Source organism: Rhinoderma darwinii, chromosome 3 (assembly GCF_050947455.1).
Source record: "Rhinoderma darwinii isolate aRhiDar2 chromosome 3, aRhiDar2.hap1, whole genome shotgun sequence".
Lineage (NCBI taxonomy): Eukaryota > Metazoa > Chordata > Amphibia > Anura > Rhinodermatidae > Rhinoderma > Rhinoderma darwinii.
This window is the reverse complement of record NC_134689.1, coordinates 246148113-246220201: the sequence shown is the minus strand read 5'-3', so window position 1 is coordinate 246220201 and position 72089 is coordinate 246148113. Positions and strand designations below refer to the sequence as shown.

Below are 72089 nucleotides of genomic sequence, written 5' to 3'. Positions count from 1 at the left end.
TTGTAATGAGGTATAAGAAAGTATTTTAGTCAAAAATACAATTTTGACAGGTGTGTGTGTATGGATGAAATATTTTTTTTACACTTTAACATGAAAAAATATATATTTTTGTTAGTAATACCTTAGCTCGCAAGCCCACGTCAAGGGTCCTCATTCTCTTGAGAGTCCCTACACTAACTAAATTGGACCATTGAAACTAACTAGATAACAGGTAAAATAAAAAGTTTAGAATCCAAACCAAATGAATGACCCCCACGGATAGCATCCAGCTGCCATTGAAGTGCTCTCTCAGGGCTGATCTAGTAGTCGACATAGAGTTCCCAGATAGCCAGTCCTGATGTTCCAGATCATCCATGCAGGGTCTGGTCCAAAGCCCCCGATGAGGTAGTTACGTATTGGCCCATATCAGTTTTCAAGGCAGCATCGTGGATCCTGGTGAAATTGTGGAGGACCACAGAGGCTTGATTTACCAGGGTCACTTAGCTTGGATCCATCTGAATGGACGACATGAACACCCTCCATTTGTTGGACTCTAAGTACTACCAGGCTCTGGTCACCCGTTAGTTATAAATGTGCCTCCTGTTGGCAAGGGCTGTATCACGTGGGGTGACAGAGCAAAACTTTCTTAACATGGATGTGTTCGCCGTTTATCACACCAATGCAGTTAGGAATCTGCTGTCTTAGGGTATGTGCACACGAGAAGTGCTTTTTACGTCTGAAAAGACAGACTCTTTTTAGGAGAAAACAGCTGCCTCGTTTCAGACGTAAAAGCTCCTCCTCGCATTATGCGAGGCGTCTTTGACGGTCGTAAATCTTGAGCTGCTCTTTATTGACTTCAATGAAGAACGGCTCAAATTACGTTGCAAAGAAGTGTCATGCACTTCTTTGCCGAGGCAGTCATTTTACGTGTCGTCGTTTGACAGCTGTCAATCGACGACGCGTAAATGTCAGGTCGTCTGCACAGTACGTCGGCAAACCCATTCAAATGAATGGGCAGATGTTTGCCGACGTATTGTAGCCCTATTTTCAGACGTAAAACGAGGCATAATACACCTCGTTTATGTCTGAAAATAGGTCGTGTGAACCCAGCCTTATTTACAAGCCCTCGGCAATCCAAATCCAGTCTTTCGCTTGGGCTGTGGCATCACTGTACCTCTGAGTCTCTTTTAGATCACTTCGCATGTCACTCTAACGATCTGCGAAATGGTGGAGTTTTCCAGCAGGAACTCATAATGCAGCAATGCAAACGAGTTCCCAGTCACAAGGAATCTAGAAAATAAATAAATACATTCTTAAGAATTGTCAACATTGGTGTCAAAGGGCAAAAGGGTCATTATGGGTTCTTAACGCAGGGTGATGATGAGCTGCTCCTCCGGGGAGATGCATCTAAGCATGCATGTGTCCTGGAAGGTAAGTCCAGGACGCAGGTCTGACAGCAAGCAATCGAAGGTCGTGATCGACATGCGGTAGAAGTTTTTAAATGTATCCAGGTGCAGCCGCAGGTCTATGTAGAGGGTGTGGAAATAGCCTTTCCTGAGTTGTTGAGGCATAAACCCAATGCTTCTTCCTCCTCGGTTGTTCTTCCAGCATAGAGGTATGCTATCCAAGTCACCAAGAGAGAAGCCAGTATAGGAGGACAACATCCACAGGGTTTTTGGACATGGTGAAAATAAAAAAAAAGCCAGAAACGAAAGCTAGCCAAGCAGAGGAATCTAACAGAGCTGTCTATGCTGTAAATTCTATAGAAAATGGCGCCAGAGCGTTCATTTGACCTTATTTTAGAAGTTTCCGGTTGGTTGGGACAAGAATAGTGACAATTTCCTGCATCCATTTTTTTTGTGGATCCGTCAAAAAGGCATGACACGCAGACCGCATACAGCCATAAAACATATATACAGAACAGACGCAGTAGCACAACGGACTGAATTTGGTGGGCCACATAACAGAAACGGTGGTGTGTGTGTGAGCCCCTAAAGGGCCTCTTAGGCTGCCAGTCTGTGTATTGCAGAAGTATTGCAATACACAGTGATCAGAGTATTGCAATGTAAGTGATCAGAGGATTGCACGTTCAAGTTCCATAGTGGGACTAAAATACATAATAAAAAAACAGTTCAATACAGTTTACTGGGAAAAAAACAAAACCCTTTATTCCCTAACAAAAGGTTTTATTATGGAAAAAAATTATACAAAAATACATACATACAATAGGTATCGTCACAACTGAAGAGACCCATACCCAGGGCTGGCCTCAGGGGTGTGCGACCTTTACGAGTGCACAGTGCGCTGCACCCTCCCAGCATGTAGGGAACGCGACTGGGCAGGCCGTTTCAGCTCCATGTCCTCTGCTCTTGGTTATACACACGGAGGAAACAAGAATAGAGGCAGCAAGAGAAAAGGAGGAAGCTCCGCCCACAGCCCGTCTCCGCAAGAAGCCTGTCTGCAAGGGAGGAGGTAAGGGCGGGTTCACACGTGGCGGAATTTCACTAAAATTCCGCTGCGGACACTCCGCAGCGTTAATCCGCAGCGGTGCCGTTTGTCCATTGACTTACACTTTAATTTAGCAGTGTTCGTTTAGACGAGGCGTAAAATTACGCTGCGGAGCATAGGCTGCGGAGCGGAATTTGGTGTCCGCAGCATGCTCTGTCTGTTGCGGAGCAGTGGCGGACTCATGGCGGAATTTCTCCATTGACTTCAATGGAGAGTCAAAATTCCGCAATGAAGTCCGCAGATCTTATGTGTGCTGCGGAGCGTATTGGTTTTACTACCATGACATTTCTTCATTCTGGCTGGACCTATGTATTTCTAGGTCTACAGCCAGACTGAAGAAGTCAATGGGGCTCCCGTAATGACGGGAGCGTTGCTAGGAGACGTCTGTAAATAGTCACTGTCCAGGGTGCTGAAAGAGTTAAGCGATCGGCAGTAACTGTTTCTGCACCCGGGACAGTGACTACCGATCTCAATATACATGTATCTGTAAAAAAACATATAAGTTCATACTTACCGAGAACTCCCTGCGTCTGTCTCCAGTCCGGCCTCCCAGGATGACGTTTCAGTCTAAGTGACGGCTGCAGCCAATCACAGGCCAAGCACAGGCTGCAGCGGTCACATGGACTGCCGCGTCATCCAGGGAGGTCGGGCTGGATGCCGAAAGAGGGACGCGTCACCAAGACAACGGCCGGTAAGTATGAAAATCGTTTACTTTCACTAGGGAAAGTGCTGTCCCTTCTCTCTATCCTGCACTGATAGGGAGAAGGGAAGCACTTTTCCCGCAGTCCGCAGCAGCTAGTCCGCATCAATGTACTGCACATTTTGTGCAGATCCGCAGCAGAATCTGCAACGCAGATTCTGTGCGGCATTGATGCGGACAGTTGCGGAGGAAATCCGCCACGTGTGGTCATGCCCTAAGTGCCTATGTGTGTCTATGTGTGTGTGAATATATGTGTCTGTGTGTATATGTGTCTGTGTATATAAGTCTCTGTGTTTGTATGTGTGTTCATGTGTGCTTGTATGTCTATATATGTGTCTGTATGTGTGTGTGTGTGTGTGTGTGTGTGTGTGTGTGTGTGTGTGTGTGTGTGTGTGTGTGTGTGTTTATATGCGCCTGTGTGAGTATACTTTTTTTTATTCACGATCAGAAAGAAATACAGAGCATTGAGATGTGTAGACAACATGTCCACTGCAAGTACAAAGAAACTCAGTACAGCAAGTCAATTCAGCAATGTATCAGAACAATTATATGTTCAATCAATTAGGGCAATAAAAGTTATTGAGTATAGAAATGTCAAAACAGTAACATACAAAGCAATGTAAAGCGAGCAGGGTATCTGGTAATTTACACTCCTTTAATATTTAAGACCCAGCGTGTAGTGTCAATCACTGCCAATGTAGAATATAAATGGTTAACCAGTTAACTAAAACTCAAGCAGTTTCCACATGTAGAGATGCATCAAAATAAAACATAAACATGTCAGGTCATATTCAGCGGAAGGTCAGGACTTATAGCTATACCATGTTGAAACCAGAGGTCCAAAGTGTGTAATGTAGACTGTATACATGGAATGTAAGAGGGGCCAACTGGACATAAGTCAAACATGAGCCACGTTCGTGACAGCCAACAGATCAAGGGCTCGGGAGCGAATCCGAGATTCTGTGTTGGGGGGAGCAGACAGTAGCAGGAGATTGTAGCCACCTATCCCAAATATTGGTGAACTTGAGAGGACAATTTCTATGTTGGAATAACCATTTTTTGTGGGGTAACATGCTACCAACCAGAGACAGCCATTCTGCAAATGTAGGGGCACGGCAGGACATCCAAGTCTTGGCTAACAGCTTCTTGGCATAATATAATATCTCCACAGTAAATGTATGGATATGACTTGAGTAATAAACAGAACCGATAAAAACGTTCTGTTCCAGTTTAGGAGTTAGGGACTCGCAAGTCTGGGGATCCTTGTCGTGGATTGCGAGCTTGCGTCCTTTTGGCCAAAATGATTACCAATACCCCAGGTATTTTTCATTATTATGTATATTCGCTTCTCTTGGACACAGCCGGGTCTTTGATGCTGGGAGAGCATGATGTGTTGTTGTTTGGCATAGCAAGCAGGGTAGCCCGCTCTATGAATTATCAAGGCGTCACAAATAGGCTTCTACCTGGCTATACACGTTGTGCCTCATGACATACACACTATCCCTCCATGTTTCACTCACTTGCACCCCATTATCCATTTATTTCTATTGAGGCACTTCACTCATTACTGCCCCCTATATTTCACTTATAGTATTACACTTGCACACACACTATTCATTTATTATTTCTTACTACACATCCCATGCACCACACACCACTCCCCTCAAGACTAGTGGGAGTGGCTATTATTATTTAAAGCACCTGCTCGCCCTTTCATGAGCATTTCTGGCCTGGCTGTGTCCATTTGTAAGTATGGCCTTTTTTGGTGTTTTTGTATATGTCCCTGTGTTTTTATCGGTTCTGTTTGTGCATCAGGAACGTTCTGTTCCAGTTTAGGAGTTAGGGACTCGCAAGTCTGGGGATCCTTGTCGTGGATTGCGAGCTTGCGTCCTTTTGGCCAAAATGATTACCAATACCCCAGGTATTTTTCATTATTATGTATATTCGCTTCTCTTGGACACAGCCGGGTCTTTGATGCTGGGAGAGCATGGTGTGTTGTTGTTTGGCATAGCAAGCAGGGTAGCCCGCTCTATGAATTATCAAGGCGTCACAAATAGGCTTCTACCTGGCTATACACGTTGTGCCTCATGACGTACACACTATCCCTCCATGTTTCACTCACTTGCACCCCATTATCCATTTATTTCTATTGAGGCACTTCACTCATTACTGCCCCCTATATTTCACTTATAGTATTACACTTGCACACACACTATTCATTTATTATTTCTTACTACACATCCCATGCACCACACACCACTCCCCTCAAGACTAGTGGGAGTGGCTATTATTATTTAAAGCACCTGCTCGCCCTTTCATGAGCATTTCTGGCCTGGCTGTGTCCATTTGTAAGTATGGCCTTTTTTGGTGTTTTTTTTTTTATGACTTGAGTCATATTCCGCAGGGTCAGGAGTAAATAGGCAGGTCTTAGGGCACAGCGGGACAGGAGACCCCATCTCATCGTTGAGAAATTTGGCAACTTGACCCCAGAATCCAGCTATCTTAGGGCAGGACCACGCTAGATGATAAAAGGAGCCCGAGGTAAGTCCACATTTAGGGCATTCGTCAGGGTAGTTAGGCGGAAGCAATGTAATCTAGAGGTGGTGTAATACGCCCTATGCAGTATGTAAAATTGTGTGAGCTTCTCATTATAATTGGATGATACAGTTTTAGGGTAGGAGAGGGCTCTGTCCCACTCATCCTCAGTCAGCGGCCCCACATCATCCTCCCATTTCGCCTTCAGAGGGATGGGCATAGACTCTCTAAAATAGGCTATAAAGTTGAGAAATCAAATGTTTAGCTGGTGGAGAGAGAAGAAAGTTAGGAAGTGGAAAGCTTTGGTACGTTATTTCCCCGGGGCCCAACTGAGTCTCAAGTGCATGTTTGACCCTTAAATACGAGAACAATTGGGAGGAGGGGAGAGCATATTCCTCCTGCAGCTCTGGAAATGTTTTAATACTAGAGTCCGAATACATGTGAGACAGATACCAAATACCATTCCTATGCATGGGGATATCAAAGGAAATCTGCAATAATTCTGGGAGAGCTTAAGGGTGTGTGCACACGTAGTGTTTTCAGGCGTATTTCTGGGCTTTTACGCCTGGAAAACCGCCTGAAAAACCGGAAGCAGAACGCCTACAAACATCTCCCCATTGACTTCAAGGGGAAATACGGCGTTCTGTTTCGACGGGGAGTTTTTTTACGCCTTGTTTTCCAAAAACGGCAGGTAAAAAGACGCCCACAAGAAAGAAGTGCATGTCACTTCTTGGGCCGTTTTTGGAGCCGTTTTTCATTGACTCTATAGAAAAACAGCTCCAAGAACAGTCGTAAGAAAGCCACGAAAATCGTGAGTGGCTTAAAAACGGCTGAAAATCAGTTTTCCCTTGAAAACAGCTCCGTGTTTTCAGACGTTTTTGATTTTGTGTGTGCACATACCCTTACAGTGCCATAGAGGTGTATGTCTAGTGACGCCAGAGGAGTAGAACATGTGCTGGGAAACGTCCCATACCAGCAGGGCCTGATTCAGGAGCAGGTCTGTGTGAGTATACTTATCTGTGGTGTTACATAGTACTGCAGATAACATCCACTACATTATCTGTACTCAGAGAGTTATCACTGTATTATCTGTGGTGTTACATAGGACTGCAGGTAACATCCACTACATTATCTGTACCCAGAGTTATCACTGTGTGTTATATGTTGTGTTACATGGGACTGCAGATAACATCCACTACATTATCTGTACTCAGAGAGTTATCAGAGTGTGTTACATAGGACTCAATGTAACACTACTACATTATCTGTACTCAAGAGAGTTATCACTGTGTTATCTGTAGTATTACATTGGACTGCAGGTAACATCCTCTACATTATCTGTACTCAGAGAGTTATCACTGTGTCTTATCTTTGGTTTTACATAGGACTGCATGTAATGTGTACTACATTATCTGCAATCAGAGAGTTATCACTGTGTTTTATCTGTGGTGTTACACAGGACTGCAGATAACATCCACTACATTATCTGTATCCAGACAGTTATCTGTAGTGTTTCATAGGACTGCAAGTGACATCTACTACATTATCTGTACTCAGAGAGTTACCACTGTGTGTGTGTGTGTGTGTTATCTGTGGTGTTACATAGGACTGCAGGTACCGTCTACTACATTATCTGTACTCAGAGAGTTATTGTGTTATCTGATGGTGTTACATAGGACTGCAGGTAACATCCACTACATTATCTGTACCCAGAGTTATCACTGTGTGTTATCTGTTGTGTTACAAAGGACTTTAGATAACATCCACTACATTATCTTTACTCAGAGAGTTATCACGGTGTTATCTGTAGTATTACATTGGACTGCAGGTAACATCTACGACATTATTTGTACTCAGAGAGTTATTACTGAGTTACCTGTGTTGTTACATGGGACTGGAGGTAACATCTACTACATTATCTGTATTCAAAGATTTATTAATGTGTATTATCTGTATTATTACATAGGACTGCATGTAATGTCTACTATATTATCTGCACTCAGAGTTATCACTGTGTTTTATCTGTGGTGTTACATAGGACTGCAGGTAACATCCACTATATTATCTGTACCCAGAGAGTTATCACTGTGTTATCTGTGGTGTTACATAGGACTGCAGATGACATCTACTACATTATCTGTATTCAGAGAGTTATCACTGTGTGTTATCTGTGGTGTTGCATAGGACTGCAGGTAATGTCTACTACATTATATGTATTTAAACCATACCTGCACCACAACGTAATAGCACATCTTGGTTCAGGGGGTGATTTTTGAGCAGGCCCATCCGCTGGGCCTGCTCCGTACACAGCAGGTGTTAGCTGTGTATTACAGCTGACACCGGGACTAACAGCCAGAAACAGCGATCGCGCTGTTCCTGGCTGTTCAACCCATTAGATGCTGCGATCAATCACAATCGCAGCATCTAAGACTTTAGAAAGAGGTGGGCGCCCCCCTCCGAAAACTCATCGGCACCCCCGCGACTAGATCAGGGGTGCCGATAGTTGTCAGGGCAACCCAGAGGCCTAATGAAGGCCCAGAGGACTGCCTATCTTTATCTCCTGTTCACCTCCGTCGCTGTTTTTTGGTCATTTCATATCCCACAAGAAATTAAATAAAGAGTGACCAAAAAGTTTAATGTAGCACAAAATAGAAGAGGTACCAATTTTTCTTGTAGAAGTAGTGAAACATAAAAAAAAAGATATAAATTTGCCGTAATCATATTGACGGGTAGAAAAAAGTTAACATGCCATTTATACTGTACGTGAAAGCCGTAAAAGTGAAACCCCTCAAAAGATTGGGGAATGGCTGTTTTTTTCCTATTCCACCCCACAAAGAAGTTTTTACCAGTTTCCCAATACATTATATGGTACAATACATGGTGCTTTGAAAAACTACAACTCGTCCCGCAAAAAACAAGCCCTCATATGACTTTATTGACGGAAAAATAAAAAAATTGTGACTTTTGGAAGGTGGGGAGGAAAAGATGAAAACTAAAATCGAAAAAATGCCTGTGACAAGAAAGGGTTAAAGAGTTATCACTGTGTTATTTTTGGTGTTACATAGGATTTCCGGTAAAACTACTACATTATCTGTATTGTGTATATATATATGTTCATGTGTGGGTATATATGGCTCTGTGTGTGAATGTGTATTTGTGCTTGTATATATGTGCCTTTATGTATTTGTATATGTTCCTGTCTGTGTGTTTATGTGCCTGTGTGTGTGTCTGTATATATGTGTCTGTATATCTATATATTTACCTTAAAAAAAAACAATGACAGAATTTTTTGATCATTCCCTTTCTAAAAAAAAGAAAAAAAGTTAATCACTAAATTTTGTGTACCACCAAATCATGCCAATGAAAGCTACAACATAACACAACTACAGTCACAACTGCAGTCAAACATAAAAAAAACTATAAAAATAGAATAACGTTACTAGAATAACAACCAATAGACTAATGTTAAAGAGGCTCTGTCACCAGATTATAAATGCCCTATCACCTACATAATCTGATTGGCGCTGTAATGTAGATAACAGCAGTGGTTTTTATTTTGAAAAACGATCTTTTTTGAGCAAGTTATGAGCAATTTTATATTTATGCTAATGAGTTTCTCAATGGACAACTGGGCGTGTTTTTACTTTTTACCAACTGAGTGTTGTACAGAGGAGTGTATGAGGCCGACCAATCAGTGACCAATCAGTGTCATACACTTCTCATTGTTCCAGCCCAGCATGATCCACAGCACAGTGTGATTGTGCAGTGAAAGATGTAAACACGCCCAGTTGCTAAAAACACAATACACGCCCAGTTGGAAATAAGAGAAAACACGCCCAGTTGTCCATTAGAAAGGCTCATTTGCATAAATATAAAATTGCTCATAACTTAGCCAAAAATGATCGTTTTTAAAAAAAAACAAAAACGTTACTCTTATCTACATTGCAGCGCCGATCACATGCAATAAGAGATAGGGATTTGATAATCTGGTGACAGAGCCTCTTTAAGATGTCATTTATGCTGCAAGGTAAATGTAATAGAAACAAATCCCAAAAAACAATGGCGGAATTGCTGTTTTTTTCCATTCCTCCAAAAAAATTATTCAGCACATTATATGTACCCCAAAATATTGTCATTAAAAAGTATAATTTATCCCGCAATACCAAACGCTCATACGGCTGCGTCAACATAAAAAAAAATGGCTTTCAGAAAGCAGTAATGAAAAAACGAAGGAAAAATTTTCAGGGCGGACAGCGCACGAGCACTGAGGAATAGCATGGCTGTGGTCCAATAGGATGCCTCAAAACCAGGACTTCTGACTTGTACCTGGGTCTGAGGCATCCTATTGGTCCACAGCCTCCTCAATGCCCGCACTGTTCAATTCTTTGCTTGCCTCAATTCCCGCCCCATTCTCTTCTCATTCATGAAATTCCTCAGTGCTTCTGCGCTGCCCGCCCCGAAAAATTTAGTGTCCCTGGAAAACCCCTTTAACCCCTTCTCGCAATTTCACGTACAGTTACGTCATGGGAGCTGGTGTTTTCCAGGTCTGCCAGTAACGGAATCCTCCTATGCCCCGTCGTCGGCGGGGCCCAGGAGGCTTTCCGGTACCATCGACAAGATGGCGCCGGCTCAGCTTCCGGCTCAGAAGCTGAGCCGGCGTCATCAGCAGTGGGTGTCCGCTGTATGTTACAGCGGACACCCCGATCTATCGGCAGGAACCGGAGCTAGCTCCGATTCCTGACATTAACCCCTTCAATGCAGCGATTCAATGCAATCGCTTCATCAAAGTGGTTTGTATGCAATCGGCAGCCCTGCCATACAATGGCAAGGCTGGCGACTGTTACTATGGCAACAGGATGCCTAACAATGGCTTCCTATCTGCCATTACGTTAGCCGATTAGGCCCCGCCCGGAGGCGGAGCCTGATCGGCTTGCTGTCAGTGATAAACTGACAGTTCTAATACATTGCACTACATAGGTAGTGCAATGTATTAGAACATCAAACAAACAGTTGGACCTTCAAGTTCCCTAGTGGGACTAAAGAAAAGTGTAAAAAAAAGTAAAATAAAAGTTTCAAATAATAACACAAAACACAAATCACCCTTTTTCCCTTATCAAGTCATTTATTATTGAAAAAAATAATAAAGCCATACAGATTTTGTATCGCTGCGACCGTAACGACCTTAACTATAAAAATATTATGTTATTTATTCCGCACAGTGAACGCCGTAAAAAAAATAACTAAAAAATACTGACATAATTGCTATTTTTTGGTCACTTTGTCTTCCAAAAATTGAAATAAAAAATGATCAAAAAGTCGCATGTACCTAAAAATGGTACCTATAAAAACTATAACTCGTCTGGCTAAAAACAAGCCCTCATACAGCTCCGTCGACGAAAAATTTAAAACCGTTATGGATCTCACAACTTGGCGACAGAAAAAATCCATTCTCTTTGCAAAAGTTATTTTATTGTGCAAAAAGTTGTAAAACATAAAAAAGTGCTATAAATTAGGTATTATCGGACTGACACGCAGAATAAAGCTAATATGTCATTTATAATGCGTGGTGAACGCTGTATAAAAAGAACTAAAAAATATGCCAGAATTGCTGTTTTTTGGCCACCTTGCCTCACAAAAAAAAAAGGATAACAAGTGATCAAAAAGTCGCATGTACCTCAAAATGGTACCAATAAAAACTACAGCTCGTCCCACAAAAAAAAAACAACCCTCATACCACTACGTCTATGAAAAAATAAAATTAGCCAAGGCACCAATAAGCCAGGAAATAAAAATATTCAGTTGTGCCGGCCCGAGGGGAACGTTTCTTCTGTTTCAAGTGGCGAATTATCAAGGCCCCTAAAATTAGGGAACCAGGAAGGGGAGGGCCCAAACATATCTGCTGGAAGTGAGGGCGCCCGTATTATACCAGGACAACACTTTCCCAGCAAAATTCCCCAAACTTCAAAGATCCCGAGTGTGGACCAAAAGGGGAATAAGTAAAGACCATCTATTAGTGCGTCACCGGCCTGTGCAGAAAGGATTGTGTCACAGCGTAACACACATCTATGAATTATTTTATTGATTTTTTTTACCCCACTATACCACCTGACTATGCCCCTTATATACTCCGCCCGGCTTACATGTACCCCCACATTATAAATGGAAACACCAGTAAGACTCAAAACAAAACTACTACAAGCAAAATCCACACTCCAAAAGCTAAATGGCGCTACCTCCCTTCTGAACCCTACAATGTGCCCAAACAGCAGTTTACTTCCACATATATGGCATCGGCAAACCCGGGAGAACCCTTTTAACAATTTTTGGGGTGTGTGTCTCCAGTGGCACAAGCTGGGCGCCACATATTGGCATATCTATTGAAAAACCATTTTCACTCTGCAACATCGAGTACACACCAATTTATGGCAATCACCTGTGGGGTTAATATGTTCACTACACCCCTAGGTGAATACCTTGAGGGGTGTAGTTTCCAAAATGGGGTCACTTCTGGGGGGTTTCCACTGTTTTGGTCCTACAGGGACTTTGCAAATGCGACATAGCGACGAGAAACCAATCCAGCAAAATCTGTACTCCAAAAGCCAAATGGCACTCCTTCCCTTCTGAGCCCTACTCTGTGCCCAAACAGCAGTTTATGACCACATATGTGGTATTGCCGTACACAGGAGAAGTTGCTTTACAAGTGTTGCGGTTCTTTTTTTCATTTATTTGTTGAGAATATGAAACATTTTCAGCTAAAACTATGTCTTATTGAAGAAAAAGGATTTTTTTTTATTTTCACTGCCCAATTCTAATAAAATCTATGAAACACCTGTGGGGTCAAAATGCTCACTACACCCCTAGATGACTTCGTCAAGGGGTGTAGTTTTGTGAATCGAGTCACTTTTGGGGAGTTTCCACTGTACTGGTACCTTAGAAGCTTTACAAAAGTGACATGGTGTCAAGAAACCAATCCAGCAAAATCTGTGCTCCAAAAGCCAAATGGCGCTGCTTCTCTTCTGATCCTTGCCGTATGCCCAAACAGCAGTTTATGACCACAAATGGGGTATTGCCGTACCCCAGAGAAGTTGCTTTACAAATGTTGGGGTTCTTTTATTCCTTTATTTGTTGAGAAAATGAAAAATTTTGAGCTAAAGCTACATCTTATTGGAAAAAAAGGATTTTTTTTATCTTCACTGCCCAATTCTAATAAAATCTATGAAACCCCTGTGGGTTTAAAATGCTCACTACACCCCTAGATGGATTCTTCAAGGGGTGCAGTTTCCTAAATGGAATCACTTTTTTGGTGTTTTCACTGTTTTGGTCCCTTAGGGGCTTTGCAAATGCGACGTGGTCTCCGCAAACCATTCCTGCTAAATTTGAGCTCCAAAAGCCAAATGGCGCTCTTTCCATTCTAAGCCCTGCCGTGTGTCCAAACAGCCGTTTATGACCACATGCAGGGTATTGTTTCACTCGGGAGAAATTGCTTTATAAAAGTAGTGGTGCATTTTCTCCTTTTAGTCCTTGTGGAAATTAGAAAAAATTAGCTAAACCTACATTTTCTTTGAAACAATGTAGATTTTCATTTTCACGGCCTACTTCCAATAATTTCTGCAAAAAACCTGCGGGGTCAAAATGCTCACTATACCCCTAGATAATTTCCTCAAGGGGCATAGTTTCCAAAATGGGGTCACTTTTGGGAGATTTCCACTGTTTTGGTGCCGCAAGAGCCTTTCAGACCCGACATGGAGCCTAAAATATTTTCTAATAAAAAGGAGGCCCCAAAATCCTCTAGGTGCTCCTTTGCTTATGAGGCCTGTGCTTCAGTCAATAAGTGCACCAGGGCCACATGTGGGGTATTTCTAAAAAGTCCAGAATCTGGGCAATAAATATTGAGTTGCGTTTCTCTGGTAAAACTTTCTGCGTTACAAAAAAAATTTATAAAAAATTAATTTCTGCAAAAAAAGAAAAATAAATGTGAAAATTTCACATCTACTTTGCCTTAATTCCTGTGAAACATCTAAAGGGTTAAAAAACTTTCTAAATGCTATTTTGAATACTTTGAGGGGTGAAGTTTTTAAAATGGGGTGACTTAGAGGGTTTCTAATATATAAGGCCCTAAAATCCACTTCACAACTGAACTGGCCCCTGTAAAAATAGCCTTTTGAAATTTTCTGGAAAATGTGAGAAATTGCTGCTAAAGTTCAAAGCCTTGTGATGTCATAGAAAAATAAAAGGATGTTCAAAAAATGATGCCAATCTAAAGTAGACATATGGGTGATGTTAATTAGCAACAATTTTGTGTGGTATTACTATCTGTCTTACAAGCAGATACATATAAATTTAGAAAATACTTAATGTATCGAGCAAATTTTGCCAGTAACATAAAATCCAATGTGTCACGAGAAAACAATCTCAGAATCGCTTGGATAGGTAAAAGCATTCCGAAGTTATTGCCACATAAAGTGAAACATGTCAGATTTGAAAAAATTGGCTGTGTCCTGAAGGTCAAAACAGGCTGTGTCTTGCAGGGGTTAAGGATTATACCACAGTAGACCTTTCTATATTCCACATCCACTTTTCTGGAGCCTGCTAATAGGTGTCAGCATAAAGGAATACATGCTAATACATGTCTGGTAATAAAACGTATTCTGATTGTATAGGGATTATGTAATAGGTTTCCCTATTTAAAACCCTAATAAATTAATACATGATAAATAAAGTTTGCTGCTCCCCTTTACCCTGGTTCCCAAGAGTTGTTTTCTAATAATCTATGGAAAGAATCTTTATTCAGATTCAAAGTAAGACATTTTAGATTTTCCTCTACCAAGGTTCACTGGGGTCACTGGATTTCCAGAGTAATCTTGGTGTTAGGGATTCCACATGCCTTCCTTTAGATTTACAACCTTCTTATAGTTTTAATGATTTGTACACAAGGCAGCCAATTCTGTGTAACCTTGTTTTCCTTTTTGAGCTTCCAGAGCTAATTAAACGAAGATAACTGACAGGGAGGGAATTGGATTCAGCCAAAATTAATTAGATCCATCTGTTCTAACAAGTTATTGTTGCATGGCTAATAAATGTTATCAGATTAAAAATTATTCTAAATGGTAAAATGCAACAATAACAGAGGTGATCCAAGTTGTTACAATTGTTTACAAATGGCTGCAAATGTTCTAAAATAAAAAACAATCAGTACTCACCTATATTTTTCCCCAGCAATCCAACGCTAACATTCTGGCGGTCGTCCTGGCGTTTGTCTACATGCGGGCACCATGTGACCGCTGCGGCCAGAACACCGGGAGGAGCACTGGAGTGTCAACGCAGGGGGAAAAAATAAAAAACTCACCAATTCCACAATGTTTTTTTTCTGTTGTTTACTGTGCAGTGAAAATAAAAGGCTATATTTATTCTACGGGTTTTTACGATTGCGGTGATAACAATTTTTTTTTTTTAAGTGAGCTACTTTTAAAAGAATAAAATATTTGGGGGCGGCGAGTGTCTTGCAAGCCAAACGTGGTGGATGCTCAGAAATCCTGCTCCAACACTGAAGATCTATAGTCTGTTTTTATCTGTTTTGTCTGTACATCAGGAGTTTTTCGCTCCAGTTAGGGACTCGCAAGTCTGGGGATCCTTGTCGTGGATTGCGAGCTTGCGTCCTTTTGGCCAAAATGATCACTAATACCCCAAGTATTTTTCATTATTACTTATATTCGCTTCTTTTGGACACAGCCAGGTCTTTGATGCTGGGAGAGCATGGTGTGTTGTTGTTTGGCCTAGCAAGCAGGGTAGCCCGCTCTATGAATTATCAAGGCGTCACAAATAGGCTTCTACCTGGCTAGTCACGTTGCGCCTCATGACTTACACACTATCCCTCCATGTTTCACACACTTGCATCCCATTATTCATTTATTTTTTAGGCACTTTACTCATTACTGCCCCCTATATTTCACTTACATTATTACACTTGCACATACACTATTCATTTATTATTTCTTACTACACATCCCATGCACCACATACCACTCCCCTCAAGACTAGTGGGAGTGGCTATTACTATTTAAAGCACCTGCTCACTCGCCTTCATCAGCGTTTCTGACCTGGCTGTGTCCATTTGTAAGTATGGCCTTTTTCGGTGTTTTTGCATAAATGTCCTTGTTTTTATCTGTTTTGTCTGTACATCAGGAGTTTTTCGCTCCAGTTAGGGACTCGCAAGTCTGGGGATCCTTGTCGTGGATTGCGAGCTTGCGTCCTTTTGGCCAAAATGATCACTAATACCCCAAGTATTTTTCATTATTACTTATATTCGCTTCTTTTGGACACAGCCAGGTCTTTGATGCTGGGAGAGCATGGTGTGTTGTTGTTTGGCCTAGCAAGCAGGGTAGCCCGCTCTATGAATTATCAAGGCGTCACAAATAGGCTTCTACCTGGCTAGTCACGTTGCGCCTCATGACTTACACACTATCCCTCCATGTTTCACACACTTGCATCCCATTATTCATTTATTTTTTAGGCACTTTACTCATTACTGCCCCCTATATTTCACTTACATTATTACACTTGCACATACACTATTCATTTATTATTTCTTACTACACATCCCATGCACCACATACCACTCCCCTCAAGACTAGTGGGAGTGGCTATTACTATTTAAAGCACCTGCTCACTCGCCTTCATCAGCGTTTCTGACCTGGCTGTGTCCATTTGTAAGTATGGCCTTTTTCGGTGTTTTTGCATATAGTCTGCAGGAATCCGGCAAATTGGTGGCCCGAAACATCTCATTATCTCCACCACAGGCCTCTTGAGCACATCTAGAGAATTTTGAAGGGTTTATTCTACCCTCTGTCCATAATTCCCGCTGATGCCTAACAATAGGTCTCTTGTCAACCCTATGCTACCTACTGGGCCCATCATCGCTGGCTCTGAAGGCTCCAACCATAATAACAGCCTACTGCTTGGCTAAAACACTAAGCCTAAGATCGTGGACGAATGGTCTCCTCTCTTTTCTCCAGGGCCATCCGACATCAGCCTGATTCACCTCACCGCAGTTGAATGGCACTGACTGCCAGACAAAGTTGATTCTGGTGAGTCGGCCCTGTCATTGAAATCCTCACTGCCCGGCGTTTAGCAGTCACCTCCCATATCAAGCTCCTAGCCGCTCTGTTTGCCGATGCACAGTTCTTTTGTCATAGTGAGAAGCAGGCACCCTCTGGCCATTCCCCGCAACGGGGCCCGGCTGTTATTTATGAGCCTCTTGCAAACTTTCCAGCCAAACCTGGTTCACATTTAGGGGAACAATGGGACAGTGACCTCAGAGGTGGTGTAGAACTCTCACAGACTTCAAAACTCCAACCAGCTCATTATAAGGACTACCTATTAACAAGGAACCTTGCCCTAACTTTTTCAGGGACTGTAAGGGTACAGTCTACATCCTGCTTCTAACTATTACAATTATTAAAGGGACAGTGCCCTCATATTTTCTGGACTACCTACACGCATCAATACCTCTTTGACTTCACTTCTTTAAAACCTGTCCAATACCTCTTTCAGTAGAGTTTTCATTGGACACGGTCCCAATTAGGGAGCAACACAGATTTTTAATTGAGACAGCAACAACAGCCTGCTCTAAAAGGACTACTACTCCAATTTTTTTGGACTGTTCTCTTGTGTGGTCTGTGCTTTTTATTCCTTTTATCCTCTACAATAATGGCACACGTGCTAAGTGGAGCCACAAAACGGGCCAAGATGCAAGGTTCCGACATTATGATACTTATCAGTGGCACACTGAAACTCAGTGCAGCGCTAGAGCCAGGCGAGGTGGGTAACATATGCACTATGACTGGCACCAGTGGAGTACGCACTATACTGATTTGGGGCCCATGGAGAGAGAATGGTCCGGCTCTGAACTTCTTTTTTTCCTGACATTGCATTTTCCTGCAGCTAGGGGGAGCATAAACATTTTTACAGTTTCAATTGAATTCAACTGAGCACCATTTATGAATCACCTGTTTGACTTTTCACAAAATATGAGTCAGCTGGAAAGGCTTCAGATCTGTGCGGAGCGCAACTTGTTTATGAAACAATTCCTCCTCTTTTTCTACTTACAAAAATATATACAGGCACACCGCTCGAATGGTGCATTAGTATTAACAGAGATCCCCCTATAAAGATCTGTTATAAAATGATGGTGAACATTAACTTAAAAAAAAATGAGTACATGATTTCTATGTATTCCCCTGGCTGGCACTAATGTATGGACACTGGCTGGTATTATATGTCTGGCACAATATTATTGGAAAATCTTTATCTGTATTTTTCTGTTTATATGTGAATAGAATAGTTTTGGATATGTGTCATGCCCATGGCCGCGGGCCGTCAGGCTCACTCACCTCCTGACGCCCGCAGCCATGGATCTGCGAGCGCTGGCCCCAGTCTCCTCCTCAGGAGACGCCAGCGCTCACTTCCGCTCACCTCGGCCGGGCTTCGTACTTTTATGTTTAATTAGCGCATAGCACCCTGGACTATAAGAAGGGACCAGCCCCTTCCTCCCACGCCTGAGCGTTGTTGTCGTACCCTAAGTTTGTCTAAGCAAATAGTCTCCTAGTGTTTCCCAGTTCCCAGTGTTCCCTGTTCCTGTATCCTGTTACCTGTATCCCGTGCTATCCTGGTCGAGTGTGTGCTGAGCTGAATTCCTGCTGTGCTGTATTCCACGCTTGTACTGCTTCACTACGCCTGACGTCTACCTGCTGCCTAGTCCCAGCCGAACCTGCCTTGCTACTATCCGAGCTGCCACAGGTACCCTATAAGAACTATAGACTGTAACCTGCTCCATGTTGACCAGCTGCCATATGGCCAAGGCGGTACGGCCCAGTGGGTCCACGAACCCAACGTGACAATGTGTGTCCTGGACATAGGATAGGACATAGTCTAAAAGTGTTGATTCCGCTACTCCCACCGCTTTCCACATTCCAATTCTAGTAATTAACATCAACAAATTTGGCATCACCTCTGACCATAAGAGATGTAAAAAAATCTTTATTCAGGCACACAAATAGCTTTGGGTGGATGTATCCCTGTGTAGTTTCAGCATGTGATTCAGATAGTTGAACAAGAAAGCATAGGCTGCTTTGCTGTAGGAGCCACAATGCATTTCTGAGTTTATTTTCTATCACCATATTGTAAATTCCAAGCGCAGTCTGAATGGAATAAAAAACAGAAAACCATCTGTGTATTTAACCCCTTAAATCACCGTGAAGTAACATTAAACCACTATGGCGCACAGTTACATCATGAAAAACTATTGATTGTCCCAAGATGAAAAAAATTCACCTATGTCCAAAAAATCCCAAATTACAGATCGAAGATTTGTGAAATCATTTAGATGGCAAAAAAATCATGTTTTTATTAACACAGCCCAAAAAATAGCATGTACGTTTCAACTCACAGATGATTGACAAGTCTCCTGCGTGAGTAGAAACATTGCTTGCGTTTTTTTGGGACTGTTAATAAACAGTTGATTTTTTTACCATATGGATGCTGTCACAGATCTTCTTGCATTGCACAGTTTAGTTATGGTGATCGTGTAAACAAAACATAAAAAATACAAATATATTATATCGCCACAATCATAACGACCCAAACAATAAAGTAAACATATTATGTAAACCGCAGAATGAACAATGTACAAAAACCCGCAAAAACCAACGGTGGAATTGCTTTTTTTTCATCCCTACTCCCAAAAAATGTAAATGAAAATTGATTAATAAGTCCCTTGTACGCCAAAATGGTAACAATTAAAAAAACGACATTTCGTCCCGCAAACAACACGTTTGGCTATGTCAGCAGAAAAATAAAAAAGTTATGACACTTGGAATGCGGTGATGCAAAAACAAGTTATTTGAACAACAAAGTTGTGGAAAAATGTTAAAACCTCAAAAAAACTATACATATTTAGTATCGCCTAATTGTATAGAATAAGGGTAACACATTATTTACACCGCATGGTGAACAGTGTACATTTAAAACGCAAAAAACTATTTTGAAATTGCTGCTTTTGTTTTCCCATTCCCCCCTAGAAGAGTTGATAAAAGTTAATCAATAAGTTCTATGTACCGCAAAATGGTGCCAATGAAAAATAATACTCATCCCACAAAAAAACAAGTCCTGGCTTTCTCGATGGAAAAAATAAAAAAGTTATGACTTTCTGAATGTTGTGACGCAGAAAACAAACAATTTCTGCAGCCCTTTAAGCCTTGACAAGAAAATATTTTACAACAGTGAACTGGGGGACAGAAAGTAATATTTTGCTATTTATTTTTTAGGTATGCGTGCTATATATGTTCTTAAAATGATGAGGCTGATGAATGAGGGGGAACAAATCCAAAGACTCATAATGATTCATAGGAAATAATAGTGGGACAGCACTGAAGAACAAAAATTGTACTTTAATCTGTTCATTGTAAAAAGGTTTTGTCAAACTTTTGCTTATTGTTTTATAGATGTTGCTAAATAGAGACATTTCATCTGCAGGCAATGTGTTCATGCACGTATGGACTGTATGATGAGACAATGCAATAACATACATTTAATACTTATAGAGTGACAAAGAATGCTCAGGTTTCATCATTTGCTATCAAGACTAGTGCATTATTTCTAGTCTTTGCTGCTGGCTTTTAAAGGTATTTTATCCGCTTTTACTTAGAAGCTAATCTGCAACTAAACAATTGCTTACTTTGTCTTTACATAATGAGATTGTTCCACCAGATCCTAAAATATCTTTTAGAAAAAAAACAAACATTTTAGCATATCCCGTTTTTGGATTAGTGGTCAGATAAATTGGGCAGTGAGCGCCTCTGAACACATATATCAGAATGAATTCATCTACTTCCAGTCAACATTTAGTTCTCCAGACATCTTGGGATTACATCCTTACAGAGTTTGGTGGCCCGGTGACTAGTCCCGTTTTTCCTGTCTTGCTGGCATTCTCTGGCTATCTGTGCTTCAGTTTGCCCTTTGCTATTATAGACATGTTAGGACCTCGATGCCAATTTTTCTACCAATACAAAATTCAGAAGAACAAGCGACCAACAATAAGGATGATGATTTTCTGTATCTGGAAGGCTGTGTTAAACCATGTGATATATGTCTTCCCAACTGTATTTCTGAATTGTCTGTGGATGCCACCTGTATCCTTGCCAGTAAGTGCCCCTTCTGTTTGTACTCTTTTTGGGGAGGTCTTGGCATGTCTGCTTTTGTTTGACTTACAATATTTTATATGGCATGTACTACACCATAAAAACCACTGGTTATACAAGAAGGTCCATGCTGTCCACCATGAGTACGTTGCACCATTTTCATGGTCTAGTCAGAACCTTGGCGGCTATGAGTTGATGACTGTTGGCTTTTGGAGTACCATGAATCCCATCCAATTAGGATGTCATCCACTGACGTCCTGGACTTGTAACCTACTTAGTATTTGGATGTCTGTAGATGACCACGTAGGCTATAATTTTCCCTGGTCCCTTCACCATGTATTCCCGTTCGGCTTATATGGAGGGTCTTTATCCCATGACTTGCATCATCAGAAACCAGGAACAAACTTTGCTCCATTTTTTCGACACTGGGACTTAATTTGTGGAACCGTTTGCTCTATTACTGAAAATGCCTAATGTACAAGCTTAAATTTTTTATATATATATATATATATATATATATATATATATATATATATATATATATATATAAAACATACATATGTATATTTTAATTTGTATAACAACAGAGTGAAGGGAAACCAAATAGTGTTTTTAGCATAGAGGGAAAAGAACCCATACACCCCTGAAGGCTTCTGATGTGATCTGTTTAATCCAGGAAATTAAGACAAGATTAAGAATGTGTTTTTATACTTATGTGTTGTTCAGTTCATTTCATTCAGATACACCCACACACAGATGGATATACAGCATCATCTGTGCAATCTAGTATATGTGTTATTACATTCTAGGAACCAAAAGAACCATGCTATTGCTAACTGTTATTGTAATCAAACCGGTGAAAATATATATACAGTCAAAGGTGAAATATATACAGTGTATGTATATATATATATATATGTATATATCTTATAATATCGCATTAATATATGATACAGTTAAAGATAACATAAACAGTTCACATTTCACAATTGAAGTCAGTTGCATGTAAGCAGTCATTTTGGACGATTGTGATTTTAAGTACCATACAGTAACCAACACCTGGCATTAAAAGGGCAAATAATTCCAGCATGACCACATGTATAATAGTCACCTAATGAAGTTATTGATTTGCTAATTGTAGACAGTAAAAGGCATAGTTTGTCTATTCATACTCAACATATGTCGCTCATAGTGATGAAGTCCAGTCTGCGGTTTCAGCTATGCAGACATGTAAATAATTCAGCTATAATATAACACTAATTTTATACAGTATATCCAAAGCAAGAGGGTTACACTGAAATATGTGGATATTTTCTTCTTGTATAACAATTATTTTAAATGCAGATATTTTGTATGTATGTACATTAAATCACACATGTAATCTCACTTATTTGTTCACTGTTTCCCTGCTGTAACTAAAAGCTGTTGTTTGTCAATTGTGGCCCCTTTAAAGCAGTGATATTATCCTTTTGGAGCCAGACTGTGTTGTCAGGGAGCTGGAAAGGGTCTGAATTGTTGGGTTTGTGAACGCTGCTGAATGGGAGGGGGAGTCAACTCAGCGCCATCTAAATGAATAATAAAAAGGAAGATTCTATGCAGCATTTCCCTTGAAGATCATAGCTAAGCAGGTACTGATGATGGAAGCCTTCTCCTGTCTGGCCCATGCTTTGGACACATACCTCCACAGCAGACCACTGCTACATCTATTGTGGGACTACCTGCGGCTTCATTATGCTGATACTCTGAGGTCTCCACTCTTTCCTGTAGTCCTTACTGTTTCATGCTATGCTATCTCCTGCATGCCTTACCTTGTTTTCAACATCATGGGCAGAAGATTGCCTTTTATTCACAAATATAAGATCCAACAGGACCGAAATCCAACTGGACCAATGATTCTCCATTGCCTCGGAGTGACTCTATACAACCACCTGTTCCTTATCTTCCCAGCTGCTTTTGCCCAGTGGTACTGGAGACCTCCATGTCCATTGCCAGTAGAAGCTCCAAGCATTTTGGATGTAGTGTTTGGCGTGATAGCAAGCCTTCTGCTATTTGATTTTCAATACTTTATTTGGCACATGATCCATCACAGGAACAGGTGGCTATACAAAACATTTCATGCCATTCATCATGAATACATGGCTCCTTTTTCCATAGCCACCCAATGTCTTGGGGGCTGGGAACTGGTAACTGTTGGGTTCTGGACCACAATAAACCCTATAATCTTCAGGCGCCATATTCTCACAACCTGGATATTTATGGTATTTCATGTGTATGTCTCTGTAGAGGACCACTGTGGATATGATTTCCCTTGGTCCACTTCATGTCTAATACCATTTGGAATCTATGGGGGGCCAATAAAACATGATATGCATCACCAGAGACCTATGAGCAACTATGCCCCCCATTTTACACATTGGGACAACATTTTTGACACGCATGCAGACTTCACTTCTGTCAAAGGCATACTGGAGGTTGCTATCCCAAATAAGACTTGTTGTGCTAGTAAACAGGAGCATAACCTCTACGATGAAAGTGTCTCACCAACAGATAGGGTTGCTGAAGAAAGGAGCATTTAAATGATATATCATATATAAAAAGTTAGATATTTCTGTATTTTAATACCAGTTTGTTTATTGTAATTTTTTTTCAATGGGAATTGGGTATTTTCTTTTTTTGTTTGTAAATAAGCAAATGTCTGTGTTATAACACCAGGGTGATCATTTATGGTAAATGAGGTTAATAATATGTCAAAAACCCTTCACTTAAACAGTGTGTCCCACATTTTTGGCTACTGAACATCTACAGCAGTGTATTCATTCTTTGTTACTGTAATACACTGCTTTTGTGTGGTCGGTGCTCCTATTAATTTACAAGGAGTGTGTAGGAAAACTGTTAACCGAATGTTAAACACAAATGCTGGTTTATGTTTGCATGTAAATATAAAAATCAAATTAACATTTTATATAGAATATCAATATAGTCTGGATAATGTCATACATTCTTTGTCATGGCCATACATAAGGTATGGTGGCAGAGGTAAAGATCTGATCTGATTATTGTAACAATAATACTTATGACTATAATATTGAATGAGTCGGTTCTGAAATCAGAAATCTGCTCCACTGGTCAGAAAACTTTGTTGTTAAAGCTAAAACTTTACTTCACAATAGTCCAAGGAAAATACACGTGGGGTAATACGATTGTTCCCATGGTACGAACAACTGTCCATGCAGACAATTTTTATATTATGGCAAATGTGTTTTCATGCTTGCCCGTTCCCGATCGTCAAAATATTCACTGGACCAGGGGGGAATCTGTCTACTGCCAGTTTAAACATCTGTCACTAGCTGGTGCCATGCCATCTCTGTGTGCTTACTAGTGAAGAAAAAAGCTGCAGGTTGATGTATTTAGATATTTTTATATTTATATTTTTATATTTACACATTCAGGGGTCTCAAACTCGGCCGAGACATAGAAAAAATGGGAAGTTAACGGGCCGCATTACTTTCAAATTTGATACAATACAAATTATTGTTAATCAATTAGTTATTTGAACTACTGTAACAATACTACAATACCATAACAATACTACATTAATATAAGAATACTACATTACTATAATAATAATAATACCTCCTTACTATAATATTACTACATTACTATAACAATAATACATAACTATAACAATACTACATTACTATAATAATATTACATTACTATAATACTACATTACTATAACAATACTACATTACTATAATAATAATACTACATTACTATAATACTACATTACTATAATAATAATACTACATTACTATAACAATACTACATTACTATAATAATACTGCATTACTATAATACTACATTACTATAACAATACTACATTACTATAATAATACTGCATTACTATAATACTACATTACTATAACAATACTACATTACTATAATAATATTACATTACTATACTACATTACTATAACAATACGACATTACTATAATAATACTACATTACTATAATATATTACTATAATAATACTATAGTACTATAACAATACTACATTACTATAATATTACATTACTATAATAATACCACATTAATATAATACTACATTGCTATAATGCTATATTAATATAACAATAATACATTACTATGATAATACTAAATTACTATAATAATAATACTACATTACTATAACAATACTACATTACTATAACAATAATACATTACTATAATAATACAACATTACTATAATAATACTACATTACTATAATAATAATACTACATTACTATAATAACACTACATTACTATAATAATACTACATTACTATAATACTACATTACTATAATATTACATTACTATAATAATACCACATTAATATAATACTACATTGCTATAATGCTATATTAATATAACAATAATACATTACTATGATAATACTACATTACTATAATAATATTAATAATAATAATACTACATTACTATAACACTACATTACTATAACAATACTACATTACTATAACAATAATACATTACTATAATAATACTACATTACTATAATAATACTACATTCTTATAATAATAATACTACATTACTATAATACTACATTACTATAATAATACTACATTACTATAATAATAATAATAATAATAATAATACTACATTACTATAATACTACATTCTTATAATAATAATATTACATTACTATAATAACACTACATTACTATAATAAGGGCATGACCAGACGTGGCTGAATTGCTCTGGAATTCCGCTGCGGACAGTCCGCAGCGGAAATCCGCAGCGTACACGTTTCTCCATTGCCTTCCACAGCTTTTTAGTTAGGTTCGTTTACACGTTGCGGACAATTCCGTTGCGGAGCATACCCTGCGGTGCGGAATTTGGTGTCCACAGCATACACTGACTGTTGCGGACGTGTAGCGGACTTGTTGCGGACTCATTGCGGAATTTCTCCATTGACTTCAATGGAGCGTCAAAATTCCGCAATGAAGTCCGCAGATGTTATGTGTGCTGCGGAGCGTATATTGGTTTTACTAACATGATAGTTCTTCATTCTGGCTGGACCTTTGTATTTCTAGGTCTACAGCCAGACTGAGGAAGTCAATGGGGCTCCCGTAATTACGGGTGACTACGTGTGTGCACCCGTAATTACGGGAGCGTTGCTAGGCGACGTCAGTAAATAGTCACTATCCAGGGTGCTAAAACAGTTAAACGATCGGCAGTAACTGTTTCAGCACCCTGGACAGTGACTTCCGATCACAATATACATCAACATGTAAAAAAAATAGAAGTTCCTACTTACCAAGAACTCCCTGCTTCTTCCTCCAGTCCAGCCTCCCAGGATGACGTTTCAGTCCAAGTGACGGCTGCAGCCAATCACAGGCTGCAGCGGTCACATGGACTGCTGCGTCATCCAGGGAGGTCGGGCTGGATGTCAAGAGAGGGACGCGTCACCAAGACAACGGCCGGGTAAGTAAAAATTTATTTTACTTTTACTAGGGAAAGGGCTGTCTCTTCTTTCTATCCTGCAATGATAGAGAGAAGGGAAGCCCTCTTCCCCTCAATACGCAACGGCTAGTCCGCATCAATTTAATGCCCATTTTAGGAAGAGCCGCAACAGAATCTGCAACTCAGATTCTGTACGGCATTTATGCGGACAGTGTATGCAGAACTCCGCCACGTCTGGTCATAACCTAATACTACATTACTATAATACTACATTACTATAATAATACTACATTACTATAATATTAATGCATTACTATAACAATACTATATTACTATAACAATACTACATAACTATAACAATACTACATTACTATAATAATATTACATTACTATAATACTACATTACTATAACAATACTACATTACTATAATAATACTACATTACTTTAATATATTACTATAATGATACTACATTACTATAATAATACTACATTACTATAACAATACTACATTACTATAATACTACATTACTATAATAATACTACATTACTATAACAATACTACATTACTATAATATTAATACATTACTATAACAATACTACATAACTATAACAATACTACATTACTATAACAATACTACATTACTATAATAATACTACATTACTATAACAATAATACATTACTATAATAATACTACATTACTATAATACTACATTACTATAATATTACATTACTATAATAATAATACTACATTACTATAATAATACTACATTACAATAATAATAATAATAATAATACTACTACATTACTATAATACTGCATTCTTATAATAATAATAATAATAATAATAATAATAATACATTACTATAATAACACTACATTACTATAATAATACTACATTACTATAATACTACATTACTATAATTATACTACATTACTATAACAATACTACATAACTATAATAATACTACATTACTATAATAATATTACATTACTATAATACTACATTACTATAACAATACTACATTACTATAATAATGAAAACCACGCATGGCACACGGAAGCACTTCCGTGGGATGCGCGTGATTCGCGCAACAGCAGTGAAAAATATGAATGAAAACAGAAAAGCAGCTCTTGCTTTTCTGTTTACAAACATACAAACAGAGTGTCATAATGATGGCGGCTGCGCGAAAAGCACGCAGCCCCGCATCATATGGTGATGACACACAGAGCTGTTAAGTGCCTTTTGCGCATCTAAATCACAGCGTTTTTTGCGTGCGCAAAACGCACACGCTCGTGTGAATCCGGCCTTACCTTGACTCCAGGGACGCTCTCCGGCTGTTGCCTGTGTACCTGTGTAGCCGTCTGCGGACTGAGATCTTACTTAAATCCTCTGTATCTGGCATGTGAGTGACTAACTATTCCATGGGAATAGACTTTAGTGGTTCAATTTAATTTAAATGTATGAATATATCACCGCTACTCATTAGGGTATGTTCACACGCAGAGTCAAAAACGTCTCAAAATATGGAGCTGTTTTCAAGAGAAAACAGCTCCTGATTTTCAGACATTTTTTGTGCCACTCACGATTTGCGTGGCGTTTTTTACGGCCGTTTTGGAGCTTTTTTCAATAGAGTCTATGGAAAACGTCCCACGTTCTTTTTCGCGGCTGTTTTTTTATGCGTAAAAAAACGCAGCGAAAAATGCTCCGTCGGAACAGAACACCGTTTTCCCATTGAAATCAATGGCCAGATGTTTGGAGGCGTTCTGCTTCCGATTTTTCGGTGTTTTTTCAGGCGTTTACGACCCGAAAAATGGCCAAAAATAGGCCGTGTGAACATACCCTTACACACAACGGATCCTCCTTAAATCCTCACAAGGAGCAATGATCGGTTATGTTTAGGAATGAGCGCTCGTTGCAACAATCATTCATCTCCATACATTTCCATCATGTCGGCAGCACGTCTACCTGTTTACAGGTAAATGTGCTGATCGTAGCTCTGTTTATACAGGGCAATTACATAGTTACATAGTTACATAGTTACATAGTTAGTACGGCTGAAAAAAGACACATGTCCATCAAGTTCAACCAAGGGAAGGGAAAAGGGAAGGAAAAATTTCTACACATAGGAGCTAATATTTTTTTGTTCTAGGAAATTATCTAACCCTTTTTTAAAGCCATCTACTGTCCCTGCTGTGACCAGCTCCTGCGGTAGGCTATTCCATAAATTCACAGTTCTCACTGTAAAGAAGCCTTGTCGCCTCTGCAGCTTGAACCTTTTTTTCTCCAGACGGAGGGAGTGCCCCCTTGTTTTTTGAGGGGGTTTTACAAGGAACAGGATTTCACCATATTTTTTGTATGTGCCATTAATATATTTATATAAGTTAATCATGTCCCCCCTTAGTCTTCTTTTTTCAAGGCTAAATAGGTTTAATTCTTTCAATCTTTCCTCATAACTTAAATTCTCCATGCCCCTTATTAGCTTCGTTGCTCTTCTTTGTATTTTTTCCAACTCCAGGGCATCCTTTCTATGAACTGGAGCCCAGAACTGAACTGCATATTCTAGATGAGGCCTCACTAATGCTTTGTAAAGTGGCATTATTACATCCCTGTCCCGCGAGTCCATGCCTCTTTTAATACACGACAATATCCTGCTGGCCTTTGAAGCAGCTGATTGACACTGCATGCTGTTATTGAGTTTATGATTTACAAGTACACCCAGATCCTTCTCAACAAGTGAATCCGCCAGTGTAGCGCCCCCTAGGACATATGATGCATGCAGGTTGTTGGTACCAAGATGCATAACTTTACATTTATCTACATTAAACTTCATTTGCCAAGTGGACGCCCAAACACTTATATGATTGGGAACATTTATATGAACCCTCGTTTGCCTGGTCATTGGCCTTTGTAAAAGGGCCTTAAAGAGGCTCTGACACCAGTTTATTAATGCCCTATCTCCTAACTAATCTAATAGGCGCTTTGCTGCTGATAACTACAGTGTGATTGTTTTTCAAAACGTTTATTATTTGCAAAGTTAGGAGCATTTTTCTAAGGGCCAGTTCACACAGAGTTTTTTGACAAGTTTTTTGGCACGGAAAGTGCGCCGCAAAATGCGACAAAAAATGGCTGAAAATGCCTCCCATTGATTGGAGGCGGAGGTGTTTTTTTCCCGCCAGCGGGAAAACCGGCTCGCGGGAGAAAGAAGGGAGATGCCCTATCTTCGGACGTTTACCCCTCTGACCTCCCATTGACATTAATGGGAGGCAAAGAAAGCGTATTTCGCAGCGTTTTATGCCCGCGGCGCTCAATAACCACATGTTGAAAAACGCAGCGAAAAATGCTGCGAAAATCAGCGGGCAGGCAGACGAAAATCTGTCTCTAACTTACTAACGGAATTTTGAGGCAGATTTTCCTCCTGCAAAAAACTACCGAAATATGTTAATGTGGCTCCAATAGCCAAATAGGAGGTGACTCTTTCTTTTCACTCTGGGCGGTGTAATGTTTTCTGTATAACGCTGTCCAATCATCACACAGTTTCTCCCCCTTCCCTGCCCAGCAGTACAGTGTAGTCATATAGTATACAGCTTCCATTCCCGACTGCGTATTCAACTGGTGATATCTCCGGTTGTGTTACAGATAGAACTGCAATCCAGGTGTCATAGGAAACATTAGAATGTCCTCTTTCATATGACACCAGAAGGGAATATTTAGAAAAAAGCTCATAACTTCTAAAATAATAAACGTTTTGGGACACAATTTTCACTAACATTATCAGCGTGACAGCGCCTATTAGATTAGCTAGGAGATAGGACATTACTAAACTATGACAGAGCCTCTTTAAATGTGGCACTGTCATGGGATGCCACCCTTGCCACAAGTTAGTTTGTGAAATTTCTGAGACTACACAAATTAAAGCACATCCAACCAAACAGGCTAGGTGATTAAATAAATAAAACACTGTAGACAAATATAAACTTTCCAAAAGTGAGTTGACTGAAGTCGGCCACAGTTATTTATTAACCCCTTCCCAATATTTGCCATATGGACACGTCATGGAAAGCTAGTGCGTCTCGCATTTTGCCGTATCCATACGACAAATGGTGGACACCAGCTCAGAAACTGAGTCGGTGCCACCATCGCCGAATGTCAGGGGTATCTCACAGCTGACATCTGGCTGTAATGGCGGGGTCCAAAATTAGCTTTGATCCCCGCCATTAACCCCTTAAATTCAGCGCTCAAATGCGATCGCTGCATTTAAGCTGTTTGCAGCTCATCGGAACCCCAGCAATGATATTTTCGGTGGCTGCACTGGCAACCGGAGGCCTAATTCTGGCCTCCCAGTCTGCTTAGAACGGAAAACTTCCATCCCCCGCGCGGCGGTGGGGCCTGAAAGGCTTCCGTAGCCGACAGCAAGATGGCGCCGGCTCAGGAGCTGAGCAGGCGTCATCAGCGGTGGATGTCAGCTGTATGTTACAGCTGACATCCACCTGTAATGGCAGGTACCGGAACTAGCTCCGATCCCTGCTATTAGCCCCTTCGATGCAGCGATTGCAAGCGATCGCTGCATCTTAGAGGTTGCTAGCAGATTGCCAGCCCTGCCATGCAATCAGGGCTGCTGTTGCTGCTATGGCAACAGGAGACCTAACAATGGCCTCCTGCTCTGCGATTATGGAAGCCGATTAGGCCCCGCCGGGAAGCAAAGCCTAATCGGCTTGCTGTCAGTGAATGACTAACAGATCTAATACATTGCACTATATAGGTAGTGCAATGTATTAGAAAAAAAAATCTTACAGTTGGACCTTCAAGTCCCCTAGTGGGACTTGAAAAAAAGTGTAAAAAAAGTGTAAAAAAGTGTAAAAAAATTGTTTTAAAACATATAATAAAAGTTTCAAGTAGTAAAATAAAACACAATCGCCCTGTTCCCTTATCAAGTCCTTTATTATTGAAAAAAATAAATAAACCATACATATTTGGTATCTCCGTGTCCGTAACCGCCTAAACTATAAAAATATTATGTTATTTATTTCACGCGGTGAGCGGCATAAAAAAAACTAAAATATTGGAATAAAAAATGATCAAAAAATCACATGTATCCAAAAATGGTACCTATAAAAACTATAGGTCATCTTGCAAAAAACAAGCCCTCACACAGCTCCGTCGGCGAAAAAATTAAAAGGCTATGGTTCTCACAAGTTGGCGACAGAAAAAAATACATTCTTTTTACAAAAGTAATTTTATTGTGCAAAAAGTTGTAAAACATAAAAAAGTGCTATAAATTAGGTATCGCCAGAATCAGACTGACCCGCAGATTTAGGCCTCATGCACACGACCGTATTTTTTCCCACCCGTAAATACTGGCGTAAATACGGGTCCGGTGTCACACGTATTCGACCCGTTTTGCACCAGTATTTACGGACCCGTGCCCGTAAATATGGGTCCGGTGTCACCCGTATTCCACCCGTATTTACGGGCACGTTTTTGGCGGCAAAATAGCACTGCACTAATCGGCAGCCCCTTCTCTCTATCAGTGCAGGATAGAGAGAAGGGACAGCCCTTTCTGTAATAAAAGTTAAAGAAATTCATACTTACCCGGCCGTTGTCTTGGTGACGCGTCCCTCTCTTCACATCCAGCCCGACATCCCTGGATGACGCGGCAGTCCATGTGACCGCTGCAGCCTGTGATTGACCTGTGATTGGCTGCAGCGGTCACATGGGCTGAAACGTCATCCAGGGACGGCCAGGACGTCGGGCCGGATGTCGAGAGGGACGCGTCACCAAGGCAACGGCCGGGAGACCGGACTGGAGGAAGCAGGAAGTTCTCGGTAAGTATGAACGTCTTTTATTTTTATTTTTTACAGGTTGCTCTTTATTCTGATCGGTAGTCACTGTCCAGGGTGCTGAAAGAGTTACTGCCAATCAGTTAACTCTTTCAGCTCCCTGGACAGTGACTATTTACTGACGTCGCTTAGCAATGCTGCCGTAATGACGGGTGCACACATGTAGCCACCCGTCATTACGGGAGCTCCATAGACTTCTATGGACTGTCCGTGCCGTTATTAAGGCCTGAAATAGGACATGTTCTATCTTTTTTAACGGCACGGGCACCTTCCCGTAAGAAAACGGGAAGGTACCCGTGGCCAATAGAAGTCTATGAGCCCGTTATTACGGGTCGTAATTACGACCCGTAATAACGGGAGTTTTTACGGTCGTGTGCATGAGGCCTTAGGCTGGGTTCACACGACCTATTTTCAGGCGTAAACGAGGCGTATTATGCCTCGTTTTTCGTCTCAAAATAGGGCTACAATACGTCGGCAAACATCTGCCCATTCATTTGAATGGGTTTGCCGACGTACTGTGCAGACGACCTGTCATTTACGCGTCGTCGTTTGAGAGCTGTCAAACGACGACGCGTAAAAATACAGCCTCGTCAAAAGAAGTGCAGGACACTTCTTTCAGACGTAATTTGAGCCGTTCTTCATTGAACTCAATGAAGCACAGCTCCAAATTTACGGGGCTGTCAGAGAAGTCTCGCAAAATGCGAGGAGGAATATTTAAGTCTGAAACGAGGCAGCTGTTTTCTCCTGAAAACAGTCTGTCTTTTCAGACGTAAAAGCCTGCTACCGTGTGCACATACCCTTAAAGTTAACATGTAGTTTTTAACGTGTGCTGAACTCTGCATAAAAAAAACCCTAAAAAAACGATGCCAGAATTGCAGTGTTTTGGTCCCTTGCCTCCCAAAAATAGGATAAAAAGTGATCAAAAAGTCGCATGTACCCCAAAATGGTATCAATAATTACTACAGCTCGTCCCGCAAAAAAACAGCCCTCATACCACTACGTCTATTAAAAAATAAAATTAGTTAAGGCTCCAATAAGTCAGGAAATAAAAAATATGCAGTTGTGCCGGCCCGAGGGGAACATTTCTTCTATTTCAAGAGGCAAATTATCAAGGCCCTAAAATTAGGGAACCAGGAAGGGGAGGGCCCAAACATATCTGCTAGAAGAGAGGGCGCCCGTATTATACCAGGACAATACTACCCAGCAAAATTCCCCAAACTGCAAAGGTGCGGAGTGTGGACCAAAAGGGGGAAAAGGAAGGTCATTTATCAGTGCGACACTGGCCTGTGCAGAAAGGATTGTGTCACAGCGTAACACACATCTATGGATTATTTAGATTATTTTAACCCAATTATTATACCACTTGACTATGCCCCTGATGTACTCTGCCCGGCTTACATGTGCCCCCACATTATAAAAGGCAACACCAGCATTACTCAAACAAATCTACTATCAAGCAAATCCACGCTCCAAAAGCCAAATGGTGAACAGCAGTTTACTTCCACATATATGGCATCGTCATACCCGGGAGAACCCTTTTAACCGTTTTTGGGCACGACATATTTGCCACTGAAATAGCATATCTAGGGAAAAATTAACATTTTTACTTTGCACCATCCGCATCGCAATTTATTTATGACAAAGACCTGTGGGATGAAGATGCTCACTACACCCCTTAATAAATGCCTTGAGGGGTGCAGTTTCCAAAATGGGGTCACTTCTCAGGGGTTTCTTTTATTATTTCACATCAGAGCTCTGCAATTGTGAACCAATACTTTGTAAATTGCCAAATTAGGCCTCAATTTTACATGGTACTCTTTGACTCCTGAGCCCTGTCAAATGTCCAGGCAAAAGATTAGGGTCACATGTAGGGTGTTTCTAAAACCGGGAAACACAGCATAATAGTTAGAGAGCTGGCTTGTTATAGTGGCACAAGCTGGGCACCACATATTGGCATATCTATGGAAAAAATCCAATTTTCACTCTGCAACATCGAGTGCACACTAATTTCTGCAAAACACCTGCGAGGTTAACATGTGCACGACACCCCTAGGTGAATACCTTGAGGGGTGTAGTTTCCAAAATGTCATCACTTCTGGGGGGTTTCCACTGGTTTGGTCCCACAGGGGCTTTGCAAATGCGACATAGCGCCCAGAAAACAATCCAGTAAAATCTGCACTACAAAAGCCAAATGGCACTCCTTCCCTTCTGAGCCCTACTATGTGCCCAAAAAGCAGTTTATTACCACATATGGGGTATTTACATAATCGGGAGAAATTGCTTTACAAATTTTGCTGTGCTTTTTCTCCTTTAGTCAATGTGGAAATGAAAAAAAATTTGCTAAACCTACATTTTCTTTGAAAAAATTTAGATTTTCATATTTACGGCCTAATTCCAATCATTTCTGCAAAAAATCTTTGCGGTCAAAAAATGTTCACAATACCTCTAGATAATTTCCTCAATGGGTGTAGTTTCCAAAATGGGGTCACTTGTGGGGGGTTTCCACTGTTTTGGCCACTCAGGGGCTTTGCAAATTCGACATGGCCTCCGCAAACCATTCTTGCTAAACTTGAGCGCCAAAAGCCAAATAGCGCTCTTTCCCTTCTGAGCCGTGCCGTGTGTCCAAACAGCCGTTTATGACCACACGTGGGGTATTGTTTTACTCGGGAGAAATTGCTTTACAAATTTTGTGGAGCTTTTTTCCTTTAGTCCTTGTGGAAATGAAAAAAAATTAAAACCTACATTTTCTTTGAAAAAACCTGTGGGGTCAAAATGTTCACTATACCCCTAGATAATTTCCTTGAGGTGTTAAGTTTCCCACATGGGGTCACTTTTGGGGGATTTCCACTGTTTTGGCACTGCAAGAGCCCTTCAAACCTGACATGATGCCTAAAATATATTCTAATAAAGAGAAGGCCTCAAAATCCTCTAGGTACTCTTTTTGCTTCTGAGGCCGGTGCTTCAGTCTATTACCACACTAGGGCCACATGTGGGATATTTCCTAAACCTGCAGAACCTGGGCAATAAATATTGAGTTGTGTTTCTCTGGTAAAACCTTCTATGTTACAAAAAAAATGGATTAAAAATGAATTTCTACAAAAAGAAATGAAATTTGGAAATTTCACCTCTACTTTGCTTTAATTCCTGTGAAGCGTCTAAAGGGATAAGAAACTTTCTAAATGCTGTTTTGAATACTTTGAGGGGTGACCTTTTTAAAATGGGGTGACTTATTGGGGGTTTCTAATATATAAGGCCCTCAAAGCCACTTTACATCTGAACTGGCCACTGTAAAAGTAGCCTTTTGAAATTTTCTTGAAAATTTGAGTGTTACGTCCATGGCCGGGGATCGCCGTTCTAACTCACCCCCTAACGATCCCGGCCATGGACACCTCTCTGCTCGGCGTCCTCCTCCCTCTGGCAGACGCCGGCACTGTCTTCCGGGTCCTCGCGCCGTTCCCCGCAGGGCGCGCGCGCCCGCGCGTGCACGGCCTTAAAGGGCCAATACGCGTCCAGCTGCCAGTAATCAGTTATCAGCCCAAATGGCTGCTGGACTATAAAAAGGGGCTCTGCCCACTGGTTCCTTGCCTGAGCGTTGTTGTATACCCTAGTCTGTCTTGCTAAAGGTCTCCCAGTGTTTTCCAGTTCCCAGTGTTGCCCGTTCCTGCTGCCTGTACCCTGTATCCCGTACTATCGTTACCTGCTGTAAAAGCCAAGTCGTGTCTTCCGCCACATCCGCAGCGTCACCTGCTGTGAAAGTCAAGTCGTGTCTTCCGCCGCATCCGCGGCGTCTCCTGCTGTGAAAGACAAGACGTGTCTTCCGCCGCATCCGCGGCGTCTCCTGCTGTGAAAGCCAAGTCGTGATCCTGCCACTGTCTACATTGCCTCAGGTACCCGTTTTGAACTATAGACATTGTTTTGTACCTTGTTGGCCAGCTGCTACCCCACTACGCGGTACGGCACAGTGGGTCCACACCCCGCGCCGTGACAGTACTCTCAGGCCATGGACCCCGCTGGCCAAGTCAAGAGCCTGTCATCCTCGCAAGCCATGCAGGCAGACCTGCAGGATCTGCAAGCGCGACAGGATCAACTCATTGTGGCAGCATCTTGGTGCACTAGTTTCTTCCGTCATCGCCCCTAGTGAAACTCCTCCGATCGACCCTCCTGCTACACCTCCTGGCAGCTCCAGTTCGGACTCTCGGTTCTCGCTGCCATTACCACCACGGTTTCATGGAGATGCAAGTTCGTGCAGGGGGTTCCTGAACCAATGCCAAATCCACTTCACTCTGCACGCCCAAGCATTTCCTTCGGACGGAGCCAGGATCGCCTTTATTGTATCCCTGCTCGCCAGCAAGGCCCTGGCGTGGGCGAATCCAATCTGGGAACGACAGGGACCCGTGACCAGAGACTTCCAGGGGTTTGTGCGGTTGTTCCGTTCCATATTTGAGGAGCCTGGACGAGCCTCATCGGCTGCCACTGCTATTTTTAACCTGCGTCAGGAGGACGCCTCCGTGGGCGAATACACCATCCAGTTCCGGACTCTGGCAGGAGAATTGTCTTGGAACAATGAGGCCTTGGTAGCATCCTTCTGGCATGGCCTATCGCCTGAGATCAAAGACGAACTGGCTGCTCGAGATCTCCCAGCTGCCCTGGATGATCTGATTCTACTGGCTACCCGCGTGGACATAAGGCTCAGAGAGAGATCCCAAGAGATTCTACAGGAGAGACGGCTTCCTAGATTGGCGCCCAACTTCCAGAAACCCCTCTTGCCCTGTTCTTCTGCTGCGCCCGAGGTCCCGATGCAGGTGGATCGGCTTAAACTGTCTGATCAGGAGAAACTGCGCAGGCGCACCTCTGGACTCTGTCTGTATTGCGGCCTCGCTGGCCATGTCGTGCGTCTGTGTCCCCAGAGGCCTAAGAAACCCCAATGTCTGGGATTGGTTGGAGAGACCATTGATCGTTGCCTCGGTAGATGGACTGCCTTTGCCTGACCCAGTTTTGTCTGTGACCAAGCCGTTGAGACTCCAGGTGGGAGCTCTTCATTCCGAGCTGATCTCTCTGTATGTCCTGTCCAAGGCCGTCAACCCCGTGCTGCTGGGCTTGCCTTTGCTCCGTCTTCACGCCCCAGTCCTGAATTGTAACTCTGGAGAGGTTCTTCAGTGGGGTCCCAAGTGTCTAGACCGCTGTCTGGGCCATGTCCGTCCATCCCAGCCTTCTTCGCCTCAGTCATTGTCTGGGCTACCTCCTTGTTACTCTCAGTTCGCTGATGTCTTCGACAAAAAGGAGGCAGAGATATTGCCACCACATCGAGAATACGACTGTCCCATCGACTTGGTTCCTGACTCTTCTCCTCCTCGCGGTAGAGTATACCCTCTTTCCTTGCCAGAGACCCAGTCTATGTCGGCCCACATTAAAGAGAATCTTTATCCCCGGAGCCGGGTTTTTCTTTGTCAAAAAGAAGGATGGATCACTTCGACCCTGCATTGACTACCGGGGTCTCAATCAGAACACGGTGAAGAACAGGCACCCCTTGCCATTGATTTCTGAGCTCTTTGATCGTATAGAATGGCGAAATTTTTTTCCAAGCTTGACCTGCGGGGGGCCTACAATCTAATCCGGATCCGTCAGAGAGACGAGTGGAAGACTGCCTTTAACACACGTGATGGACACTACGAATATTTGGTCATGCCCTTCGGCCTGTGTAATGCTCCCGCAATATTTCAAGAATTTGTGAATGACATATTTCGTGACATCCTCTATGTCTGTGTTGTGGTGTACCTCGATGATATCTTGATTTTTTCCCCAGATCTTGTGACTCATCAGGGCCATGTCCGCCAGGTGTTGTTTAGATTAAGAGAGAATCATCTCTACGCCAAGTTGGAGAAGTGTGTGTTCCAAGAAAAGTCTCTACCCTTCCTGGGCTACATTATCTCTGATCAGGGTCTCAAGATGGATCCCGAGAAGGTCAAGGCTGTCCTGGAGTGGCCACGTCCCCAAGGCTTAAGGGCCATACAACGCTTCCTGGGATTCGCCAACTTCTACAGACTATTCATCCCCAACTTCTCTTCTCTGACAGCTCCCATCCCCACCCTCACTAAAAAGGGTATGAATGCCAAAGTATGGACTCCAGAGGCGGAGATCGCATTTGAAACCTTAAAGAAAGCCTTCACGTCTGCCTCCATTCTGCACCATGCTGATGTGTCCCTGCAATTTTCGTTAGAGGTGGATGCCTCCTCTATTGGTGCCGGGGCTCTATTGTACCAGAGGGGTTCGAAAGGCAAGATGGTGGTATGTGGTTACTACTCCAAGCTGTTTTCTTCTGCAGAGCGCAACTACTCGATTGGGGACTGGGAGTTACTGGCCATCAAGCTGGCTCTGCAGGAATGGAGACACCTGCTGGAAGGCGCAGCTCATCCTATCCTGGTCTTCACGGACCACAAGAACTTGACCTACCTACAGACGGCTCAACGACTGAACCCTCGTCAAGCCAGATGGTCATTGTTTTTTGCACGGTTCCGGTTCGTACTCCACTACCGACAAGAATGTGAGGGCCGATGCCTTGTCCAGGTCTTTTGAAACAGAGGACACTGTGGAGTCCCCACAGAATATTATCGATCCCTCCTGCATCTACTCTGTCAACCCTCTGCACCTTAGAGGCATTCCCCCAGGAAAAACTTTCGTACGGCTGGCAGACAGAGGAAGAATCCTTCGCTGGGGTCACTGTTCCAAGCTGGCAGGACAGCGGGTGCCCGTAAGACCCGAGACCTGATTGGCCGTCAGTTCTGGTGGCCCACGCTGCCCAAAGACGTCATAGACTTCGTCTCCTCCTGTACGGTGTGTGCAGCCAACAAGGGTGCCCACTCCAGACCTGCCGGTTTGCTCCAACCACTGCCGGTGCCCGAGGCCCCCTGGCGGCATATTGCTATGGATTTTGTTACGGATCTGCCTACCTCTGCAGGATGCAGTGTGATCTGGGTGGTGGTGGATCGTTTTTCAAAGATGGCTCATTTTGTTCCCCTGACTGGCCTGCCTTCTGCCACTCGACAGGCTGACCTCTTCATGCAACACATCTTCCGTCTGCATGGATTACCTCTGCATATTGTCTCGGATCGAGGGGTCCAGAGGAGAGGTCTTGGGAGCCAGAGGAGAATATCGATGCCCCTGTCCTCGTGAAGAAATTTCTTTCCCGCTCTGGTCCCCAGAGGAGGGGGCGTAAGAGGGGGGATACTGTTACGTCCATGGCCGGGGATCGCCGTTCTAACTCACCCCCTGACGATCCCGGCCATGGACACCTCTCTGCTCGGCATCCTCCTCCCTCTGGCAGACGCTGGCACTGTCTTCCGGGTTCTCGCGCCATTCCCCGCAGGGCGCGCGCGCCCGCGCGTGCACGGCCTTAAAGGGCCAGTACGCGTCCAGCTGTCAGTAATCAGTTATCAGCCCAAATGGCTGCTGGACTATAAAAAGGGGCTCTGCCCACTGGTTCCTTGCCTGAGCGTTGTTGTATACCCTAGTCTGTCTTGCTAAAGGTCTCCCAGTGTTTTCCAGTTCCCAATGTTGCCCGTTCCTGCTTCCTGTACCCTGTATCCCGTACTATCGTTACCTGCTGTAAAAGCCAAGTCATGTCTTCCACGGCATCCGCGGCGTCACCTGCTTCGAAAGTCAAGTCGTGTCTTCCGCCGCATCCGCGGCGTCTCCTGCTGTGAAAGCCAAGTCGTGATCCTGCCACTGTCTACATTGTCTCAGGTACCCGTTTTGAACTATAGACATTGTTTTGTACCTTGTTGGCCAGCTGCTACCCCGCTACGCGGTACGGCCCAGTGGGTCCACACCCCGTGCCGTGACAGTGAGAAATTGCTGCTAAAGTTCTAAGCCTTGTAACGTCCTAGAAAAATAAGAGGATACTCAAAAAACAATGAAAACGTAAAATAGACATATGGGGGATGCTAATTAGCAACAATTTTGTGTGATATAACTGCCTGTCTTCCAAGCAGATACATTTAAATAAAAAAAAATGCTGATTTTTGCAATTTTTCGCCAAATTTTGTTGTTTTTCACAATTAAATACTGAATGTATCGAGCAAATTTTGCCAATAACATAAAGTCCAATGTGTCACGAGAACACAGTCTCAGAATCGCTTGGATAGGTAAAAGCATTCCGAAGTTATTACCACATAAATTTACACATTTCAGATTTGAAAAATGAGGCTCAGTCAGGAAGGTCAAAAGTGGCCAAAGAGGGAAGGGGTTAAATATAAACAAATTTATTTACATAAACATTATGCCACACAGTCCTGTGCAGATGCATGTAGGATTAACAAAAAACCGCCATAAGGAGGATGTGTATCCCAAACTACACGGCCCCCAGCCAACAGAAAAATGTCCTTCTCCACTCCATCCTGTAAACCCAAAAGAAAAATGTCTAGGCCAATGTCCGTTAAATCTACACAATTTGACAAAAGCAGACAACGGTTGTCACCTTGTAAGTGGCGATGTCTGATCACTACACCACCATGAGATCTAACGAAGTGAGATACTCTTGTATTCAAAAGCCGCCGACCTTGCTCGATCACATTAACATCACGGGCCACATGCCACACCACCCTAGGTATAATTTCCGTCCAAACGAGAACCAGCTCAGGAAAAAATTAAGCGAACCTTTCCAAATCAGATTCGATCAATGCAATTAGCTTGCCCAAGCATACATTACACAGGTCATTACCACCAACATGAACAACCAACACAGTGGGAACCATCCGATATCTACTAATGTCAACCACTTTGAGCAAAGCCTGCAGCCATCGCAAGCACCGGAGTCCCCGCCAATGCACATCCGCAGCTGTAAAACTCAATGAACGACCAACCAGGGCGGATGGTAGCCCGATGCTCTGCCCAAAACCCTTATGAGTGACCGAGTTTCCAGCATGCCTGCCTGCTGAAAGAAAAGCAAAGTCAGTGAAGTAATAGATCAGGACGTATATAGCCCGCAAAACAATGGGAACGCCAGCGCCCAATGAGACGCACCACCTCATCCAGCAAACCAAGTTCACTCTCCGTAGTGGCCATGCCAATCCTAAACGAATGGGTTCCGAATTCAGTAGAAGGGAACCAACAAAGACTAGCTCACGCTTGAACACCACAGAAAATTGGAAACGCGTCAAATGGACGCCCCTGGCATGGGACAAAAAATTATTGTCCGATTTCCGTACACGGATATAGTCAGAAACAATCACGACTGGGCATGCGACACCTTGTACAGGCCAAAGAGAAACCCAACACCCTTTCTTGAAAATATCCGTCCTCGAACGCTGGATACGACAACGCAAACCGTTCATCGACAATACCACATCCTCGAACAATAACCCACCTGTACGTTTTGTGCTAAGGGGTACGAGTTCGGAAATACGCAATACGCCGTAGAAAGCCAAAGCAAAAGCGGTTCCTAAAAAATCGACGCCTCGAACGAATCAGAACAAACCGACGGGAGAGCGTCAAGTAGTTTCACTATGATGGAAAACGCTGTACCACAGTCTTCTTCCGGTCTTTTACCGCCTGCGTAATAAAAAAAGGCCTTAGTAACGTCAGACCAAGCCAATAATTTAAAGCAGAACGCAAACACCCGCGAGCCGACGCTGTGCCACCAGGCCAGACACACCAGAGTCGCGCAAATTATTCAAATATTACAACGTTACATTCAGCCGAGGCTGATCAGCTGAGCCAATACCTCTATCACCTACCACCCCCTACCATTCCTTCCACGCTTGAGAAGACGACCACGTTGAGGGAGCACTAATGAGAGCAACTGGGATCCAGCATCCACCAGAGTGAATCCGGACAGGGTCTTCCCTCATGAGTTTCATCATTCTCAGCGTTTGTGTGTTCTATAGCTGCTGCCTGCTACCATTGTAAAAATCACTCCCAAAATGGGTGCTGAACACTGCTTGACAATTTGAAGACACCTCTTCCTGAGTTGTAGCCAAAAATAAGGAGGGGGTGAGTCTCGCTCCCACATTTACAGCAGCTGTGAGTCAGGTTTCTTTGGCTGATTCACCTTGTTGTAATCCTGGGAAGTGCTCCCCCTGGTGGCCAACATAGCAAAACTGTAACGATGGGGGTAGGGAAACGAACAAGTGAGCCCTAATCTACCCGCCACTCTGTCCCTGCCTACTTGCAACGACCCGCCCTAGGCGACGGGGTACAACTGGGCGGCGGTCCCTACGCTCAGTAAGTGCACGAGACAAACATACAAGGGAATACAAAGCAAAGGGAAAGGGGCAGTTGCCCACGGAAACACCGTGAGCAACCAGAGTGGTGAACGAGCCAAGTCAAACCAGGAGAGCACGAGGTACCAAACGCAGTGAAGGAGAGTAGTCAGTAAGCCAGGGTCAGTATGGAGCAGGATCAAATAGTTAGGAGCTGTAGCTGAGCCAGGAAACCACACGAAAAGAATCACAAGCAAAGGAGGAACAGGAAAGGCAGGTATAAATGTCAGGGATCATTACCATGTATATTGTTTGAAAAATATTATCCTCACACATATGTATATACATTTCAGTTCTTTGTGTAATATACTGATATATATAACAAGTTCTTTGTTCATGTCGGACACAACTATGGAAGACACCACCCCCTGGAATGCAAGAAGAGTGAGTCTGAGAAACTGGTGGGGGCGTGGGCACCCCCACATCTCTGGGGAGGAGGCATGTGTCTCTTTCTGTGTTTCTTTGTTCTGAATAAAAAGTTTTTTTTCAGTCTTCCTCCTGACAGAGAGGGAAGCTGTACCAAACATCTGTGTGGTGTACTTCTCTCCAGGCATGCCTTCAGCTTTCAATTTACAGAGGTGGTTATTCGGTGTGAAATACGGACCTGACATAAATAGACAGAGGGCGGGAGCTAGCTCCGTCTGGCCAGGCTGCGATAGGCTCTCCCACTCCTAAGCCTGCCATCCTGAGTGGTGGAAGATGGAGTCAGTCTCAGAGACGTAGATTCAGGTGCAGACTGATTACCTATGGGAATTAACCCCGAAGCTGTGCCTGTCAGATCCTTTACAGTACCCCCCCTTTTATGAGGGGCCACCGGACCCTTTCTAAGTGGACCTGGTTTACTGGGGAAACGAAGGTGGAACTTCCTGACCAATACCCCAGCGTGAACATCCCGGGCGGGTACCCAAGTCCTCTCCTGGACCAGGAACTGGAGGGAGCCTTGGACCATCTTGCTGTCCACAATCTTGGCCACCTCGAATTCCACCCCCTCAGGGGTGAGAACGGGAACAGGAGGTTTCCTCGAGGGAGCCAAGGACGGGGAGCAGCGTTTAAGGAGGGAGGCATGAAACACGTCGTGTATACGAAAAGATGGGGGTAACTCCAGCCGGAAGGAGACAGGATTGAGGACTTCAATGACCTTCTACGGCCCAATAAACCGGGGAGCAAACTTCTTGGACGGGACCTTAAGATGCAAGTTCCTAGACGATAACCACACCAGATCCCCGACCATAAACAAGGGGTTAGCAGAACGTTTTCTATCAGCCTGAGTTTTTTGTACGCTCTGGGACGCCTCTAGGTTCTTCTGAACCTGGGCCCAGACTGTGCACAGTTCCCGATGAACGACCTCTACCTCGGCATTGTTAGAACTACCAGGTGAAACGGAGGAGAACCGTGGATTAAACCCAAAATTACAGAAAAAGGGGGAGACCCCTGACGAGTTACTGAACCGGTTATTAAGGGAAAATTCGGCGAGGGGAATGAATGAGACCCAATCATATTGACAGTCAGAGATAAAACACCTTAAATATTGTTCTAGAGATTGATTAGTCCTCTCAGTTTGGCCATTGGTTTCAGGATGGAAGGCAGAGGAGAAGGACAGATCAATCTCCAACTTTTTACAGAAAGCTCTCCAAAACAAAGAAACAAATTGTACCCCTCTGTCCGAAACAATATTGACAGGGACCCCATGGAGACGCAGGATGTGTTTGACAAACAAGGTAGCTAACGTCTTGGCGTTGGGTAGTTTCTTGAGGGGCACAAAGTGGCATATCTTACTGAAGCAGTCTACTACCACCCACACCACCGACTTGCCTTGGGATGGAGGCAAATCGGTGATAAAATCCATGGAGATATGTGTCCAAGGTCTCTGGGGAATGGGCAACGAACGTAGTAAGCCCGCTGGTCGGGACCTGGGAGTATTGGACCTAGCACAAACTTCACAAGCGGCGACGTAGGCCTTAACGTCTTTAGGCAACCCAGGCCACCAATAGTTTCTGGCAATGAGGTGTTTGGTACCCAGGATGCCTGGATGACCAGATAGTGCGGAGTCACGATTTTCCCTAAGTACCCTTAGCCGGTATTGCAGGGGAACAAACAGCTTGTCCTCAGGAAGGTTCCCGGGAGCTGAACCTTGATCAGCCGCAATTTCAGAGACTAAATCAGAATCAATAGAAGAAATGACCATGAAGCTACGCGACAGTGCATCGGCCTTAATATTTTTAGACCCAGCCCTATAGGTAACCAAAAAGTTGAATCTGGTAAAAAATAGCACCCATCGAGCTTGTCTCGGGTTTAGCCTCCGGGGAGATTCTAGGAAAACCAGATTCTTGTGGTCGGTAAGGACCGTTACCTGGTGCCTAGCCCCCTCCAGGAAGTGGCGCCACTCTTCAAATGCCCATTTAATGGCTAAGAGTTTGCGGTTGCCAATATCATAGTTACTCTCAGTGTGCGAAAACTTCCTGGAGAAGTAGGCACAGGGGCGGAGATGGGTGAGGGACCTGGTACCCTGGGACAAGACAGCCCCCACTCCCACCTCGGATGCGTCAACTTCCACGATAAATGGCTCCATTTGGTTGGGCTGACCTGGTTTACTGGGGAAACGAAGGTGGAACTTCCTGACCAATACCCCAGCGTGAACATCCCGGGCGGGTACCCAAGTCCTCTCCTGGACCAGGAACTGGAGGGAGCCTTGGACCATCTTGCTGTCCACAATCTTGGCCACCTCGAATTCCACCCCCTCAGGGGTGAGAACGGGAACAGGAGGTTTCCTCGAGGGAGCCAAGGACGGGGAGCAGCGTTTAAGGAGGGAGGCATGAAACACGTCGTGTATACGAAAAGATGGGGGTAACTCCAGCCGGAAGGAGACAGGATTGAGGACTTCAATGACCTTCTACGGCCCAATAAACCGGGGAGCAAACTTCTTGGACGGGACCTTAAGATGCAAGTTCCTAGACGATAACCACACCAGATCCCCGACCATAAACAAGGGGTTAGCAGAACGTTTTCTATCAGCCTGAGTTTTTTGTACGCTCTGGGACGCCTCTAGGTTCTTCTGAACCTGGGCCCAGACTGTGCACAGTTCCCGATGAACGACCTCTACCTCGGCATTGTTAGAACTACCAGGTGAAACGGAGGAGAACCGTGGATTAAACCCAAAATTACAGAAAAAGGGGGAGACCCCTGACGAGTTACTGAACCGGTTATTAAGGGAAAATTCGGCGAGGGGAATGAATGAGACCCAATCATATTGACAGTCAGAGATAAAACACCTTAAATATTGTTCTAGAGATTGATTAGTCCTCTCAGTTTGGCCATTGGTTTCAGGATGGAAGGCAGAGGAGAAGGACAGATCAATCTCCAACTTTTTACAGAAAGCTCTCCAAAACAAAGAAACAAATTGTACCCCTCTGTCCGAAACAATATTGACAGGGACCCCATGGAGACGCAGGATGTGTTTGACAAACAAGGTAGCTAACGTCTTGGCGTTGGGTAGTTTCTTGAGGGGCACAAAGTGGCACATCTTACTGAAGCAGTCTACTACCACCCACACCACCGACTTGCCTTGGGATGGAGGCAAATCGGTGATAAAATCCATGGAGATATGTGTCCAAGGTCTCTGGGGAATGGGCAACGAACGTAGTAAGCCCGCTGGTCGGGACCTGGGAGTATTGGACCTAGCACAAACTTCACAAGCGGCGACGTAGGCCTTAACGTCTTTAGGCAACCCAGGCCACCAATAGTTTCTGGCAATGAGGTGTTTGGTACCCAGGATGCCTGGATGACCAGATAGTGCGGAGTCACGATTTTCCCTAAGTACCCTTAGCCGGTATTGCAGGGGAACAAACAGCTTGTCCTCAGGAAGGTTCCCGGGAGCTGAACCTTGATCAGCCGCAATTTCAGAGACTAAATCAGAATCAATAGAAGAAATGACCATGAAGCTACGCGACAGTGCATCGGCCTTAATATTTTTAGACCCAGCCCTATAGGTAACCAAAAAGTTGAATCTGGTAAAAAATAGCACCCATCGAGCTTGTCTCGGGTTTAGCCTCCGGGGAGATTCTAGGAAAACCAGATTCTTGTGGTCGGTAAGGACCGTTACCTGGTGCCTAGCCCCCTCCAGGAAGTGGCACCACTCTTCAAATGCCCATTTAATGGCTAAGAGTTTGCGGTTGCCAATATCATAGTTACTCTCAGTGTGCGAAAACTTCCTGGAGAAGTAGGCACAGGGGCGGAGATGGGTGAGGGACCTGGTACCCTGGGACAAGACAGCCCCCACTCCCACCTCGGATGCGTCAACTTCCACGATAAATGGCTCCATTTGGTTGGGCTGAACCAGCACCGGGGCCGAGATAAAGCACTTCTTAAGGACCTCAAAAGCCTGGACAGCCTCAGGAGGCCAGTGGAGGAGATCAGCACCTTTGCGAGTGAGGTCCGTAAGAGGCTTAGCGATGACCGAGAAGTTAGCAAAAAATCTCCTGTAATAATAAGCGAACCCCAAAAAACACTGTAACGCCTTCAGGGAGGCAGGTTGGACCCATTCCGCCACAGCCTGAACCCTGGCGGGGTCCATGCGGAATTCATGAGGAGTGAGGATTTGACCCAAAAATGGTATCTCCTGTACCCCAAACACACATTTTTCAGTTTTTGCAAACAGTTTGTTTTCCCGAAGGACCTGGAACACCTTCCTGACATGCTCAATGTGGGAGGACCAGTCCTTGGAAAACACCAGTATGTCATCAAGGTACACTACAAGAAATATCCCCAGGTAATCTCTCAAAATCTCATTTATGAAATTCTGGAAGACTGCCGGAGCATTACACAACCCAAAGGGCATGACGAGGTATTCGAAATGACCTTCGGGCGTGTTAAACGCAGTCTTCCACTCATCCCCCTCTTTGATGCGGATAAGGTTATACGCCCCCCGTAGATCAAACTTAGAGAACCATTGGGCCCCCTGAACCTGATTAAAGAGATCAGGAATCAAAGGAAGGGGATACTGGTTCCTCACAGTGACCTTATTCAGGTTACGGTAGTCAATGCATGGCCTAAGACCACCATCCTTCTTCCCTACGAAGAAGAAGCCAGCACCTACCGGAGAAGTAGAGGGGTGAATGTAACCCTTGGCCAGGCATTCCTGGATATACTCTCTCATGGCTTCACGTTCGGGACAAGAAAGATTAAATATCCTACCCTTAGGAAGCTTAGCTCCTGGTACCAATTCGATAGCGCAATCTTATTCTCTATGAGGAGGTAACACTTCGGAGGCCTCCTTAGAGAAAACATCAGCGAAGTCTTGAACAAACTCAGGTAGCGTGTTCACCTCCTCAGGGGGAGAAATAGAATTAACAGAAAAACATGACGTCAAACATTCATTACCCCATTTGGTCAGCTCCCCAGTATTCCAGTCAAACGTGGGATTATGCAACTGCAACCAGGGAAGGCCTAAAACCAAATCGGACGATAATCCCTGCATCAACAGTACAGAGCACTGCTCCAAATGCATGGAGCCAACAAGGAGTTCAAAAACAGGGGTATGCTGTGTAAAATAACCATTAGCAAGAGGAGTGGAGTCGATACCCACTACCGGGACAGGTTTAGGCAAATCAATCAAAGGCATAGCAAGAGACATAGCAAATTCCACAGACATGATATTAGTAGAGGACCCTGAATCCACGAAGGCACTGCCGTTAGCAGACCTACCACCAAAAGAGACCTGAAAGGGAAGCAAGATCTTATTACGTTTCATATTTAAGGGAAATACCTGTGCGCCCAAGTGACCTCCCCGATGATCACTTAGGCGCGGAAGTTCTCCGGCTGCATTCTTACGCTTAGGACAGTTGTTCACTTGATGCTTGTGATCCCCACAGTAGAAGCAGAGACCATTCTTCCTGCGGAAATCTCTACGTTGTTGGGGGGACACGGAGGCCCCGAGTTGCATAGGTACCTCTGAGTCTTCCGGGGAGGAACGAAGCAACGGAACCTCGGGAGGCATCATGGGGGAGTCGGAGGAGAAAACACATAAACGTTCACGTTGTCGTTCCCTGAGACGTCGGTCAAGTTGTACTGCTAAAGCCATAACCTGGTCTAGGGAGTCAGAAGAGGGATAGCTAACTAGCAGGTCTTTCAGGGCATTCGACAGACCCAACCTAAACTGGCACCTTAAGGCAGGGTCATTCCACCGAGAAGCTACGCACCACTTCCTAAATTCAGAACAATACTCCTCAACAGGTCTCTTACCCTGACGTAAGGTCACCAGCTGACTCTCGGCAAAGGCAGTCCTGTCAGTCTCGTCATAAATGAGTCCGAGAGCTGAAAAGAAACAATCAACGGAGGAAAGTTCAGGGGCGTCAGGAGCCAAGGAGAATGCCCACTCTTGGGGCCCTTCCTGGAGCCGGGACATAATTATACCCACCCGCTGGTTCTCAGAACCTGAGGAATGAGGCTTTAAGCGAAAGTAAAGCCTACAACTCTCCCGAAAGGAGAGAAAAGCCCTCCGGTCCCCTGAGAACCGGTCGGGCAACTTGAGGTGGGGTTCAGGAGGTGAGGTTAGGGGAACTACCAAGGTAGCATCAAGCTGGTTGACCCTCTGAGCCAGGGCCTGGACCTGTAGGGAGAGACCCTGCATTTGCTGAGCCAGGGTCTCAAGGGGGTCCATAGTGGTGTCAGGGACCAGGGTAGACTAGGTATGGGCTTGTGATTATGTAACGACGGGGGTAGGGAAACGAACAAGTGAGCCCTAATCTACCCGCCACTCTGTCCCTGCCTACTTGCAACGACCCGCCCTAGGCGACGGGGTACAACTGGGCGGCGGTCCCTACGCTCAGTAAGTGCACGAGACAAACATACAAGGGAATACAAAGCAAAGGGAAAGGGGCAGTTGCCCACGGAAACACTGTGAGCAACCAGAGTGGTGAACGAGCCAAGTCAAACCAGGAGAGCACGAGGTACCAAACGCAGAGAAGGAGAGTAGTCAGTAAGCCAGGGTCAGTATGGAGCAGGATCAAATAGTTAGGAGCTGTAGCTGGGCCAGGAAACCACACGAAAAGAATCACAAGCAAAGGAGGAACAGGAAAGGCAGGTATAAATAGACAGAGGGCGGGACCTAGCCTCGTCTGGCCAGGCTGCGATAGGCTCTCCCACTCCTAAGCCTGCCATCCTGAGTGGTGGAAGATGGAGTCAGTCTCAGAGACGTAGATTCAGGTGCAGACTGATTACCTATGGGAGTTAACCCCGAAGCTGTGCCTGGCAGATCCTTTACAAAAACATGTCAAATTATTATTTAATTTTTAATACTTCCCACCTTGTGGAAGAAAAAAAAAATTACACCAAAAAACCATAAAAAAAATATAATGAAAATAAGTAACTTACAAAAAAATATATTTTAATTTGCGACACATTATCTTTAAAAGACACTGAATCAGAATCTGAAATTTTTATCTTACTACTCACTTGAATTGCTCTGTATGAGCCACAGCCTGGGGGCTTATCAGAAATTAAGCGACACAATGTTCACCTGAGCGCTTCTGCCGCTTCGTTATAGCGATTGGTGGAGGTCTCAGTGCTCAAACCCCACCTATCAAAACTTCTGACTTCTCACTATGACATGTCAAAAGTTTTTTTTAAAGTTTAGCTACCCTTTAAAAATGGCAAAAAAAAACCTTTCCCATATTTTCCCTAAAGTAATGTTAAAAAAAAAAAGCGGAATTGGTATTGGCACTTCCATAAAAGTCTGAACTGTTCTAATATAATGTCAATAAACCCACAAAGGTGATCGATGTAAAAAAATAAATTAATGAAAAACTACAGAATTGTAGATTTTTGGTTATTTTAGATCTCCCAAAAAAGTTTCATGTACCCAATGGTAGAAATTGAAACTACAGCTCGCTCCGCAAAAAACAAGCCCTCACGACGGAAAAAAAAAAAATTATGGACCTCGGAATATGGCGACACAAAACACTTTTTTATTTAACAAAATGTTTTTCTTTGTAAAAGTAATACATCATAAAAAATATATACATTTTGTTTTACCCCAATTATATTGAACTGCAGAATAAAGTGAATTTCGACCGCTGCGACCCCTATAGCTACGCCACTGTCACTGTCCATATATGGACAGTGACGTAGGCAGCAGTGCTGGAGTCCCTAGGCAGAGCATCGGCTGAAGCTGTGCTTGGGAACTCCAGCTATAGGAAACCCCATCTATAGGAACTCCAGCCATAGGAAACAGTGACGTCGGCAGCAGTAGTGGAGTCCTCAAGCAGAGCATCAGCTGATGCTCTGCCCGGGGACACCCTTACTGCTACCGACGTCACTGTCCGTATATGGACAGTGACGTTGGCAGCAATGCTGGAGTCCCAAGGCGAAGCTGATGATCTGCTCTGGGACCCAAGCGAAAGAAAACCCCTGAAGTCACTGTCCATATATGGACCGTGACATCAGCAACAATAGTTGAGTCCCCGAGTAGAGCATCAGCTGATATATATATATATATATATATATGGACAGTGACGTTGGCAGTAGTATGGAAGTCCCCAGGAAGAGCATCAGCTGATGCTCTGCTCGGGGACTCCAGCGATAGGTAACCCCTGAAGTCACTGTTCATATATGGACAGTGATGTTGGCAACAGTAGTGGAATCCCTGAACAGAGCATCAGCTGATGCCCTGCCTGGGGACTCCCGTACTGCTGACCACGTCACTGTCCACATATGGACAAGGACAGCAATGCAGGAGCCCCCGGGCAGAGCATCACCTGATGCTCTGCTCGGGGACTTCACTACTGCTGCCAACGTCACTGTCCATATATGGACAGTGATGTTGGCAGCAATGCTGGAGTCCCCAGGCAGAGCATCAGCTGATGCTCTACCTGGGGACTCCAGCGATAGGAAACCCCTGAAGTCACTGTCCACATGTCGGGAGCAGTGCTGGAGTCCCGAGCAAAGCGCTAGCTGATTGTAATGGTACGGGGTGGGGAGACGACAGGTGAGCCCTAATCTACCCGCAACTCAGTCCCTGCCTACTTGCATGACCCGTCCTAAATGATGGCGTACAACTGGGCGACGATCCCTACGCTCACTAAGTACAAAGATAGACAACACAAGACAAGGGCACACAGAAGCAAAGGGGAGTAAGGGCAGTTGCCCACGGAAAACCGTGATCAACAGGCAGTGGTGAATGAGCCAAATCAAACCAGGAGAGTACGTAGTAGCAAAACAGAGCAGGAGAATAGTCAGGCAAGCCAGGGTCAAAAAGTTACAGCGGTCAATCAGGTAAATAGCAGGAATAGCAGAGCCAGGAAACAAGAGAATCACAGGCAAGGAACATGCTGCAAGTGAGGGTATAAATAGATCAAGGGCGGGAGCTAGAACCGTCAGGCCAGGCTGTGATAGGTTCTCCCTCTACTCAGCCTGCAAGCCTGAGTGGTAACAGATCGCGTCACTCTAGCAGACCTTGGAGCTGATGAAGGCTGATTAACCTCGGGCGTCGACACAGAACCTTTGTCAGGCAAACACTTTACAGTACCCCCCTTTTATGAGGGGCCACTGGACCCTTACTAGGTGGGCCTGGCTTGTTGGGGAACCGAAGATGGAACTTCCTGAGTGTCACGAACACAGGGTTTGTGGACCCACTAGGCCGCTCCGCCGTAGCGGGGAGGCGGCTGACCAGGTCACAGTCTAAGCAGAAGTAAATGGTAGACAGTAATGCTTGGGTACCTGAAATAGTCTGGGCGGTGGCTGTGGCTTCAGCACGGATGGAGGCAGGTGCGGCAAGTGGCGCCAGACGTGGCGGGCAGTATCCTGATGAAGCGGTAGACATTTGACGTGGCAGATGACACTTGACTTGACAGATGGTACTTGGCGTAGCAGATCACACTTGACGTGGCAGATGGCGCTTGACGTGGCAGAAGACACTTGACGTGGCAGATGGCACTTGACGTGACAGATGGCACTTGATGTGGCAGATGGCACTTGACGTGGCAGATGACACTTAAACGCGGGTAAGCACAGGAACAATACGGAATACAGGAACGGTAACAGGGCATGGGTAACAGCTGGAACGGCAGACACTAAGGGACCATTTGCGAGACAGACTGGGAAAGACTAACAACGCTCAGGCAAGGATTAGAAGGCCAGGGGCCTTCTTATAGACCAGGAAATCGTGGCAGTTGATGGTGATGACTATTTCCTAATTGCGCGCGCTGGCCCTTTAAGGCCGGGCGCGAGAGTGCGCGCGCACCCTATGGGACCCAGCCGAACGGAGCGGAAGTGAGCGCTGGCATCTCCTAGGAGGGAGACGGAGGCCAGCGCTCACAGATCCATGGCTGCGGCCGTTGGGAGGTGAGTAAACCCGACGGCCCGCGGCCATGGGCGCTACACTGAGCAATATACCGGCGTGAACATCCCGGGCGGGTACCCAAATCCTCTCCTCAGGCCCGTATCCTCTCCAATGGACCAGGTACTGGAGGGAGCCTTGGACCATCCTGCTGTCCACAATCTTGGCTACCTCAAATTCTACCCCATCAGGAGTGAGAACAGGGACCGGAGGTTTCCTCGATGTAGCCAAGGACGGGGAGCAGCCTTTCAAGAGGGAGGCATGGAACACATTGTGTATCTGAAAAGACGGGGGTAACTCCAGCCGGAAGGAGACAGGGTTGAGGACCTCAATGATCTTGTACGGCCCTATATACCGGGGAGCAAATTTCTTGGATGGAATTTTAAGGTGCAAATTTTTAGAAGACAGCCACACCAGATCCCCGATCACAAATAGGGGGTTAGTTGAACGTCTTTTATCTGCCTGAGTATTTTGTATGCTCTGGGATGCTTCAAGGTTCTTCTGAACCTGGGCCCAGACTGTGCACAGCTCCCGATGAACCACATCTACCTCGGGATTGTTGGAACTGCAAGGTGTAATGGAGAACCGTGGATTAAACCCAAAATTGCAGAAGAAGGGGTAGACCCCCGACGAGCTACTGACCCGGTTATTAAGGAAAAAATTCAGCGAGGGGAATGAAGGAAACCCAATCATCTTGACAGTCTGAGATAAAACACCTTAAGTATTGTTCTAGAGACTGATTAGTCCTCTCCGTTTGGCCATTAGTTTCAGGATGGAAGGCCGAGGAAAAGGACAGATCAATCTCCAGCTTCTTACAGAAGCTCTCCAAAACAATGAAACAAATTGTACCCCTCTGTCGGAAACAATATTGACCGGAACCCCATGGAGACGCAAGATGTGTTTGACGAACAAGGTAGCTATCGTCTTGGCATTGGGTAGTTTCTTGAGGGGTACAAAGTGGCACATCTTACTGAAGCGGTCTACTACAACCCACACCACCGACTTGCCTTGGGATGGAGGCAGATCGGTGATAAAATCCATGGAGATATGGGTCCAGGGTCTCTGGGGAATGGGCAAAGAACATAGTAAGCCTGCAGGTCGGGACCTGGGAGTCTTGGACCTAGCACAAATTTCACAAGAGGCGACGTAGGCCTTAACGTCTTTAAGCAACCCAGGCCACCAATAGGTTCTGGAAATTAGGTGCTTGGTACCCAGGATGCCTGGATGGTCAGATAGTGCAGAGTCATGATTCTCCCTGAGCAACCTTAGTCGGAATTGCAGGGGAACAAACAGCTTGTTCTCAGGAAGGTTCTCGGGAGCAGAACCTTGATCAGCCGCAATTTCGGAGGCTAAGTCTGAATCCACAGAGGATATGATTATACCTGGGGGCAAATTAATAAGCGGGATCCTCTTCAGGAGGAGGGCTGGCCATGAAGCTACGCGACAGAGCATCAGCTGTTATATTTTTTGACCCAGCCCTATAGGTAACCACAAAGTTGAATCTCGTAAAAAAACAATGCCCATCGAGCTTGTCTCGGGTTTTGCCTCCGGGCAGATTCTAGGGACACCAGATTCTTGTGGTCAGTAAGAACCGTTACCTGGTGCCTAGCCCCCTCCAGCAAGTGGCGCCACTCTTCAATGCCCATTTAATGGCTAAGAGTTCGCGGTTGCCAACGTCATAGTTTCTCTCAGTGGAGGAGAACTTCCTGGAGAAGTAGGCACAGGGACGGAGATGGGTGAGAGACCTAGTACCCTGGGGCAAGACAGCACAAACTCCCACCTCGGAAGCGTCAACCTCCATGATGAATGGCTCCATTTGGTTAGGCTGAATCAGCACTGGGGCAGAGACAAAGCACCTCTTAAGGATCTCAAAAGCCTGAACCCCCTCCGGAGGCCAGTGGAGGAGATCAGCACCTTTACGAGTGAGGTCCGTAAGAGGCTTAGCGATGACCGAGAAGTTAGCAATAAATCTCCTGTAATAGTTAGCAAACCCCAGGAAGCACTGTAAGGCCTTCAGGGAGGCAGGGCGGACCCATTCTGCCACAGCCTGAACCTTGGCAGGGTCCATGCGCAATTCGTTAGGAGTGAGGATCTGACCCAAAAATGGTATCGCCTGTACCCCAAACACACATTTTTCGTTCTTTGCAAAGACTTTGTTTTTCCGAAGGGCCTGGAGCACCTTCCTGACATGCTTAATGTGGGAGGACCAGTCCTTGGAAAACACAAGTATATCATCAAGGTACACTACAAGAAATACCCCCAGATAGTCTCTTAAAATCTCATTTATGAAATTCTGGAAGACCGCGGGAGCATTACACAACCCAAAGGGCATGACGAGATATTCGAAATGACCTTCGGGTGTATTAAACGCAGTCTTCCACTCATCCCCCTCTCTGATCCAGATAAGGTTATAAGCCCCCCGAAGATCGAACTTAGAAAACCATTGGGCCCCCTGAACTTGATTGAAGAGATCAGGAATCAAAGGAAGGGGATATTGGTTCCTTACAGTGATTTTATTTAAACTTCGGTAATTGATGCACGGCCTAAGACTACCATCCTTATTCCCCACGAAGAAGAAGCCAGCACCTACCGGAGAAGTAGAGGGGCGAATGTAACCCTTGGCCAGGCTTCCCTGGATATATTCTCTCATGGCTTCACGTTCAGGACAAGGGAGATTAAATATCCTTCCTTTAGGGAACTTAGCTCCTGGTACCAAGTCGATAGCGCAATCGTACTCTCTATGAGGAGGTAACTCTTCGGAGACTTTTTTAGAAAAGACATCCGCGAAGTCCTGAATAAACTCAGGTAGAGTGATCACAAACATGACATCATACATTCATTACCCCATTTAGTAAGATCACCAGTATTCCAGTTAAAAGTGGGATTATGCGTCTGCAACCAAGGGAGGCCTAAAATCAAATCGGACGATAACCCCAGCATCACTAACACAGAACACTGCTCCAAATGAATGGAGCCAACAATGAGTTCAAAAACAGGGGTATGCTGCATAAAATAACCATTAGCAAGCGGAGTGGAGTCAATACCCACTACCGGGAGAGGTTTAGGCAAATCAATTAGTGGCATAGCTAGAGACATGGCAAATTCCACAGACATAATATTAGCAGAAGACCCCGAATCCACGAAGGCACTGCCGGTGGCAGACCTTCCATCAAAAGAGACCTGAAAAGGAAGCAAGATTTTATTAGGCTTCATGTTAACGGGAAATACCTGTGTGCCCAAGCGACCTCCCCGATGGTCACTTAGGCGCGGAAGTCCTTCCGACTGATTATTCTTGCGCCGGGGACAGGAGTTCAATTGGTGCTTATCATCCCCACAGTAGAAGCAGAGACCATTCTTCCTGCGGAAATCTCTACATTGTTGGGGAGACACGGAGGCCCCGAGTTGCATCTGTTCATCCGAGTTCTCCGTGGAAGAATGAAGCAGCTGAACCTCTGGAGCCATCATAGGGGAGCCAGAGGTGAAGGCACCAGAACGTTCAAGTCGTCGTTCCCTGAGACATCGGTCAAGACGTACCGCTAAAGCCATAGCTTGATCTAGAGAGTCAGAGGTGGATAGCTAACTAACTGGTCTTTAATGGCGTTCAACAGACCCAATCTAAACTGGCACCTCAAGGCAGGGTCATTCCACCGAGAAGCTACATACCACTTCCTAAAGTCAGAACAGTACTCCTCAACGGGTCTCTTACCCTGACGTAAGGTCACCAGCTTACTCTCGGCAAAGGCAGTCTTGTCAGAGATGAGCCCGAGAGCAGAAAAAAAAAGGTCAACAGAAGAAAGTTCAGGCGCGTCAGAAGCCAAGGAGAAGGCCCATTTCTGGGGGCCGTCCTGGAGCCGGGACCTAATTATACCCACTCGCTGGCTCTCAGAACCTGAGGAGTGGAGTCTTAATCGGAAATAGAGTCTACAACTCGCCCGAAAAGAGAAAAAAGTCCTCCGGTCCCCTGAGAACCGGTCAGGAAACTTGAGGTGTGGTTCAAGAGGTGAGGTGAAGGGTACTACCTGGGTAGCATCACGCTGGTTGAACCTCTGAGCCAGGCCTTGGACCTGTAGGGAGAGACCCTGCATTTGCTGAGCCAGGGCTTCAAGCTGATCCATAGTAGAGTTAGACCAGGGTACGAAAAGTTATGGGGCCTGTGATTATGTAATGGTACGGGGTGGGGAGACGACAGGTGAGCCCTAATCTACCCACAACTCAGTCCCTGCCTACTTGCACGGCCCGTCCTAAATGATGGCGTACAACTGGGTGACGGTCCCTACGCTCAGTAAGTGCAAAAGACAGACAACACAAGACAAGGGCACACAGACGCAAAGGGGACTAAGGGCAGTTGCCCACGGAAAACCGTGAGCAACAGGCAGTGGTGAACGAGCCAAATCAAACCAGGAGAGTACGTAGTAGCAAAACAGAGCAGGAGAATAGTCAGGCAAGCCAGGGTCAAAAAGTTACAGCGGTCAATCAGGTAAATAGCAGGAATAGCAGAGCCAGGAAACAAGAGAATCACAGGCAAGGAACATGCTGCAAGTGAGGGTATAAATAGACCAAGGGCGGGAGCTAGAACCGTCAGGCCAGGCTGTGATAGGTTCTCCCTCTCCTCAGCCTGCAAGCCTGAGTGGTAACAGATCGCGTCACTCTAGCAGACCTTGGAGCTGATGAACGCTGATTAACCCCGGGCGTCGACACAGAACCTGTGTCAGGCAAACCATTTACAGTGATGCTCTGCATGGGGTCTCCAGCAATAGGCAATGTGACTGCCCCTTGCGGTCATGCCATTGATAACACGCCGACATGAACAGCACAGGAAGCAAGCCCTCAGCCACGTGGGGCTGTGTAGGCGCGTCATCACTATTAGAAAAGCTCCAGCGCTTCCAGGAACAATTCACCGGGTTTGAACTGTACCATTTAGTACCGAATTTTTAATTAAAGTGCATTAGCAAGTGACTTCTTTTATGAATGCAAAGCAAATTTTTAGGCATTGCGCTGGGTTCCTGCTGTGTAACACAAAAGAGACCCTGCGGCTATGGTGCCTGCTCGGCTTCTGAGCGGGCACCACTTGTAAATAACCCTCTCCCGACGTAAATAGCCAGTCTAGCGACAGGAGAGGGTTAAAGCAGGCTATACACTTTAGATCATTTGGCCAACAGCTATTTCTCCTGACCTCCTCATACACATGCACGCTTGGTTTGGCCAAGTGTGCATTTATTTTCATTGATGAGAAGGGAGAAAGCTGCTGCCAGACTCCTCTTATCTACTGATGAACAAAAGGATAGGGCATGCCCGACTATTCTCTTCCCGCCCCCCATCTGCCATCGGGGGAGAGTTGGGACGCGCCATACACATTGGATGGTTGGCTGGTCCAGACTAAATTGGCGGGTTCGACCAACATACATCTCATGTGTATGAGCAGCTTAAAGGGAATGTGTCGCAAATAAAAAAAAATTAAGTTACTTAGTTTTATATTTTTTACGGTTTTTTTTGCTGTATTTTTTTTTCTTCCACAAGGTGGAAAGTATTAAAAATGAAATAATAATTTTACATGTTTTCCTATGTTGGTCACCAGAGGGAGCACTTCCAAGAATTACAGCAAGGTGAATCAGGCAAAGCAGCCTGACTTACAGCTGCTGTAAATGTGGGAGGGAGACTCACCCCCCTCCCTATTCATGGCTACAAGCCAGGAAAAGGTGTCTTCAAATTGCTAAGCATTGTCTAGATCCATTTTGGGAGTATTTTTACAATGGCAGCTGGTAAAAGGCTAAGAACGATGAAAGTCAAGAGGGCAGACCCTGTGGTGAATGGCTTTTAGTTGAATGGTTCACACGGCGTGTGTTTGCCGGTTTTTGGGGCATTTTACGTGCCGAAAAACGTGTCAAGCGCTTGATTAAGCTTCCCATTTACATCAATGGGAAAGCGCGCCGTTAGTCCATACAACACAATTTTTTTTACGCAAACATTTTTTAAAAAAAGAAGCGTCTTGTCAATTCTTTGGCACGTAAAGCACGTCAAATTTTCACAGTCAATGGGAGTAATACTTACACGCCAAAAGACCCGCAGCCTACCATTACCATGGTGGGAAGGGCACTGTTTTTGGCCCTTCCCAGCCTAATAATACCAGCCTGCGGCCGCCCCAGTGCCCGACCATCACTACAGCTGGTCGGTTACTGGATCGTACCCGGCTCTTTCCGATACCACTGGTGGCGGTGGGTACTGGGGTAATAATGGGGGGTTAGTGCTAGCTTTTTCACTGGTTAATACTAAGCCCCGCCTTAGTAATGAACGTTGTCAAGCAGAAAACTGCCTTATTAATGGACGTCGTCAAACAGAAAACTGCCATTAGTAAGGCGCTAATAAAGTATTAAAAAACACAGAGACATAAGAAAATATTTTTTTATTGAAATAAAAACTCCCCCACACAATCCACACCATTTTATTTAAAAAAAAAAAAAGAAAAAAAAAAAGATCATCGAAGTAGTCCAACGAATCTACCACGTAGTCCAAACGGTCCAGTAGAACCTGCAAAACAAACAAACAAGAAAGTTAGTAATATGCCGCTGCTTCATCATTCCTTGCTCCTACTGTGAATCAACATGTAGTTACACGGCGGTTCACAGTAGGAGCAAGGAACGACGGACCAGCGGTGCTCGCCGCTGATCCTTCAAAACAGCTGATAAGCGGCTATGAAGGAACCCCAGTGATCGTGTGACGATGATCCTCCATGGCCGCCAATCAGCTGTTTTGAATGAACAGCGGCAAGCACCGCTGCTCTGTCGTTCCTTGCTCCTACTATGAATGCCTCTCCTATTCAAGTGAATAGGAGAAGGCTGTAATACTGTGAACCACCGCTAGAGGACGATTTACAGTAGGCGCAATAAACAACGGAGCAGCGGTGCTCGCCGCTGATCCTTCAAAACAGCTGATAAGCGGCTATGGAGGATCAGCAGCGCTCGTGTGCCGCTGATCCTTCATAGCCGCCAATCAGCTGTTCTGAATGAACAGGGGAGAGCACCACCGCTCTGTCGTTTCTTGCTCCTACTATGAATGCCTCTCCTATTCAAGTGAATATAAGGCTGCAATACTGTGAACCGCCACTAGAGAACGATTTACAGTAGGCGCAATAAACAACGGAGCAGCGGTGCTCGCCGCTGATCATTCAAAACAGCTAATAGGCAGCTATGAAGGATTCCCAGCGCTCGTGTGATGCTGATGCTTCATAGCCGCCAATTAGCTGTTTTGAAGGAACAGCGGCGAGCACCACTGCTCCGTCAAGCGCCCCCCCAGACAGAAACAAACCCCCCAGCACGCACGCACGCACACACACCTCACCTGCAGCCGGTCTTCACCAAAATGGCACCGGCTTTCCCCCTACAAACCAGCTTCTATGCTGGGTCCCTCTGAAATGCGCAGTACAGAGCGAGACGGAACAAGCACAGGATGTAACAAACGGGTCCCGTTCGTTATATCCTATGCCCTGTAGCTGCCGTATTCCATCTGTGTATGTGTCATTAAGAGACACATACACAGATGAAATAAAACATGGCAGCCCCCAGTAGTGTAAAAAAAAAGTGTTAATAAAAAAACAAAAACATTTTATGTGAAAAAATAAAGATCATATAAAATTGTATTAAATAAATGACACCTTTCCTTTAGGACTTTCCATGTTGAACCATGTTTATTGAAAGGAAGGCCTCAAGGTGTTATATAGAATAAAGGCATATACTATAAATATTTTCAATACAAATTTTTTTTTTTCTATCTGTGTCAGGCTCTGTTCACATCTGCGTTGGGGTCCCATTCTGACGTTTCGTCAGAGGTTTCTGTCAGAACGGAACCCCGAGCAGACACAAAAGAGGCAAACGGAAACCACGGGCACCGGCTCCGTCACCATTGAAATCAATGATGAAGGAGACGGAAACCTCTGGTTCCCGTCGGTGTCAGTTTGTGTCTGCTCAGGTTCCCGTTCTGACGGAAACCTCCGACGGAACATCAGAACGGGACTTCAACGCAGATGTGAACAGAGCCTCAAATGTATCCACGCATAGCACTTGTTTTAATGTATGGAGTCTATAGTTTTGTGAATTCAGTTTAATGTTGACGCACATGACATAATCATAGATGCCATTAATCTATAAGAATAAAGATTATATTATATTATAATATTAAGGTATGCCACATAGTTGTTGTAGATGCCACAATTGGATAATAACAACTGTAACACATTTAGAAACTGTCAGAAGGGAGTAGCTGAGTATACTGTGGCATAGCTTTTATGGCGGCACTAACGTTAATACTGCTGGGGTCATTGTGGCTGGTACGAATATAGTACTTTGGATGTAATTTATGAGGGACATTGTGGTTGATAATAATTGGGGGCACAATGGCTGGCATTCAGAGGGAATTATGATTAGATAATGCCACACACTGGCCTCTGTGGATAATGCCACACACTTCCCTATGTAGATAATGCCACACACTGCCCTCTGTATATAATGCCACACACTGCCCTCTGTATATAATGCCACACACTGCTCTCTGTAGATAATGCCACACACTGCCTCCTGGAGATAGTGCCACACTGCCCTCTGTAGATAATGCCACACTGCTCTCTGTAGATAATGCCACACACTGCCCTCTGTAGATAATGCCACAAACTGCTCTCTGTAGATAATGCCACACACTGCCTCCTGGAGATAGTGCCACACTGCCCCCTTGTACATAGTACCCCCCACTTCCTGTAAATAGTGCGACTGTGGGGGACCGCTCCGGGAGAAGTCCCTGACTTCACTGTCCATATATGGACAGTGAAGTCGGGGACTTCTCCTGGAGCAAAATCCCCGGCCACAGCATCTACAAGGAGGCTGTGGCAGCAAAAAAATCTCCATCTCCTCCTCACATGCACTTCGCATTGTGAGGAGAAGAGAGCGACCGTCACTCATATCACATCCAAGTGACAGCCGTGCTTTACACAGCCCCATAGTCTTCTATGGGAGCCGTGTGGCCAGGAGAACAGCCCAAAATACGGCATGTTCCATCTTTTGTCGGCCCGGTTTACTGGGCTGTCAAAAAACGGTCATGTGAATAGCCCCATTTGGGGGTCTATTGTTCTTATTGCGGCCGTGTGACATTAAACGGCCACCACACGTCCGAGTAACCCTGTCGTGTGAATGGGGCCTTACAGTCAATGACAGTGTGTGTCACCAGACAGTAATCCGTTGATTGATAAGCAAAAGATAAAGGGGACAGTGACTCTTTAAAGGGAATGTGTTGCCAGAAAAACATGTTTGTTTTTTTTTTAATTAAACATTTAGTGTGTAGGTGATTAAACATTGTTCAAATTTTTTTTATTTTTTTCACGAGTCAGGAAATATTATAAATTAGATTCTAATTTATAATATTTCCCATTGCTGGTCACTAGATGGAGCTATTCCCAAAATTGCAGCATTGCAAAATTGGGTAAAAAGCCCTCGCTCTAGTGAGCTCTCAGCATCCACCCCTCCTTTATCCTGGCTAGTGCCGGGATAAACGAGGGGTTTGAACGGTGTATCCTCCTACACTGTGTGTCGCCATTTTTTGAGCTAACACACAGTGTAGTAGGTTTACATACAGTAGTAAACGTACACAAACACGAACATACTGTAATGGCAGGAAGGAGGTGAATGGAAAGTGAGCCCTAATCTACCCACCGCCCTGTCCCTGCCTACTTGCAACGACCCGCCCTAGGCGACGAGGTACAACTGGGCGGCGGTCCCTACGCTGTCTAAGTGCACAGGAAAACAAACAGGGAACACGCAAGGGAAGGGGCAGTAGCCACGGAACGCCACGAGGAAACGGAGCGGCGAACGAACAGTCAGGACCAGGACGAAGTGAGTACACCCGAGAGGGCACGGAGACAGAAGCAAGCCAGGGGCAAAGCAAAGCAGGTCAAGCAGAACTGCAGCAAGGCAGAAGCACGGCAGAAGCAGGCTGGAGCAAGCAGCAGTGGGGCCAGGAATCCAAAAGAATTACAAGCACTGAGGGAGAGAACAGGGCAGGTAATAAAGGACAGGGGGCGGAGCTAACTCCGACAGACCAGGCCGCGATAGGCTCTCCCACTCCTGAGCCTGCCACCCTGGTTGGTGGGAGATGGTGTCAGTCGAACAGGTCTGGCCTCAGGTGTGGATTGATTAATCCCGGGAGTATACCTAGATGAAGTACCTGGCAGATCCCTAACAGTACTCCCCCTTTTATGAGGGGCCACCGGACCCTTACTAAGGGGACCCGGTTTAGTGGGGAAGAGAAGGTGGAACCTCCTGATCAATACCCCAGCGTGAACATCACGGGCAGGTACCCAAGTCCTCTCCTCCGGCCCGTATCCTCTCCAATGGACCAGGTACTGGAGGGAGCCCTGGACCATCCTACTGTCCATAATCTTGGCCACCTCGAATTCCACCCCCTCAGGGGTGAGAACGGGAACAGGAGGTATCCTCGAGGGGGACCAGGACGGGGAGCAGCGTTTAAGGAGGGAGGCATGGAAGACGTCATGTATGCGAAAGGATGGGGGGAGCTCCAGACGGAAGGATACAGGGTTGAGGACTTCAATGATCTTATAAGGTCCAATAAATCGGGGAGCAAACTTCCTGGACGGGACCTTAAGGCGCAAGTTCCTGGACGACAACCAGACCAAATCCCCGACGACAAACCGGGGGTTAGCAGAACGTCTACTATCCGCCTGAATCTTTTGTGCGCTCTGGGACGCCTCTAGGTTCTTCTGAACCTGGGCCCAGACAGTGCACAGTTCCCGATGAACATCCTCTACCTCAGGATTATTGGAACAACCAGGGGAGACGGAGGAGAACCTTGGGTTAAACCCGAAATTACAGAAAAACGGGGAGACCCCTGACGAGTTACTGACCCGGTTATTCAGGGAAAATTCAGCAAGGGGAAGGAATGAGACCCAATCGAATTGACAGTCAGAGATGAAACACCTTAAATATTGTTCCAGGGATTGGTTGGTCCTTTCCGTTTGGCCATTAGTTTCGGGATGGAAGGCGGAGGAGAAGGACAGATCAATCTCCAACTTTTTACAAAAAGCTCTCCAAAATAAGGAAACAAATTGTACCCCTCTGTCAGAAACGATATTGACTGGGGCCCCATGGAGACGCAGGATGTGTTTCACAAACAAAGAAGCTAACGTCTTGGCGTTAGGTAGCTTCTTAAGGGGCACAAAGTGGCACATCTTGCTGAAGCGGTCGACTACCACCCACACCACCGACTTGCCCTGAGATGGAGGCAAATCGGTGATAAAATCCATGGAGATATGGGTCCAAGGTCTCTGGGGAATGGGCAAGGAACGTAGTAGGCCCGCAGGTCGGGACCTAGGGGTTTTGGACCTAGCGCAAACCTCACAAGCGGCGACGTAAGCCCTAACTTCTTTAGGCAACCCAGGCCACCAATAGTTTCTGGTAATGAGGTGTTTGGTGCCCAAGATGCCAGGATGACCAGATAGAGCGGAGTCATGGTTTTCCCTGAGTACCCTCAGCCGGTATTGCAGGGGAACAAACAGTTTGTCCCCAGGGACGTTCCCGGGAGCTGCACCCTGATCAGCCGCGATATCAGAAGCTAAATCAGAATCCGTGGCAGAGACGATTATACCAGGGGGTAAAATACAAGCAGGATCCTTCTCGGAAGGAGGATTGGCCATGAAACTACGTGACAGAGCATCAGCCTTAATATTCTTGGACCCAGCCCTATAGGTAACCAAGAAATTAAATCTGGTAAAGAATAGTGCCCACCGAGCTTGTCTAGGATTAAGCCTCCGGGCCGATTCTAGGAAAACCAGATTCTTGTGATCCGTAAGGACCGTTACCTGGTGTCTGGCCCCCTCCAGGAAGTGCCGCCACTCCTCAAAAGCCCATTTAATGGCTAGAAGTTCGCGGTTGCCAATATCATAGTTACTCTCCGTGGGCGAAAACTTCCTAGAGAAGTAAGCACAGGGGCGGAGATGGGTGAGGGAGCTGGTACCCTGGGACAAGACGGCCCCCACTCCCACCTCGGAAGCGTCAACCTCCACAATAAATGGCTCCTCTTGGTTGGGCTGAATCAGCACGGGGGCCGAGATAAAGCACTTCTTGAGAGTCTCAAAGGCCTGGACGGCCTCAGGGGGCCAATGGAGGACATCAGCACCCTTGCGGGTAAGGTCCGTAAGAGGCTTAGCGACGACCGAGAAGTTGGCAATAAATCTCCTGTAATAGTTGGCGAACCCTAAAAAACACTGTAACGCCTTAAGGGAGGCAGGTTGGACCCATTCCGCCACAGCCTGAACCTTGGCAGGGTCCATGCGGAATTCATGAGGAGTGAGGATTTGCCCTAAAAATGGTATCTCCTGTACCCCAAAGACACATTTTTCAGTCTTAGCAAACAGATTATTCTCCCGAAGGACCTGGAGCACCTTCCTGACATGCTCCATGTGGGAGGACCAGTCCTTGGAAAACACCAGTATGTCATCAAGGTACACAACAAGAAAATTACCCAGGTACTCTCTCAGGATTTCATTAATAAAATTCTGGAAGACAGCAGGGGCATTACACAACCCAAAGGGCATGACCAGGTATTCGAAATGACCCTCGGGTGTGTTGAACGCAGTTTTCCACTCATCCCCCTCTTTGATGCGGATAAGGTTATATGCCCCCCGTAGATCGAACTTAGAAAACCATTGGGCTCCCTGAACCTGATTAAAAAGATCCGGAATCAAAGGAAGTGGGTACTGGTTCCTTACGGTGACCTTATTCAGGTTACGATAATCAATGCACGGCCTAAGACCACCATCCTTCTTCCCCACGAAGAAGAAGCCAGCACCTACAGGAGAAGTCGAGGGGCGAATGAAACCCTTGGCCAGGCATTCTTGGATATACACCCTCATAGCTTCACGTTCAGGACATGAAAGATTAAATATCCTACCCTTAGGAAGCTTGGCACCAGGCACCAAATCGATAGCGCAATCGTAATCTCTATGGGGGGGCAACACCTCGGAGGCCTCCTTAGAAAACACATCGGCGAAGTCCTGAACAAACTCAGGAAGCGTGTTTACCTCCTCCCGGGGAGAAATAGAGTTAACAGAAAGACATGACATAAGACATTCATTACCCCATTTGGTGAGATCCCCAGTATTCCAATCAAACGTGGGATTATGCAACTGCAACCAGGGAAGGCCTAAAACCAGATCAGACGATAATCCCTGCATCACCAGTACAGAGCACTGCTCCAAATGCATGGAGCCAACCAGGAGTTCAAAAACAGGAGTATGCTGAGTAAAATAACCATTAGCAAGGGGAGTTGAGTCGATTCCTACTACAGGGATAGGATAAGGTAAATCAATACAAGGCATCTTTAGAGACATAGCAAATTCCACAGACATGATATTAGCAGATGAGCCAGAATCCACGAAAGCACTGCCCGTGGCAGACCGGCCAGCAAACGAGACCTGAAAGGGAAGCAAAATTTTATTGCGTTTCACATTAACGGGAAATACCTGTGCGCCCAAGTGACCTCCCCGATGATCACTTAGGCGCGGAAGTTTTCCGGCTTCTTATTCTTGCGCCTGGGACAGGTGTTCAGTAGATGCTTATCGTCCCCACAGTAGAAGCAGAGACCATTCATTCTGCGAAACTCCCTACGTTGTCGAGGGGACATGGAGGCCCCGAGTTGCATAGGTACCTCCGAGTCCTCCGTGGAGGGGCGAGGAGACGGGACCTCGGGGGGGATCGCAGAAAAGTCAGAGGGGAGCACACTGAAGCGTTCTAGCTGACGTTCCCTGAGACGTCGGTCAAGTCGTACTGCTAGGGCCATAACCTGGTCAAGGGAGTCAGACGAGGGGTAGCTAACCAGCAGATCCTTCAGGGCGTCAGATAATCCTAACCTAAACTGGCACCTTAGGGCCGGATCGTTCCACTGAGAAGCTACGCACCACTTCCTAAAATCAGAACAGTATTCCTCAACCGGTCTCCTACCCTGACGTAAGGTCACCAGCTGACTCTCGGCTAAAGCAGTCCTGTCAGTCTCGTCGTAAATGAGTCCGAGGGCAGAGAAAAAACGATAAACAGAGGAAAGTTCAGGGGCGTCAGGAGCCAAGGAGAAGGCCCACTCTTGGGGCCCTTCCTGGAGTCGGGATATGATGATACCCACCCGCTGGTTCTCGGAACCTGAGGAGTGGGGCTTTAGGCGGAAATACAGTCTGCAACTCTCCCGGAAGGAGAGAAACGTCTTACGGTCCCCTGAGAACCGGTCAGGTAACTTGAGGTCGGGTTCTAGAGGTGAGGTGAGGGGTACTACTAAAGCAGCGTCACCCTGATTGACCCTTTGGGCCAGGGCCTGGACCTGTAGGGAGAGGCCCTGCATCTGCTGGGTCAGGGTCTCAAGGGTGTCCATGATAGCGTCAGCGTAGGAGAAATGGTAGACTAGGTAACGGCTTGTAATTATGTAATGGCAGGAAGGAGGTGAAGGGAAAGTGAGCCCTAATCTACCCACCGCCCTGTCCCTGCCTACTTGCAACGACCCGCCCTAGGCGACGAGGTACAACTGGGCGGCGGTCCCTACGCTGTCTAAGTGCACAGGAAAACAAACAGGGAACACGCAAGGGAAGGGGCAGTAGCCACGGAACGCCACGAGGAAACGGAGCGGCGAACGAACAGTCAGGACCAGGACGAAGTGAGTACACCCGAGAGGGCACGGAGACAGAAGCAAGCCAGGGGCAAAGCAAAGCAAAGCAGGTCAAGCAGAACTGCAGCAAGGCAGAAGCACGGCAGAAGCAGGCTGGAGCAAGCAGCAGTGGGGCCAGGAATCCAAAAGAATTACAAGCACTGAGGGAGAGAACAGGGCAGGTAATAAAGGACAGGGGGCGGAGCTAACTCCGACAGACCAGGCCGCGATAGGCTCTCCCACTCCTGAGCCTGCCACCCTGGTTGGTGGGAGATGGTGTCAGTCGAACAGGTCTGGCCTCAGGTGTGGATTGATTAATCCCAGGAGTATACCTAGATGAAGTACCTGGCAGATCCCTAACACATACATTGAAATCTCTTACCTGCTCCTGCCGCCGCGGCTCCCTCCGGCCCGTCCGCTCCGTCTGCTGCCGCTGGTCCAAGTGCACAAGTCCGGAAGCCGCGACCGGAAGTAGTAATCTTACTGTCCGGCCGCGACTTCCGGTCCACAGGAAAATGGCGCCGGACGGCGCCAATTTCAAATTGGACTGTGTGGGAGCGGCGCATGCGCAGTTCCCACACAGACGGCGTACACAGAAGTGGATGGGATGGGAGCCGTTCGCAGTCCCTATGGGACTGTGGCTGCCGTATTCCATATCTGTATGTGTCGTTAATCGACACATACAGAAATGGAACAAAAAATGGCAGCCCCCATAGGGAAGAAAAAGTGTAAAAATAAGAAAAAGTAAAACACAAACACACAAATAAATATAAACGTTTTTCATAAAGCACTAACATCTTTAACATATGAAAAAAATAATTGTGATGACACTGTTCCTTTAAATGAACAGAAGCAATTGATACCCTAATCTTACACCACAGATCTGAGATTTTTGTCAGTGGATCCAGCTAATATCGAGTCTATGTTGTCTGCCCCCAATGTCTGACATCAGGGGCAGAGATTGGAAATGTTTGGATTTCAATCTATTCTTTCAGCCTTTTCCTTTGTTATTTTGGGAGATAAGCGGCACCAGACATGTCTGGCAGTTCCAAGTGTGCATTTTATGGAGGAGTTGGGCAGGAAAGGTGTGAGGCACATTGAGTCCCACTAGTTTAGAGAAGATGAGATGCAATGTTTTGGTCCTGACTAAATGGGATCCATAGTATGAATAAATAGGTTTTATTAATCTTCTTATAAAAATCCAACTTCTTTAGCTCAACACTAAATGTCCGCTAAATTTGTAATATACAATGGCCCACAATTACTTAGACCAGCGTACCTTACGCCAGTCTAAGGAGATAGTTGGAATGATTTGCACCATATTCATTAAAAGACGCATGCATCTTAATAAACGTAGCGCTCTTTGAAATATCTAATGGCAGAAAATAAAATCTATACCTGCTACGAGCAGACATAGAATTGCATAGTTTTCCACTTAGCTTACTTAATAAATATGGCCTAAACCACTCCAACTTTCTTGTCACTTTTCAAATTTGGCGAGTGACGAGAAAAGCTACAAATTTTACTGCAAATTCGGCACATTTTACAGTTTGTAACTTTTTGGGATGCAGTTTATGCCAAAAACAATCTATTTTAAACCACTTTATGAGCGATTTTTAGCTTTATGCTAATGAGTTTCTTAATGGACAACTGGGCGTGTTTTACTTTAGACCAAGTGGGCGTTGTACAGAGGAGTGCATGACGCTGACCAATCAGCATCATTCACTCCTCTCCATTCATTTACACTGCACTAGCGATATAGTTATATCGTTATGTGCAGCCACATACACAAACACTAACATTACTACAGTGTCCTGATAATGAATACACATGACCATCCAGCCTGGACGTCATGTGTACTCAGAATCCTGACATGTCTGTAGCATCTCTGTGAGATCCCAGCAAGGCAAACATAATCTCACGAGATTACGATGTAAACTGTCATTTCAAACAAGATTACGTTTGCCTTGCTGGAATCTCACAGAAAAGAGTCAGAAGTGTCAGGATTCTGAGTACACATGACGTCCAGGCTGGATTTCATGTGTATTCATTATCAGGACACTGTAGTAATGTTAGGGCTTGTGTATGAGGCTGCACATAGTGATATATCTATATCGCTAGTGCAGTGTAAATGAATGGAGAGAAGTGCATGACGCTGATTGGTCAGCGTCATGCACTCCTCTGTACAACGCCCACTTGGTCGAAAGTAAAACACGCCCACTTGGGCATTAAGAAACTCATTAGCATAAAGCTAAAAATCGCTCATAAAGTGGTAAAAATAGATCGTTTTTCGAAATAAAAAGCATTACTGTCACCTACATTACAGCGCCGATCTCCTTATATAAAAAATAAGCCCTCATAACGCTGAATCGACAGAAAAATTAAAAAGTTCTTGGTCTAAAAACATGGCAACATAAAACAATTAGTTTTTTTCTTTGCAAAAGTAGTAAAACATAAAAAATATATAAATTCGCTATTGCCGTAATCGTATGTACCCGCAGAATAAAGATAACATGCCATTTTTACCCCACAGTGACCGCCGTAAGAAACCCCCCAAAAAACAATGGAGGAATAAGTTTTTCCAATTTCACCCCCTCAAATATTTTTTTTTCAGTTTCCCCTTACATTACATGGTGCAATAAAAATTTTGCAGTGAAAAACTACAACTCATTCCACAAGAAACAAGACCTCATACGGCTTTATCGACGGAAAAACACACTAAGTTATGGTTTTTGGAAGGTGGGGAGTAAAAAACAGAAATGATAAAATGAAAAATAAAGCAGTGTTCTGAATGGGCGCTAAGGACACTTCTTTCCCCATAAAGTGCTGACACAAAATAACGGCAATCGAACAAACAGACCGGAATGAACAATCCGGGCATTAAGGGGTAAACAGAGCAGGCGCGCCGCATTTGTATAGTCTTCATTTCCATAAACAAAGATGGAGGACTTATCATCACGAGTGGGCGGGTACTAAGCGGTGTCACGTTACGGCCGTGCGTAGGCTGTAGGAGTGGCTGGTTGCCTGGGGAGCCCGTGAACCGGCAGCTGCGTCACACAACGGGGTCGCCATCTTTGTGAGCGGAGAGATGGGGCAGTGCGAGGTGATCTCCTCCAAGACCGTCCTGGTCTTCCTGAACCTCATCTTCTGGGTAAGGGTGCTGGGGCTTGTTATGGGGCGGGTGCTCTGCCGTGGTATTATGTGGTAGACTTGTGCTCTTCTCACTGACTAGTACCATTGCGGGCATGTTATGTGGCAGTGGGGCGGTTATACGTGTGTGCCATGTCGTTGGTATTAACCCTGTGTGTGCTGTGAGCAGTCGCTGCCGTTGTGTGGTGAATTCCTGATGGAAGTTCTAGGCGTCCTGCATGGGTCAGTATCATGTGATGAAGCTCCCGGCGAAATCCATCTCCTCCCACTCATGTTACCGAGTCTTTGTGTTCTGGCTGCCTGAACTTCTGAGGGTACTCTACGGCTCATGCGCACTTTTTAGTAAAATTCTTCAGTGTGCTATACTTTTTGTTTTTTAACAGATTGCACTTCTTTTCTATGGGGCCATGCACACATCCGTTTTTTTTTTTTTTTTTTTGCGGGTCCGTTCTGCAAATTATAGAACAGCTCCTATTCCTGTCCGTTTTTGCGGATCAGTTTCGGCCAGTCGTTAAAAATACAGATCGCGCACGGAAGCCGTCCGTGTTTTGCGGCCGTATAAAATGTGTGCATGAGCCTTTAAGACCCAGTTTACTTTTCTACAACTTTTATTTATATTTTTTAATAGTAACTTTTATATGGAAATTGACACAATAGATGAAGATGTTGTCACGTTTGCAGGATTTTAAAGGTTAGGCCTCCGAGTTAGTAGCCACCCTGAGGCCTCATGCACACGACCGTAAAAACACCCGTTATTGCGGGTCGTTATTACGACCCGCAATAACGGGCTCATAGGCTTCTGTTAGCCACGGGTACCTTCCCGTTTGCTCACGGGAAGGTACCCGTGCCGTTAAAAAAGATAGAACATGCCCTATTTCATGCCGTAATAACGGCACGGGCATCCCATAGAAGTCTATGGGGCTCCCGTAATCATGGGTGGCTCCGTGTGTTCACCCGTGATTACGGGAGCGTTGCGAGGTGAGGCGAGGTCAGGGGACTACCCGGTCTGCAGGCCACAGCCCAGTGGCGTAACTACCGCCGGGACTACAATGAAAACTATGGCAGAGCGGGGAGGTATCTCCCCGCTCTGCCATAAACAAAAGACATGTATCCCCTATCCTGTAAAAAATAAAAATAAAAGACGTTCATACTTACCGACAACTTCCTGCTTCTCCAGTCCGGTCTCCCGCCCGTTGCCTTGGTGACGCGTCCCTCTCGACATCCGGGCCGACGTCCTGGATGACGTTTCAGGCCATGTGACCGCTGCAGCCAATCACAGGTCAATCACAGGCTGCAGCGGTCACATGGACTGCCGCGTCATCCAGGGATGTCGGGCTGGATGTGAAGAGAGGGACGCGTCACCAAGACAACGGCCGGGTAAGTATGAATTTCTTTAACTTTTATTACAGAAAAGGCTGTCCCTTCTCTCTATCCTGCACTGATAGAGAGAAG

At 44.9% G+C, this 72089-nt stretch overlaps 3 protein-coding genes across 3 annotated transcripts in view; all 3 read left to right on the top strand.

Annotated features, from left to right (window-relative positions):
• The first annotated feature begins 20592 nt into the window (after positions 1-20592).
• LOC142748020 (cholesterol 25-hydroxylase-like protein 1, member 1) lies at positions 20593-21390 on the top strand. Its single transcript, XM_075855136.1, has one exon. The coding sequence runs from the start codon at positions 20593-20595 to the stop codon at positions 21388-21390; it is 798 nt and encodes a 265-aa protein (XP_075711251.1).
• A 1114-nt stretch (positions 21391-22504) lies between these two features.
• On the top strand, positions 22505-23826 carry LOC142748018 (cholesterol 25-hydroxylase-like protein 1, member 2). Its single transcript, XM_075855135.1, has one exon. The coding sequence runs from the start codon at positions 22551-22553 to the stop codon at positions 23490-23492; it is 942 nt and encodes a 313-aa protein (XP_075711250.1). The 5' UTR covers positions 22505-22550; the 3' UTR covers positions 23493-23826.
• Positions 23827-70482: 46656 nt separating this feature from the next.
• The window catches only part of TSPAN3 (tetraspanin 3), an 18592-nt gene continuing 16985 nt past the window's right edge, over positions 70483-72089 (top strand). Inside the window, exon 1 of the mRNA XM_075857646.1 lies at positions 70483-70638. Within this exon, the coding sequence (XP_075713761.1) occupies positions 70576-70638 (63 nt within the window). The 5' untranslated portion in view covers positions 70483-70575. The remainder of the gene's footprint in view (positions 70639-72089) is intronic.

Bases quoted from the DNA above. Each gene is read 5' to 3' on its own strand.
- LOC142748020 (XM_075855136.1), top strand. From the start codon at position 20,593: ATGAATTCATCTACTTCCAGTCAACATTTAGTTCTCCAGACATCTTGG.
- LOC142748018 (XM_075855135.1), top strand. From the start codon at position 22,551: ATGATGGAAGCCTTCTCCTGTCTGGCCCATGCTTTGGACACATACCTC.